Genomic DNA, 65,428 nt, shown 5'->3' on the forward strand with positions numbered 1-65,428 from the left:
AAAAGGAGGTAATCTTGGACCAGTGTGTTGCGCCGGCACAGTAGGTCCTTCATTCGTTTTTTTGGTTTTACATGATGGCGACTAGCGGTGATGTCTCGGGGTACGAACGGGATGGGGATCTGGAGCGTATCTACAATCTGGCGGACGGTGTGAGGGTTTGGACTGAGGTCCTATAGGATCCGAAGCGTTTTTTAGTGCTGGCACTGGACTCAGACATTGAGATTCGCCACGTAATGTTTCAAGAGAGTCGAGAGGCGCTACTCGTGGAGTATGTGGACCATCGTTACGGTGGGGAAAACGCGCATTCGCCGAATCAAGTGGGAGAGCGTGGGTACCCGTGCTTGACGGGTATGGAGAGTGACGAGGAGGGCAAGGGGACGCCTTTGCTTTCTGAGGCGATGAAGGAGGAGGACGATGGAGTGTTTCTTGAAAAGCTTCATGAGAACTTACCTCCATTGAAGGAGGTGGTGGTGGCGTTTTTGAAAGGGGTTGTTCGTGGGGTGTCAGGGGTGGATTAAAAGCGGTGGAATCCCAAACTGACCTTCATGCCCATGTCTCGCCAAAACCTGAAGTACTCTCCCGACCAAAAAAAGACGCTGGTATCCCACTAAATATTATAATCCTCGGCATGGACGGAAACTCAAACGCAAACGTTCAGCGACTTCTTCCGGACACATACAAATTCCTGCAGGACGAGCTCAAGGCTTCTATATGTAAAGGGTTTTCCCTGCTTGGAGAGGCGACAACGCCTCAACTTACTGGACTTTTAACCGGGAAAACTGTGGAGGAAAACTGCGCGAAGCATGAGGCGAGGAAGGGCGTTACATTTGATGGGACTGTGGATCCTTGGCCATTTGTATTTAAGGATTTGAAGCAGCATGGTTACGTCACAATGTTCATTGGTAAGTAACGGTTTGTATGCAAACGCGCTAATGCGAACCAGAAACGTTAGAATGGACTTCCCATGGATTCTAGGGTATAAACCGGATATGCTGAGGAGATGTTTGTCAATGCCGATGGCTATTCTCTTAAGAAGGGGGAGTGGGGCTGGAGATTGCGCGCCTCTCTTCGCCCTCCCTATCTTGTAGCGTGTAGCATGCGTAACCTTATTTGGTGTATGATGTATGACGTCGTGTAGCATGCGTAACCTTATTAGGTGTATAATGTATGACGTCGTTTAACATGCGTAACCTTATTTTGTGTATGATGTATGACGTCGTGTAACATGCGTAACCTTATTTTGTGTATGATGTATGACGACGTGTAGCATGCGTAACCTCATTTGGTGTACGATGTATGACGTCGTGTAGCATGCGTAATCTCATTTGGTGTATGATGTATGAAGTCGTATAGCATACGTAACCTTATTTGGTGTATGATGTATGACGACGTGTAGCATGCGTAATCTTATTTGGTGTATGATGTATAACGTATGACGTCGTGTAGCATGCGTAACCTTATTTGGTATACGATGTATGACGCCGTGCAGCATGCGTAGCCTTATTTTGTGTACGATGAATGACGTCGTGTAGCATGTGTAACCTTATTTGGTGTACGATGAATGACGTCGTGTAGCATGCGTCACCTTATTTGGTGTATGATGTTAGCCTGATGTTACTCTTTATGACCGGATACCGGATGCACGCAGGCTAGTATGATGTATGATGTCGTGTATCGTGTAACCTTACTTGGTGTATGGATAAATGACATGTTGTTTCCTTATTTGGTGTGCGATGTACGACGTATAGTGGCGTATAATTTTATACTCAAGCGCGCAGACAACAGAACCAACCTAGGCTACATCAAAGGCCCCAGTCACTTATAGATTTAGAGTTTTCATTTTGTAATTCATGGTAAATTCGGCGTAATATTTCCTTGCACACAACATGGTGTATTTGATATGGGACTATGCGTGTCATTACGTCACTGCGTCCATTGCGTATGTTTTACTTCACTGACATTTTCTTGTTGTGATAAGTGACACCACATTCCAACTATTACAGGGGCGTTCAACCTTCGCCTGAACGGCTTCACGAATCAGCCAACCGACCACTACGGGCATTACTTCTGGTGGGCGGCGCCCATGGACGCGGAACTCGGCGTCCACTCGAACTGCATTAATGCGCAGGCGCAGCACGTGATTCAGCTCAAGTACCTTCGCAGCCTTATCACGGCATACCCAAACACGCCCAAATTTTGATTCACATTCTTGGGAAGCCTTTGTCATCAGCATCTTAATATGGTCAGCAGTGGTGCACGGGATATTCACCAGTTTTTGAAGTCTTTGCATTCGGATGGATTATTAAACGATACTCTGCTAATTGTGATGGGGGACCACGGGGCGAGGTTTGATTCGATTCGCGCCACGCTGCAAGGGAAGCAAGAAGAGCGCCTGCCATTCTTATCCATGGCGTTTCCTGATTGGTTCCGCGTAAAGTATCCAAAGTTCAGCTCAAATTTGGCGGAGAACACTCAACGGATTATTTCGCCTCTCGATGTACATGCCACATTCATGCATATACTCAAGTATCCACACAATCCATCGAAATCCGATCTTACGAGAGGTACAAGCCTTTTCGAGCACATCCCTGAAAGCCGTGAATGCATTCACGCCGGGATCCCTGATCATTTTTGTCCGTGCGTGATCTGGAAACCAGTTCCTACTGCGCATCCTCATGTTCAACTTGGCGCGCATCTGACCCTGCACCAAATTAACAAACTGCTGACCCAAAGAAACGAGGTCAAGTCACTCTGTCACGGACTTGAACTTGACCAGATTTTAAATGCTGTGCAGGAATTGCCGAATAAGAAAATGGTACTATTTAATGGAATTAAGGACGGCGCTGGTTTGGGGGCTGGTACTCCAATGTTTATAGACGATTCAGAGGAGCAACAATCTAAGTGTAACTATCAGATTCAGCTCCGTGTTCGGCCTAGTATGGCCCTTTTTGAGTCGAGTGTCCGGTTAGAGAATAGACGCCTGACTCTAGACTCGGACATCAGCAGAGTGAATAGATACGGAACGCAGTCGGATTGTGTCAAACAATCGCATCCGTTTTTACGAAAATTCTGCTTATGCAGGCATTGATAGTATGTTTTAGGGCTATATAGAATTAAAAGAATGTATTAAGACTTTTAGAAAAATAATATTTTTATAAAAAAAAACTAGAATTTTCAAACAGGAATTGAATATTTATGGAAATCTCAAAACCCAAATTTAATATCCCATGTTATTTGTGGGATTCCGTTATCTAAATTTGCTTCCAAATTAAAAATCCATTTTTTTCTACCGCTCCAGACTGAATAAGAAAAAATGGGGCACCTTTTAAAGCAACCGAAATGATCCCTAAAAGCCTTTAACTGATCCCAGGTCTAAGACCATTCCCTCGTCACTATGGAGACAAATGATGGGTCTAAGACCATTTTCTCTTCACACTTCAGAGAGATTATAGGTCTGATACCATACCCTTGTCACTATAGAGAAAAGTTATAGGTCTACGACCATTCCCTCGTCACTATACAAACAGGTTATACGTCTGAGACCATTCCCTCGTCACTATACAAACAAGTTATAGGTCTAAGACCATTCCCTCATCACTATGGAGACAAACTCCTCCTCACTGCAGGTAAATCATAGGTCTAAGACCATTACCTCGTCGCTACAAGCAAATAATAGATCTAAGACCATTCCCTCTTCACTGCAGGCAAATTGTAGGTCTAAGATAATCCACTCTCGACACCACCGGCAAATTTGTGGCCATGACCACACCCTCGTCACCGAAGATCTAAGACTATTTCCTTTACACCACAGGGAGATTATATGTCAAGACAATTTCCTCGTCACACTACAGGGAGATTATAGGTCAAGACCATTCCCTCGTTACTCTACAGGGAGATTATAGGTCAAGACCATTTCCTCGTCACTCTACAGGGAGATTATAGGTCAAGACCATTTCCTCGTCACTCTACCGAGAGATTAAAGGTCAAGACCATTTCCTCGTCACTCTACAGGGAGATTATATGTCAAGACCATTTCCTCGTCACTCTACAGGGAGATTATATGTCAAGACCATTTCCTCGTCACTCTACAGGGAGATTATATGTCAAGACCATTTCCTCGTCACTCTACAGGGAGATTATAGGTCAAGACCATTTCCTTGTCACACTACAGGGAGATTATAGGTCAAGACCATTTCCTCGTTACTCTACAGGGAGATTATATGTCAAGCCCATTTCCTCGTCACTCTACAGGGAGATTATAGGTCAAGACCATTTCCTTGTCACACTACAGGGAGATTATAGGTCAAGACCATTTCCTCGTCACTCTACAGAGAGATTATAGGTCAAGACCATTTCCGCGTCACTCTACAGGGAGATTATAGGTCAAGACCATTTCCTCGTCACTCTACCGAGAGATTATAGGTCAAGACCATTTCCTTGTCACCTTACAGGGAGATTATATGTCAAGACCATTTCCTCGTCACTCTACAGGGAGATTATAGGTCAAGACCATTTCCTTGTCACTCTACAGGGAGATTATAGGTCAAGACCATTTCCTCGTCACTCTACAGAGAGATTATAGGTCAAGACCATTCCCTCGTCACTCTACAGGGAGATTATAGGTCAAGACCATTTCCTTGTCACCTTACAGGGAGATTATATGTCAAAACCATTTCCTCGTCACTCTACATGGAGATTATAGGTCAAGACCATTTCCTCGTCACTCTACAGGGAGATTATAGGTCAAGACCATTTCCTCGTCACTCTACAGGGAGATTATAGGTCAAGACCATTCCCTCGTCACTCTACAGGGAGATTATAGGTCAAGACCATTTCCTTGTCACTCTACAGGGAGATTATAGGTCAAGAAAATTTCCTCGTCACTCTACAGGGAGATTATATGTCAAGACCATTCCCTCGTTACTCTACAGGGAGATTATAGGTCAAGACCATTTCCTCGTCACTCTACAGGGAGATTATAGGTCAAGACCATTTCCTCGTCACTCTACAGGGAGATTATAGGTCAAGACCATTCCCTCGTCACTCTACAGGGAGATTATAGGTCAAGACCATTTCCTTGTCACCTTACAGGGAGATTATATGTCAAGACCATTTCCTCGTCACTCTACATGGAGATTATAGGTCAAGACCATTTCTTCGTCACCCCACAGGGAGATTATATGTCAAGACTTCCTCGTCACACTACAGGGAGAATATAGGCCAAGACCATTTCCTCGTAACTCTACAAGGAGATTATAGGTCAAGACCATTTCCTTGTCACACTACAGGGAGATTATAGGTCAAGACCATTTCCTCGTCACTCTACAGGGGGATTATAGGTCAAGACCATTTCCTCGTCACTCTACAGGGAGATTATAGGTCTAGACCATTTCCTCGTCACTCTACAGGGAGATTATAGGTCAAGACCATTTCCTTGTCACTCTACAGGGAGATTATAGGTCAAGACCATTTCCTCGTCACTCTACAGGGAGATTATAGGTCAAGACCATTCCCTCGTCACTCTACCGAGAGATTATAGGTCAAGACCATTTCCTTGTCACTCTACAGGGAGATTATAGGTCAAGACCATTTCCTTGTCACTCTACATGGAGATTATAGGTCAAGACCATTTCCTCGTCACTCTACAGGGAGAATATAGGTCAAGACCATTTCCTTGTCACCTTACAGGGAGATTATATGTCAAGACCATTTCCTCGTCACTCTACAGGGAGATTATAGGTCAAGACCATTTCCTTGTCACCTTACAGGGAGATTATATGTCAAGACCATTTCCTCGTCACTCTACAGGGAGATTATAGGTCAAGACCATTTCCTTGTCACTCTACAAGGAGATTATAGGTCAAAACCATTTCCTCGTCACTCTACAGGGAGATTATAGGTCAAGACCATTCCCTCGTCACTCTACAGGGAGATTAAATGTCAAGACCATTTCCTCGTCACTCTACAGGGAGATTATAGGTCTAGACCATTTCCTCGTCACTCTACAGGGAGATTATAGGTCAAGACCATTCCCTCGTCACTCCACAGGGAGATTATAGGTCAAGACCATTTCTTCGTCACCCCACAGGGAGATTATATGTCAAGACTTCCTCGTCACACTACAGGGAGAATATAGGCCAAGACCATTTCCTCGTAACTCTACAAGGAGATTATAGGTCAAGACCATTTCCTTGTCACACTACAGGGAGATTATAGGTCAAGACCATTTCCTCGTCACTCTACAGGGGGATTATAGGTCAAGACCATTTCCTCGTCACTCTACAGGGAGATTATAGGTCAAGACCATTTCCTCGTCACTCTACAGGGAGATTATAGGTCAAGACCATTCCCTCGTCACTCTACAGGGAGATTATATGTCAAGACCATTTCCTCGTCACTCTACAGGGAGATTATAGGTCTAGACCATTTCCTCGTCACTCTACAGGGAGATTATAGGTCAAGACCATTCCCTCGTCACTCCACAGGGAGATTATAGGTCAAGACCATTTCTTCGTCACCCCACAGGGAGATTATAGGTCAAGACCATTCCCTCGTCACTCTACCGAGAGATTATAGGTCAAGACCATTTCCTTGTCACTCTACAGGGAGATTATAGGTCAAGACCATTTCCTTGTCACTCTACATGGAGATTATAGGTCAAGACCATTTCCTCGTCACTCTACAGGGAGAATATAGGTCAAGACCATTTCCTTGTCACCTTACAGGGAGATTATATGTCAAGACCATTTCCTCGTCACTCTACAGGGAGATTATAGGTCAAGACCATTTCCTTGTCACCTTACAGGGAGATTATATGTCAAGACCATTTCCTCGTCACTCTACAGGGAGATTATAGGTCAAGACCATTTCCTTGTCACTCTACAAGGAGATTATAGGTCAAAACCATTTCCTCGTCACTCTACAGGGAGATTATAGGTCAAGACCATTCCCTCGTCACTCTACAGGGAGATTAAATGTCAAGACCATTTCCTCGTCACTCTACAGGGAGATTATAGGTCTAGACCATTTCCTCGTCACTCTACAGGGAGATTATAGGTCAAGACTGTTTCAAGATGTGGGTTTACAGTAGATAATCTCACGAGAAGATCAGAGAAAGACAACAACACGAGTGTTTAGCTCTGTAGCCAAGATGGAGGGCTACATCCGGGACTTTATTGTTCTTAACACAGGGAACCCAGATATTGTAACATCCTTTCTCTTTTGAGGAAGTGAAACAGATACTTATAACATAACTAACAATTGTCCTTGCGTATAGCAACGTGCTGATAAACATTGTTCTCAGTCCTAGACAAAATGTAAACAATAAGAATAAAAGATACAATCAACTATTTAACATCAGATTAGTCTCTTGTTTTAACTCGTGACATAATCCCTAAGGTAGCTTGGTTGCGTAGTTGTCCGTGAGGATCTCCGTATGGGTATTATAGGTGGTGTCTGTTCCTCAGCAACCGCATTAGGTGTTTCCACTTGCGCTGGTGTTTCTGGTGATTGGGTGGTAGTACTAGATTCCATTTCAGCAGGTGGTAGTACTACTTCTGGTTTCCTTGACGACAATTCAGGTTGAGTTTCCGAAGTTTTCCTTAGATCGATTCGGTTTCTTCTATACTTCCCAGAAGGCGTTTCGATGTCATACGACCTTTCATCGAGTCTCCTAACAACCACACCCTTTTCCCATTTTTTGTTGCCTTTTCTAAAAGGTTTCAGTCTGATAGTATCCCCCTCTTGCAAAATTCCAAGATCCTTAGCATTCTTGTTATAGTTCTTACACTGTCGTTGTTGTTCCAACTTGAGCCGACACCGGTCCTCCTTCAGAAAATCCATTCCCCTAGGTTGGAGTTGTACATCAGTCATGGGTAATATAGATTTAGTTCGACGATTGAGAAGGCGTTGGGCTGGGCTGCTTCCTGCTCCTTGGGTTGGTGTGTTTCTTATCTCAAGGAGTGCTAGTTGGGGGTCTGTTTTGTCTTGAGCACATTTTGAGAGCATAGCCTTTGCTGCTTTTACCCCAGACTCAACTTTTCCATTTGCATTTGGATGCCCAGGTGAAGATAGATTATGCTCAAAGTCCCATTCATAAGCAAAGTCCTCAAACTCTTTGGCATCAAACTGAGGTCCTCCATCACTGACTAGTTGTACAGGAACACCATATCTTGAGAAGTGTTGTTTCAGTTTCCTAATCACTGCAGGGGAGTCAGTTTTCTTAAGAAGGTCAACTTCCCAGTATCCACTAAAATAGTCAATTGTTAGTAGGTAGTCTTTGTTGTTCCATGAGAATAAATCAACACCAACAATTTCCCATGGTGCTTTAGCTTCTATAGTTATGAGTGTTTCTTTCTGTTGAGCTTTAGCAAATGTTTGACAGGCATCACAAACACTTGCTAGCTGTTTGATTTCTGCAGACATACCAGGCCAAAATATGCATTCACGTGCACGTCTTAACATACTCTCACCTCCAAGATGTGATATGTGGAGATGGTCTTTGATCTCCTTACGCATGCTCTCAGGAACGATGACTCGTTCTCCCTTGAAGATCAATCCATCATGTAAGGTCAGTTCATCTCTATATGAAAAGTATGGTGTAACCTGAGTAGGCAGTTCCTGTCTCGAGTCTGGCCATCCTTTAAGAATGACTGATTTCAGAGTTTGCAGAGTATCATCCATTTCAGTGGCTTTCTTTAGCTGTCTAAGCCTTTCTTCTCTAATTCTTAGGTGACCAACAGCATTAATCTTAGCAAAACTATCCTTGTGTTCAGTATCATCAGGCAAGTATGCACGAGATAAAGTATCAGCTATGTACATCTCCTTGCCCTTCTTATATACAACTTCAATGTCATACTGTATAAGTCTAAGCATCATACCTTGAAGACGCTTTGGGGACTTGTGCAGTGGCTTGCGTACAATCATTTCCAGTGGTTTATGATCACTATGCACAATGGTTTTCCGTCCAAACGTATATTGGTGGAAACGTTCCAGCGAGAACACAATTGCCAGGCACTCTTTCTCAATTTGCGCGTACCCGCATTCCGTAGCAGTAAGGGCACGACTGGCATAACACAGCGGCTTTCCTTCTTGTAGTAAAACAGTGCCTAAACCAGTGCTCGAGGCATCACATTGAATCACAAGTTCTTTGTCAGGATCATAATAAGCAAGTACAGGAGCTGTAGTCACTAGTCTCTTTATTTCTTTCATCGCATGATCCTGTTCCTCACTCCATTCCCATTCCACATCTTGTCTAGTGAGTCGACGAATAGGATCCATTACCGTGGAGAGTTGTGGAAGGAACTTTGCGAGATAAGTTACCATTCCCTGGACACGTCGAGCTCCCTCAACATCAGTGGGGTTTTCCATTTTAAGAATGGCTTCGACTTTCTTCATATCAGGTTTTAGACCCTCACTTGTCACGACGTGACCAAGGAACTCAACTTCAGTGGTCTTGAACACACTCTTCTGGTGATTCAGCTTAATGTTATTTCTAGCACAAACATCAAGTAGATATCTCAATTTCTCATCATGGTCACCCTCAGAATGTCCATAAACTAGAATGTCATCAGCCACACAGACCACTCCACGAAGACCTGATAGACTCTCCATGAGCTTACGCTGGAATATCTCAGAACTGACTTTGAGACCAAATGGGAGACGACACCAACGAAATCTGCCATTCACAGTGATGAATGTGGTCATGTAACTACTCTCTTCATCAAGTTCACAGTGCCAGTAACCATGAGCAAGATCAAACTTACTGAACAGCTTAGCATTGGCGAGCTCAGGCAGGATATCATCAATTGTCGGGAGAGGGTATATTTCCCTCTGAAGAGCTTCATTCAAGACTCTTGGGTCAAGACAGATCCTGAGCTGGTCATTCTTCTTCTTCTGTATAGAGATCTGTGAGCACCATTGAGTTGGCTCAGTTACAGGCTTCAGGACTCCAAGCTTGACAAGGTTGTGTAACTCTTTTTCAAGTGCAGGTTTAACACTGATAGGTACTCGTCGTGGTGGACTTTGAGTAGGCACGGCATTGCCATCAACCTTGAGATTTACTTTTCCTGAGAAACATCCTACAGCAGTGTCGTCAAATACAGCTTTGTATTCAGTCACTAATTCTGTGAATCCATCAGCGACTACATGGACCTGCTTGAAGTTATCATAGTTGACCGTGATGAGCTTCATCTGTTCCGCTGCCTTTCTGCTAAGCAAGGGTGTTAAATCCTCTTTCACAACTTCAAACATGACATTATACTTCTTCTTCGTAGTCAGATTTATAGTGATAATCCGACACTTTCCCACTGGTTTAAGAGTAGTTTTGTTGTACATGCTCAGTGTATTTTTCGATTCTTGTAGTTGAGTGTTTTGCGGCACATATTTCTGATTTATAACATTGACTGTGGCACCGCAATCAACCTGGAATTTGACTCTCCGTCCATCTTTTAGACACATCTCAGCATATAAGGGACCACTAGAGACAGAGTTAATTGACTCAGATATGACTGGGCATACCATTTCAGCAGAGGAATCGGAGTCAGATCCGTCACCAACAGTATGGACTTGTTTCTTGCCTCCCAAACTTGGACAGCAACTCGAGAAATGGTTGGGAGCCTTGCAATTATTGCATCTCTTCCCCCAAGCTTTGCAGAATTCCTTCTTTAGAGTGTGAGAATAGCCACAAAATTTGCATTTAGCAGCTTGACGAGGATTCGTGCCTCCAGGTTTACCATTACCGACTGGCTTGTTCCTTTGACCATGTGAAGCTCCTTTTGTTTTTTGCTTGTTTATATTCAATCGGTGTACCTCCTCTTCCTTTCCAGAAATAATCTTCAGTTGATCAGACGTTTTCTCATAACTGTGACAAATGTCAAGTGCTTTCTGTAGAGTGAGTTTTCCTTCTTGCAGCAGACGCTTTCTGGTATGATCATCTTTCACACCAAGTACCACTCTATCCCTCAGTAAGGAAGTTTTCAAGCACTCACAGAAATTGCAAGTCTCGGCCAATGTCTTCAGGCTTGCAACATAGCTGTCAATACTCTCATCAGGTTTCTGGACTCGAGTGTTGAACTTGTACCTCTCGAAGGTCTCGTTGGTTTCACCAAGTATGTGAGCATCAAGTTTGGTTAGTATATCTTTAGCAGTGTCAGTTTCTACAGGGTCACAGCCATTGTAGATTTGTAAAGCTTCTATTCCCATGGTAGAGATCAAGAGAGATTTCTTGAATTGAGGCGAGTGTGAATCGGCGTTAGAGACGATACAATAATGCTGCCACAGCTGTTTCCATATTTTCCAACTTTCAACTCCATTCTTTGCCAATTTCACGGGCTCAGGCGGTTTAAAGGCATAACCCGGCTGAAAAGATGATGCTGCAGGTGGAGGAGCTGGAGGAGTCTCTTCAGATTCGCCAGTAGCAGGCATGGCAGAGTACAGAGCAGTGTAGGTTCAATCCACGTGGTCTGAGGTCGAGAGTCGAGCGAGTTTTGAACGCGAATTTAGCAAGGAAATTCGTCAAAACACAGCCCACAACTTGAAGTTCCAGTTGAGTTCAAGATAAATTAGCTAACCACGCTGCCACCATGTTTCAAGATGTGGGTTTACAGTAGATAATCTCACGAGAAGATCAGAGAAAGACAACAACACGAGTGTTTAGCTCTGTAGCCAAGATGGAGGGCTACATCCGGGACTTTATTGTTCTTAACACAGGGAACCCAGATATTGTAACAAAGACCATTCCCTCGTCACTCCACAGGGAGATTATAGGTCAAGACCATTTCTTCGTCACCCCACAGGGAGATTATATGTCAAGACTTCCTCGTCACACTACAGGGAGAATATAGGCCAAGACCATTTCCTCGTAACTCTACAAGGAGATTATAGGTCAAGACCATTTCCTTGTCACACTACAGGGAGATTATAGGTCAAGACCATTTCCTCGTCACTCTACAGGGGGATTATAGGTCAAGACCATTTCCTCGTCACTCTACAGGGAGATTATAGGTCAAGACCATTTCCTCGTCACTCTACAGGGAGATTATAGGTCAAGACCATTCCCTCGTCACTCTACAGGGAGATTATATGTCAAGACCATTTCCTCGTCACTCTACAGGGAGATTATAGGTCTAGACCATTTCCTCGTCACTCTACAGGGAGATTATAGGTCAAGACCATTCCCTCGTCACTCCACAGGGAGATTATAGGTCAAGACCATTTCTTCGTCACCCCACAGGGAGATTATATGTCAAGACTTCCTCGTCACACTACAGGGAGAATATAGGCCAAGACCATTTCCTCGTAACTCTACAAGGAGATTATAGGTCAAGACCATTTCCTTGTCACACTACAGGGAGATTATAGGTCAAGACCATTTCCTCGTCACTCTACAGGGGGATTATAGGTCAAGACCATTTCCTCGTCACTCTACAGGGAGATTATAGGTCAAGACCATTTCCTCGTCACTCTACAGTGAGATTATAGGTCAAGACAATTTCCTCGTCACTCTACAGGGAGATTATAGGTCAAGACCATTTCCTCGTCACACTACAGGGAGATTATAGGTCAAGACCATTTCCTCGTCACACTACAGGGGGATTATAGGTCAAGACCATTTCCTCGTCACTCTACAGGGAGATTATAGGTCTAGACCATTTCCTCGTCACTCTACAGGGAGATTATAGGTCAAGACCATTTCCTCGTCACTCTACAGGGAGATTATAGGTCAAGACCATTTCCTCGTCACTCTACAGGGAGATTATAGGTCAAGACCATTTCCTCGTTACTCTACCGAGAGATTATAGGTCAAGACCATTTCCTCGTCACTTAACAGGTAGATTATAGGGTCTAACAAACGAGTCATCCTTTTCAATACAGATAAATTTTGACCTTTCCCTTTGAAACCCCAACATATAAAACCTTTCCTCTACGTCTCTTGTTAGGGGACTAGTCGGGGTCTTCAAGACGACGATGAAGACGAGGCTGGTATTTCCAAGCTTTAATTGTTCATAGTCGCAACTGCAGAGCAGCAACCACAAAACATACAGTACAATACGCTAGGACCAGACAGCAATCTATGTGGTGGTCCCATATGAAAGGAAATAAATGTAAAAATATTCAAGAAGGAACGGGGAGAATTGGTTACATTCGGCAAAACGAACCAATCAGCCAAAAGCGTGAGGGCGTGGGAAATCACAGAGTTGGTCTCTCGTTCCTGCGTATTAACAAAATAATCAATTAATTCAAGGTAACTCTAAGATAACACTAATGATTAAGCAACTTTTAAAACTTAACTGCGCATGTTCAAAGAGCGCGTGACTACAACATTTATCTTCAAATGAAATAACGATAAAAATAAATGATGTCTAAACCAAGGGGTGAGAATGGCATGTGGTTTCGAAGAACATTCAAGAGTTTAGCTTGCCAAAAAAATGTCTGAAACGAAGAGAAGAAACCACGATTCTGCCACGTATAAGGAACTGGACACTCCCTGGATTTAGACGCAACAAAAGGTCATCGAACCGGAGGGTCCACGGGCGTGCTAAAATCTAGACTAAGGAAACGATCTTAAAAAATAAACAAAACTCAATAACTTCCGGTTTTCGTGATAGGAAAATAAAATACTAGACGACAAGTTACCAAAACAATATGACAACCCGTCCTGTAACACTCTTAATATAAATGCATAGTTATATATTATTTTTGATAAGATGTTTTAAAAAGGCACGTGTTTATTACTTCCCATATACTTAACAGTGTTTAACTGTAAAATCGTAATGGGCCTTATCTTGCTCAAGGTAATAAAGAGTTTATTACATGATTGACACCTATTCCAAGTCCTTTATTTTACTAAAATACCTATGAACAATGTGTAGTTCCAGAAAATATTCATACCCCCCATTGAGCGGGTCGGAGGTATGACCATACACCCCTCTGGAATTTCCATTTTGGATGCCGGGGGGGGGGGGGGGGGGGGTGGGGGGCGCTTTAATATGTATGTATGTACTCGCGTTTCAGAAACCAGACCCCCGGAATTTTGCTCCGGACACCACACATACCCCCGGAATTTCAAATCCCCTCAATAGGGGGGAGGGGGTATGGATATTTTCTGGAACTACACAATCTTAAAGAACGGGAAGGGCTTGATGTATCAGCAGGGAAAAAGTGGGGTTTAATATGAACTCATAAAATATGTTAATAACTAGAATACTAATGAGGAGGAGTAAGTTAAAACCTAGATATTAACCGTGAATACTAATGAAGGAATATCATATTGAGCAAAAAACACCAATTTTTTTGCGCGGATTTACAATGTGATAACAAGAACGATTGAATATTAACAATGTTTCGATTTAATTGTCATGAAAGCAGAATTTGTATTTGTAACCATCGAAATTCAATATTAAGTTAAGCCAAAATTATATGTGCAATTTTGGAAAATTATTCCACCAGCAAAGATAGGCTGTGGTGTGGCTATCTGAGCCGTCTACTAACTCATTCTGCTTGTTCATTTGTCGTCGACAATTACAGTTCTTGAAAATCGCTGTCAGTGAGCTCCTTTCTCGCAACGTGCTCACACTGAAACTCCGAGCTACGAAAAATTTGCAATTCAACTCCACCTTTGGGAATCGAGTCCGTTCCTGGAGCAGCTGCGCCCTCAGGCTGTCATACGGCAAACTGCCTCCGCCCTCGGTATTTAACCCTTACTTCTTATGAGTGTTAAATACAGTATGACGAAGGTTTCTTATTTTGGCTAGGGCTGTAAGTATTCCAGGGTTGTCAATCTATTAACAAGTATCCTCATTACCTAGATAGTGCTGAATATGTAGAATGCGACCAATCATTGTACTTTGGTTTGATTATGGGGTAAGGGGGGTTGCACCATTATAAACATGATAGCCTTTGTTAAATGGTCTATGGGAGACTGGGGCGAGACCACGTAAATGCCTGTGGCAGTGGAAACGACGGTTCCTGGGACCTAATTAAAATGGCTGCCACGAATAAAAGCAAGAGTCATTGCAAGTTCGCATACAATCTCACTACCTAGACCTAGACACCGTTTAGCTTCTAGAAAAACAGGAGAATCATTGAAACGGACTTCCGAATATGGTATTGCTTTAAAATCTATGATGGTAATGCAATCTGTGATGACCGGGGAAAAATAGCGAATGATAACTTTTAAATAGAAAAAAAAAATGTATGATATGAAATCCCCCCATCTCACCAGTCTGAGATTTCTTACTTGGCGTTTAAAAACTCCGAGCGCAGACTGGTTAAAAAACCCCTCATTTTAAATTAGATAAACGCCGAGCCTTACGGTAATCCCATTACATAGAATTTTGCAGGTTCCCAGTAACTAAAGCTCTCTCTCGAAGCTGAACCGACAACTGATGACGTCACGTTGTTCATCTCACACACCATGCTAACAGGGTTGAAGTTGATTGATTGACAGGCAGGCATGAGCTCGCAGTATTGGGAGCAGGTGTTCACGTCACGGACAGACTTCTCGGTGTAGATCACGTGGTCTCTGGTGAGGGGCGCACTGCCTTGTGGGTTAGTATACATGTACTCGTGTCCTGGTTGAAGTGGGGGCTTTACTTCAGCTTCTGTTGGTTATAAGATTTTAGAGTTTTTTTCTGGTTAATTTAATTCTTTTAAGCTCAATAGAAAAAATGTCGGTTATCGCCAAAAACAAAGTAGACTTCTGTATTTTTGGATCCCGAGAGTAAACTTCTGTTCTCCACCTTCTGACTAAATTTTTGCATTCAATAGAAGGACAACTATATAACTTGTAGATTCTATAAAGTACGCGAATAGGATAGAGGAAATTACACATATTCCCAAAAGGATAACAAATAAACATCGCGTTTCTTTGTAATTATTCCTGACATTATTCTAGCGCGCTTTTGTGAGGACACTTGCGGGTTGATAACCAACAGCATAGACGGAGTTTCGCCAGGTCCCTCCACACTTTAAATCCGGGCTCCCCTCACAAGGATGAGTACAATCTCCCTTTCCATATCTCCCATAACTGTTCCCACAATAGCACTGGTCATTTATCTGAAGTGCGCAATAGCGGAATCCCTTCACACGGCACCTGGAATACAGGATAAGAGTATATTTATATAAACTTATTTTTATCTAGTGTCTGGTGCTAACGGGTCAGTATCTAAGGAGGTAGAACTTATGGGTCAGTCCCTAGTGGGTGGTACTTATAGGTCAGTCTAGTGGGTGGTACTTATAGGTCAGTCTAGTGGGTGGTACTCATGGGCCAGTCTCTAGTGGGTGGTACTTATGGGTCAGTCTCTAGTGGGTGGTACTTATGAGTCAGTCTCTAGTGGGTGGTACTTATGGGTCAGTCTCTAGTGGGTGGTACTTATGGGCCAGTCTCTAGTGGGTGGTACTTATAGGTCAGTCTAGTGGGTGGTACTTATGGGTCAGTCTCTAGTGGGTGGTACTTATAGGTCAGTCTCTAGTGGGTGGTACTTATAAGTCAGTCTAGTGGGTGGTACTTTTCGGCCAGTCTCTAGTGGGTGGTACTTCTGGGTCAGTCTCTAGTGCGTGGTACTTATGGGCCAGTCTCTAGTGGGTGGTACATATAGGTCAGTCTAGTGGGTGGTACTTATGGGTCAGTCTCTAGTGGGTGGTACTTATGGCTCAGTCTCTAGTGGGTGGTACTTATGGGTCAGTCTCTAGTGGGTGGTACTTATGGGTCAGTCTCTAGTGGGTGGTACTTATGGGTCAGTCTCTAGTGGGTGGTACTTATAGGTCAGTCTCTAGTGGGTGGTACTTATAGGCCAGTCTCTAGTGGGTGATACTTATGGGTCAGTCTCTAGTGGGTGGTACTTATGGGCCAGTCTCTAGTGGGTGGTACTTATAGGCCAGTCTCTAGTGGGTGATACTTATGGGTCAGTCTCTAGTGGGTGGTACTTATGGGCCAGTCTCTAGTGGGTGGTACTTATGGGCCAGTCTCTAGTGGGTGGTACTTATGGGCCAGTCTCTAGTGGGTGATACTTATGGGCCAGTCTCTAGTGGGTGGTACTTATGGGTCAGTCTCTAGTGGGTGGTTCTTATGGGCCAGTCTCTAGTGGGTGATACTTATGGGCCAGTCTCTAGTGGGTGGTACTTATAGGTCAGTCTCTAGTGGGTGGTACTTATGGGTCAGTCTCTAGTGGGTGGTACTTATAGGCCAGTCTCTAGTGGGTGGTACTTGTAGGTCAGTCTCTAGTGGGTGGTACTTATAGGTCAGTCTCTAGTGGGTGGTACTTATGGGTCAGTATCTAGTGGGTGGTACTTATGGGTCAATATCTAGTGGGTGGTACTTATAGGTCAGTCTCTAGTGGGTGGTACTTATAGGTCAGTCTAGTGGGTGGTACTTATAGGTCAGTCTAGTGGGTGGTACTCATGGGCCAGTCTCTAGTGGGTGGTACTTATGGGTCAGTCTCTAGTGGGTGGTACTTATGAGTCAGTCTCTAGTGGGTGGTACTTCTGGGTCAGTCTCTAGTGCGTGGTACTTATGGGCCAGTCTCTAGTGGGTGGTACATATAGGTCAGTCTAGTGGGTGGTACTTATGGGTCAGTCTCTAGTGGGTGGTACTTATGGCTCAGTCTCTAGTGGGTGGTACTTATGGGTCAGTCTCTAGTGGGTGGTACTTATGGGTCAGTCTCTAGTGGGTGGTACTTATGGGTCAGTCTCTAGTGGGTGGTACTTATAGGTCAGTCTCTAGTGGGTGGTACTTATTGGCCAGTCTCTAGTGGGTGGTACTTATGGGTCAGTCTCTAGTGGGTGGTACTAATAGGTCAGTCTCTAGTGGGTGGTACTTATAAGTCAGTCTAGTGGGTGGTAATTTTTGGCCAGTCTCTAGTGGGTGGTACTTATAGGTCAGTCTCTAGTGGGTGGTACTTATTGGCCAGTCTCTAGTGGGTGGTACTTATGGGTCAGTCTCTAGTGGGTGGTACTAATAGGTCAGTCTCTAGTGGGTGGTACTTATAAGTCAGTCTAGTGGGTGGTACTTTTCGGCCAGTCTCTAGTGGGTGGTACTTATGGGTCAGTCTATAGTGGGTGGTACTTATGGGTCAGTCTCTAGTGGGTGGTAATTATAAGTCAGTCTAGTGGGTGGTACTTATGGGCCAGTCTCTAGTGGGTGGTACTTATGGCTCAGTCTCTAGTGGGTGGTACTTATGGGTCAGTCTCTAGTGGGTGGTACTTATGGGTCAGTCTCTAGTGGGTGGTACTTATGGGTCAGTCTCTAGTGGGTGGTACTTATAGGTCAGTCTCTAGTGGGTGGTACTTATTGGCCAGTCTCTAGTGGGTGGTACTTATGGGTCAGTCTCTAGTGGGTGGTACTAATAGGTCAGTCTCTAGTGGGTGGTACTTATAAGTCAGTCTAGTGGGTGGTACTTTTTGGCCAGTCTCTAGTGGGTGGTACTTATAGGTCAGTCTCTAGTGGGTGGTACTTATTGGCCAGTCTCTAGTGGGTGGTACTTATGGGTCAGTCTCTAGTGGGTGGTACTAATAGGTCAGTCTCTAGTGGGTGGTACTTATAAGTCAGTCTAGTGGGTGGTACTTTTCGGCCAGTCTCTAGTGGGTGGTACTCATGGGCCAGTCTCTAGTGGGTGGTACTTATGGGTCAGTCTCTAGTGGGTGGTAATTATAAGTCAGTCTCTAGTGGGTGGTACTTCTGGGTCAGTCTTTAGTGGGTGGTACTTATGGGTCAGTCTCTAGTGGGTGGTACTTATGGGTCAGTCTCTAGTGGGTGGTACTTATGGGTCAGTCTCTAGTGGGTGGTACTTATAGGTCAGTCTCTAGTGGGTGGTACTTATTGGCCAGTCTCTAGTGGGTGGTACTTATGGGTCAGTCTCTAGTGGGTGGTACTAATAGGTCAGTCTCTAGTGGGTGGTACTTATAAGTCAGTCTAGTGGGTGGTACTTTTTGGCCAGTCTCTAGTGGGTGGTACTTATAGGTCAGTCTCTAGTGGGTGGTACTTATTGGCCAGTCTCTAGTGGGTGGTACTTATGGGTCAGTCTCTAGTGGGTGGTACTAATAGGTCAGTCTCTAGTGGGTGGTACTTATAAGTCAGTCTAGTGGGTGGTACTTTTCGGCCAGTCTCTAGTGGGTAGTACTCATGGGCCAGTCTCTAGTGGGTGGTACTTATGGGTCAGTCTCTAGTGGGTGGTACTTATGAGTCAGTCTCTAGTGGGTGGTACTTCTGGGTCAGTCTCTAGTGGGTGGTACTTATGGGCCAGTCTCTAGTGGGTGGTACTTATAGGTCAGTCTAGTGGGTGGTACTTATGGGTCAGTCTCTAGTGGGTGGTACGTATGGCTCAGTCTCTAGTGGGTGGTACTTATGGGTCAGTCTCTAGTGGGTGGTACTTATGGGTCAGTCTCTAGTGGGTGGTACTTATGGGTCAGTCTCTAGTGGGTGGTACTTATAGGTCAGTCTCTAGTGGGTGGTACTTATTGGCCAGTCTCTAGTGGGTGGTACTTATGGGTCAGTCTCTAGTGGGTGGTACTAATAGGTCAGTCTCTAGTGGGTGGTACTTATAAGTCAGTCTAGTGGGTGGTACTTTTTGGCCAGTCTCTAGTGGGTGGTACTTATGGGTCAGTCTCTAGTGGGTGGTACTTATGGGTCAGTCTCTAGTGGGTGGTACTTATAAGTCAGTCTAGTGGGTGGTACTTTTGGGTGGTACTTATGGGCCAGTCTCTAGTGGGTGGTACTTATAGGTCAGTCTCTAGTGGGTGGTAGTCATTGGCCAGTCTCTAGTGGGTGGTACTTATGGGTCAGTCTCTAGTGGGTGGTACTAATAGGTCAGTCTCTAGTTTGTTGTACTTATAAGTCAGTCTAGTGGGTGGTACTTTTCGGCCAGTCTCTAGTGGGTGGTACTTATGGGTCAGTCTCTAGTGGGTGGTACTTATGGGTCAGTCTCTAGTGGGTGGTACTTAAAAGTCAGTCTAGTGGGTGGTACTTATGGGCCAGTCTCTAGTGGGTGATACTTATGGGTCAGTCTCTAGTGGGTGGTACTTATGTGTCATTCTCTAGTGGGTGGTACTTATGGGTCAGTCTCTAGTGGGTGGTACTTATGGGTCAGTCTCTAGTGGGTGGTACTTATGGGCCAGTCTCTAGTGGGTGGTACTTATAGGTCAGTATCTAGTGGGTGGTACTTATAGGTCAGTCTCTAGTGGGTGGTACTTATAGGTCAGTCTAGTGGGTGATACTTATAGGTCAGTCTATAGTGGGTGGTACTTATGGGCCAGTCTCTAGTGGGTGGTACTTATGGGCCAGTCTCTAGTGGGTGGTACTTATAGGCCAGTCTCTAGTGGGTGGTACTTATAGGCCAGTCTCTAGTGGGTGGTACTTATGGGCCAGTCTCTAGTGGGTGGTACTTATTGGTCAGTCTCTAGTGGGTGGTACTTATGGGTCAGTCTATAGTGGGTGGTACTTATGGGTCAGTCTCTAGTGGGTGGTACTTATAGGTCAGTCTAGTGGGTGGTACTTATAGGTCAGTCTCTATTGGGTGGTACTTATAGGTCAGTCTCTAGTGGGTGGTACTTATGGGCCAGTCTCTAGTGGGTGGTACTTATGGGTCAGTCTCTAGTGGGTGGTACTTATAGGTCAGTCTCTAGTGGGTGGTACTTATAGGTCAGTCTCTAGTGGATGATACTTATGGGTCAGTCTCTAGTGGGTGGTACTTATGGGTCAGTCTCTAGTGGGTGGTACTTATGGGTCAGTCTCTAGTGGGTGGTACTTATGGGTCAGTCTCTAGTGGGTGATACTTGTAGGCCAGTCTCTAGTGGGTGATACTTATGGGTCAGTCTCTAGTGGGTGGTACTTATGGGCCAGTCTCTAGTGGGTGGTACTTATAGGCCAGTCTCTAGTGGGTGATACTTATGGGTCAGTCTCTAGTGGGTGGTACTTATGGGCCAGTCTCTAGTGGGTGGTACTTATGGGCCAGTCTCTAGTGGGTGATACTTATGGGTCAGTCTAGTGGGTGGTACTTTTTGGCCAGTCTCTAGTGGGTGGTACTTATAGGTCAGTCTCTAGTGGGTGGTACTTATTGGTCAGTCTCTAGTGGGTGGTACTTATGGGTCAGTCTCTAGTGGGTGGTACTTATAGGTCAGTCTCTAGTGGGTGGTACTTATTGGCCAGTCTCTAGTGGGTGGTACTTATGGGTCAGTCTCTAGTGGGTGGTACTAATAGGTCAGTCTCTAGTGGGTGGTACTTATAAGTCAGTCTAGTGGGTGGTACTTTTTGGCCAGTCTCTAGTGGGTGGTACTTATAGGTCAGTCTCTAGTGGGTGGTACTTATTGGCCAGTCTCTAGTGGGTGGTACTTATGGGTCAGTCTCTAGTGGGTGGTACTAATAGGTCAGTCTCTAGTGGGTGGTACTTATAAGTCAGTCTAGTGGGTGGTACTTTTCGGCCAGTCTCTAGTGGGTGGTACTCATGGGCCAGTCTCTAGTGGGTGGTACTTATGGGTCAGTCTCTAGTGGGTGGTACTTATGAGTCAGTCTCTAGTGGGTGGTACTTCTGGGTCAGTCTCTAGTGGGTGGTACTTATGGGCCAGTCTCTAGTGGGTGGTACTTATAGGTCAGTCTAGTGGGTGGTACTTATGGGTCAGTCTCTAGTGGGTGGTACGTATGGCTCAGTCTCTAGTGGGTGGTACTTATGGGTCAGTCTCTAGTGGGTGGTACTTATGGGTCAGTCTCTAGTGGGTGGTACTTATGGGTCAGTCTCTAGTGGGTGGTACTTATAGGTCAGTCTCTAGTGGGTGGTACTTATTAGCCAGTCTCTAGTGGGTGGTACTTATGGGTCAGTCTCTAGTGGGTGGTACTAATAGGTCAGTCTCTAGTGGGTGGTTTTTATAAGTCAGTCTAGTGGGTGGTACTTTTTGGCCAGTCTCTAGTGGGTGGTACTTATGGGTCAGTCTCTAGTGGGTGGTACTTATGGGTCAGTCTCTAGTGGGTGGTACTTATAAGTCAGTCTAGTGGGTGGTACTTTTGGGTGGTACTTATGGGCCAGTCTCTAGTGGGTGGTACTTATAGGTCAGTCTCTAGTGGGTGGTAGTCATTGGCCAGTCTCTAGTGGGTGGTACTTATGGGTCAGTCTCTAGTGGGTGGTACTAATAGGTCAGTCTCTAGTTTGTTGTACTTATAAGTCAGTCTAGTGGGTGGTACTTTTCGGCCAGTCTCTAGTGGGTGGTACTTATGGGTCAGTCTCTAGTGGGTGGTACTTATGGGTCAGTCTCTAGTGGGTGGTACTTAAAAGTCAGTCTAGTGGGTGGTACTTATGGGCCAGTCTCTAGTGGGTGATACTTATGGGTCAGTCTCTAGTGGGTGGTACTTATGTGTCATTCTCTAGTGGGTGGTACTTATGGGTCAGTCTCTAGTGGGTGGTACTTATGGGTCAGTCTCTAGTGGGTGGTACTTATGGGCCAGTCTCTAGTGGGTGGTACTTATAGGTCAGTATCTAGTGGGTGGTACTTATAGGTCAGTCTCTAGTGGGTGGTACTTATAGGTCAGTCTAGTGGGTGATACTTATAGGTCAGTCTATAGTGGGTGGTACTTATGGGCCAGTCTCTAGTGGGTGGTACTTATGGGCCAGTCTCTAGTGGGTGGTACTTATAGGCCAGTCTCTAGTGGGTGGTACTTATAGGCCAGTCTCTAGTGGGTGGTACTTATGGGCCAGTCTCTAGTGGGTGGTACTTATTGGTCAGTCTCTAGTGGGTGGTACTTATGGGTTAGTCTATAGTGGGTGGTACTTATGGGTCAGTCTCTAGTGGGTGGTACTTATAGGTCAGTCTAGTGGGTGGTACTTATAGGTCAGTCTCTATTGGGTGGTACTTATAGGTCAGTCTCTAGTGGGTGGTACTTATGGGCCAGTCTCTAGTGGGTGGTACTTATGGGTCAGTCTCTAGTGGGTGGTACTTATAGGTCGGTCTCTAGTGGGTGGTACTTATAGGTCAGTCTCTAGTGGATGATACTTATGGGTCAGTCTCTAGTGGGTGGTACTTATGGGTCAGTCTCTAGTGGGTGGTACTTATGGGTCAGTCTCTAGTGGGTGGTACTTATGGGTCAGTCTCTAGTGGGTGATACTTGTAGGCCAGTCTCTAGTGGGTGATACTTATGGGTCAGTCTCTAGTGGGTGGTACTTATGGGCCAGTCTCTAGTGGGTGGTACTTATAGGCCAGTCTCTAGTGGGTGATACTTATGGGTCAGTCTCTAGTGGGTGGTACTTATGGGCCAGTCTCTAGTGGGTGGTACTTATGGGCCAGTCTCTAGTGGGTGATACTTATGGGTCAGTCTCTAGTGGGTGGTACTTATGGGCCAGTCTCTAGTGGGTGGTACTTATGGGTCAGTCTCTAGTGGGTGGTACTTATGGGTCAGTCTCTAGTTGGTGGTACTTTTTGGCCAGTCTCTAGTGGGTGGTACTTATGGGTCAGTCTCTAGTGGGTGGTACTTATGGGTCAGTCTCTAGTGGGTGGTACTTATGGGTCAGTCTCTAGTGGGTGGTACTTATAAGTCAGTCTAGTGGGTGGTACATATGGGCCAGTCTCTAGTGGGTGATACTTATGGGTCAGTCTCTAGTGGGTGGTACTTATTGGCCAGTCTCTAGTGGGTGGTACTTATGGGCCAGTCTCTAGTGGGTGGTACTTATAGGCCAGTCTCTAGTGGGTGATACTTATGGGTCAGTCTCTAGTGGGTGGTACTTATGGGCCAGTCTCTAGTGGGTGGTACTTATGGGCCAGTCTCTAGTGGGTGGTACTTATGGGTCAGTCTCTAGTGGGTGGTACTTATGGGCCAGTCTCTAGTGGGTGGTACTTATGGGTCAGTCTCTAGTGGGTGGTACTTATGGGTCAGTCTCTAGTTGGTGGTACTTTTTGGCCAGTCTCTAGTGGGTGGTACTTATGGGTCAGTCTCTAGTGGGTGGTACTTATGGGTCAGTCTCTAGTGGGTGGTACTAATAGGTCAGTCTCTAGTGGGTGGTACTTATAAGTCAGTCTAGTGGGTGGTACTTTTTGGTCAGTCTCTAGTGGGTGGTACTTATTGGCCAGTCTCTAGTGGGTGGTACTTATGGGTCAGTCTCTAGTGGGTGGTACTAATAGGTCAGTCTCTAGTGGGTGGTACTTATAAGTCAGTCTAGTGGGTGGTACTTTTCGGCCAGTCTCTAGTGGGTGGTACTCATGGGCCAGTCTCTAGTGGGTGGTACTTATGGGTCAGTCTCTAGTGGGTGGTAATTATAAGTCAGTCTCTAGTGGGTGGTACTTCTGGGTCAGTCTCTAGTGGGTGGTACTTATGGGTCAGTCTCTAGTGGGTGGTACTTATGGGTCAGTCTCTAGTGGGTGGTACTTATGGGTCAGTCTCTAGTGGGTGGTACTTATAGGTCAGTCTCTAGTGGGTGGTACTTATTGGCCAGTCTCTAGTGGGTGGTACTTATGGGTCAGTCTCTAGTGGGTGGTACTAATAGGTCAGTCTCTAGTGGGTGGTACTTATAAGTCAGTCTAGTGGGTGGTACTTTTTGGCCAGTCTCTAGTGGGTGGTACTTATAGGTCAGTCTCTAGTGGGTGGTACTTTATGGCCAGTCTCTAGTGGGTGGTACTTATGGGTCAGTCTCTAGTGGGTGGTACTAATAGGTCAGTCTCTAGTGGGTGGTACTTATAAGTCAGTCTAGTGGGTGGTACTTTTCGGCCAGTCTCTAGTGGGTGGTACTCATGGGCCAGTCTCTAGTGGGTGGTACTTATGGGTCAGTCTCTAGTGGGTGGTACTTATGAGTCAGTCTCTAGTGGGTGGTACTTCTGGGTCAGTCTCTAGTGGGTGGTACTTATGGGCCAGTCTCTAGTGGGTGGTACTTATAGGTCAGTCTAGTGGGTGGTACTTATGGGTCAGTCTCTAGTGGGTGGTACGTATGGCTCAGTCTCTAGTGGGTGGTACTTATGGGTCAGTCTCTAGTGGGTGGTACTTATGGGTCAGTCTCTAGTGGGTGGTACTTATGGGTCAGTCTCTAGTGGGTGGTACTTATAGGTCAGTCTCTAGTGGGTGGTACTTATTGGCCAGTCTCTAGTGGGTGGTACTTATGGGTCAGTCTCTAGTGGGTGGTACTAATAGGTCAGTCTCTAGTGGGTGGTACTTATAAGTCAGTCTAGTGGGTGGTACTTTTTGGCCAGTCTCTAGTGGGTGGTACTTATGGGTCAGTCTCTAGTGGGTGGTACTTATGGGTCAGTCTCTAGTGGGTGGTACTTATAAGTCAGTCTAGTGGGTGGTACTTTTGGGTGGTACTTATGGGCCAGTCTCTAGTGGGTGGTACTTATAGGTCAGTCTCTAGTGGGTGGTAGTCATTGGCCAGTCTCTAGTGGGTGGTACTTATGGGTCAGTCTCTAGTGGGTGGTACTAATAGGTCAGTCTCTAGTTTGTTGTACTTATAAGTCAGTCTAGTGGGTGGTACTTTTCGGCCAGTCTCTAGTGGGTGGTACTTATGGGTCAGTCTCTAGTGGGTGGTACTTATGGGTCAGTCTCTAGTGGGTGGTACTTAAAAGTCAGTCTAGTGGGTGGTACTTATGGGCCAGTCTCTAGTGGGTGATACTTATGGGTCAGTCTCTAGTGGGTGGTACTTATGTGTCATTCTCTAGTGGGTGGTATTTATGGGTCAGTCTCTAGTGGGTGGTACTTATGGGTCAGTCTCTAGTGGGTGGTACTTATGGGCCAGTCTCTAGTGGGTGGTACTTATAGGTCAGTATCTAGTGGGTGGTACTTATAGGTCAGTCTCTAGTGGGTGGTACTTATAGGTCAGTCTAGTGGGTGATACTTATAGGTCAGTCTATAGTGGGTGGTACTTATGGGCCAGTCTCTAGTGGGTGGTACTTATGGGCCAGTCTCTAGTGGGTGGTACTTATAGGCCAGTCTCTAGTGGGTGGTACTTATAGGCCAGTCTCTAGTGGGTGGTACTTATGGGCCAGTCTCTAGTGGGTGGTACTTATTGGTCAGTCTCTAGTGGGTGGTACTTATGGGTCAGTCTATAGTGGGTGGTACTTATGGGTCAGTCTCTAGTGGGTGGTACTTATAGGTCAGTCTAGTGGGTGGTACTTATAGGTCAGTCTCTATTGGGTGGTACTTATAGGTCAGTCTCTAGTGGGTGGTACTTATGGGCCAGTCTCTAGTGGGTGGTACTTATGGGTCAGTCTCTAGTGGGTGGTACTTATAGGTCAGTCTCTAGTGGGTGGTACTTATAGGTCAGTCTCTAGTGGATGATACTTATGGGTCAGTCTCTAGTGGGTGGTACTTATGGGTCAGTCTCTAGTGGGTGGTACTTATGGGTCAGTCTCTAGTGGGTGGTACTTATGGGTCAGTCTCTAGTGGGTGATACTTGTAGGCCAGTCTCTAGTAGGTGATACTTATGGGTCAGTCTCTAGTGGGTGGTACTTATGGGCCAGTCTCTAGTGGGTGGTACTTATAGGCCAGTCTCTAGTGGGTGATACTTATGGGTCAGTCTTTAGTGGGTGGTACTTATGGGCCAGTCTCTAGTGGGTGGTACTTATGGGCCAGTCTCTAGTGGGTGATACTTATGGGTCAGTCTCTAGTGGGTGGTACTTATGGGCCAGTCTCTAGTGGGTGGTACTTATGGGTCAGTCTCTAGTGGGTGGTACTTATGGGTCAGTCTCTAGTTGGTGGTACTTTTTGGCCAGTCTCTAGTGGGTGGTACTTATGGGTCAGTCTCTAGTGGGTGGTACTTATGGGTCAGTCTCTAGTGGGTGGTACTTATAAGTCAGTCTAGTGGGTGGTACATATGGGCCAGTCTCTAGTGGGTGATACTTATGGGTCAGTCTCTAGTGGGTAGTACTTATGTGTCATTCTCTAGTGGGTGGTACTTATGGGTCAGTCTCTAGTGGGTAGTACTTATGGGTCAGTCTCTAGTGGGTGGTACTTATGGGCCAGTCTCTAGTGGGTGGTACTTATGGGCCAGTCTCTAGTGGGTGATACTTATGGGTCAGTCTCTAGTGGGTGGTACTTATAGGCCAGTCTCTAGTGGGTGATACTTATGGGTCAGTCTCTATTGGGTGGTACTTATGGGCCAGTCTCTAGTGGGTGGTACTTATAGGCCAGTCTCTAGTGGGTGATACTTATGGGTCAGTCTCTAGTGGGTGGTACTTATGGGCCAGTCTCTAGTGGGTGGTACTTATGGGCCAGTCTCTAGTGGGTGATACTTATGGGTCAGTCTCTAGTGGGTGGTACTTATGGGCCAGTCTCTAGTGGGTGGTACTTATGGGTCAATCTCTAGTGGGTGGTTCTTATGGGCCAGTCTCTAGTGGGTGATACTTATGGGCCAGTCTCTAGTGGGTGGTACTTATGGCTCAGTCTCTAGTGGGTGGTACTTATGGGTCAGTCTTTAGTGGGTGGTACTTATAGGCCAGTCTCTAGTGGGTGGTACTTGTAGGTCAGTCTCTAGTGAGTGGTACCTATGGGTCAGTATCTAGTGGGTGGTACTTATAGGTCAGTCTCTAGTGGGTGGTACTTATAGGTCAGTCTCTAGTGGGTGGTACTTATAGGTCAGTCTCTAGTGGGTGGTACTTATGGGTCAGTCTCTAGTGGGTCGTACTTATGGGTCAGTCTCTAGTGGGTGGTACTTATGGGTCAGTCTCTAGTGGGTGGTACTTATGGGTCAGTATCTAGTGGGTGATACTTATAGGTCAGTCTCTAGTGGGTGGTACTTATGGGTCAGTCTAGTGGGTGATACTTATAGGTCAGTCTCTAGTGGGTGGTACTTATGGGTCAGTCTCTAGTGGGTGGTACTTATAGGCCAGTCTCTAGTGGGTGGTACTTGTAGGTCAGTCTCTAGTGGGTGGTACTTATAGGTCAGTCTCTAGTGGGTGGTACTTATGGGTCAGTATCTAGTGGGTGGTACTTATGGGTCAATATCTAGTGGGTGGTACTTATAGGTCAGTCTCTAGTGGGTGGTAATTATAGGTCAGTCTAGTGGGTGGTACTTATAGGTCAGTCTAGTGGGTGGTACACATGGGCCAGTCTCTTGTGGGTGGTACTTATGGTCCAGTCTCTAGTGGGTGGTACTTATGAATCAGTCTCTAGTGGGTGGTACTTCTGGGTCAGTCTCTAGTGGGTGGTACTTATGGGCCAGTCTCTTGTGGGTGGTACTTATAGGTCAGTCTAGTGGGTGGTACTTATGGGTCAGTCTCTAGTGGGTGGTACTTATGGCTCAGTCTCTAGTGGGTGGTACTTATGGGTCAGTCTCTAATGGGTGGTACTTATGGGTCAGTCTCTAGTGGGTGGTACTTATGGGTCAGTCTCTAGTGGGTGGTACTTATAGGTCAGTCTCTAGTGGGTGGTACTTATTGGCCAGTCTCTAGTGGGTGGTACTTATGGGTCAGTCTCTAGTGGGTGGTACTAATAGGTCAGTCTCTAGTGGGTGGTACATATAAGTCAGTCTAGTGGGTGGTACTTTTTGGCCAGTCTCTAGTGGGTGGTACTTATGGGTCAGTCTCTAGTGGGTGGTACTTATGGGTCAGTCTCTAGTGGGTGGTACTTATGGGTCTGTCTCTAGTGGGTGGTACTTATAAGTCAGTCTAGTGGGTGGTACTTATGGGCCAGTCTCTAGTGGGTGATACTTATGGGTCAGTCTCTAGTGGGTAGTACTTATGTGTCATTCTCTAGTGGGTGGTACTTATGGGTCAGTCTCTGATGGGTAGTACTTATGGGTCAGTCTCTAGTGGGTGGTACTTATGGGCCAGTCTCTAGTGGGTGGTACTTATGGGCCAGTCTCTAGTGGGTGATACTTATGGGTCAGTCTCTAGTGGGTGGTACTTATAGGCCAGTCTCTAGTGGGTGATACTTATGGGTCAGTCTCTATTGGGTGGTACTTATGGGCCAGTCTCTAGTGGGTGGTACTTATAGGCCAGTCTCTAGTGGGTGATACTTATGGGTCAGTCTCTAGTGGGTGGTACTTATGGGCCAGTCTCTAGTGGGTGGTACTTATGGGCCAGTCTCTAGTGGGTGATACTTATGGGTCAGTCTCTAGTGGGTGGTACTTATGGGCCAGTCTCTAGTGGGTGGTACTTATGGGTCAATCTCTAGTGGGTGGTTCTTATGGGCCAGTCTCTAGTGGGTGATACTTATGGGCCAGTCTCTAGTGGGTGGTACTTATGGCTCAGTCTCTAGTGGGTGGTACTTATGGGTCAGTCTTTAGTGAGTGGTACTTCTAGGCCAGTCTCTAGTGGGTGGTACTTGTAGGTCAGTCTCTAGTGAGTGGTACCTATGGGTCAGTATCTAGTGGGTGGTACTTATAGGTCAGTCTCTAGTGGGTGGTACTTATAGGTCAGTCTCTAGTGGGTGGTACTTATAGGTCAGTCTCTAGTGGGTGGTACTTATGGGTAAGTCTCTAGTGGGTAGTACTTATGGGTCAGTCTCTAGTGGGTGGTACTTATGGGTCAGTCTCTAGTGGGTGGTACTTATGGGTCAGTATCTAGTGGGTGATACTTATAGGTCAGTCTCTAGTGGGTGGTACTTATGGGTCAGTCTAGTGGGTGATACTTATAGGTCAGTCTCTAGTGGGTGGTACTTATGGGTCAGTCTCTAGTGGGTGGTACTTATAGGTCAGTATCTAGTGGGTGGTACTTATAGGTCAGTCTCTAGTGGGTGGTACTTATAGGTCAGTCTAGTGGGTGATACTTATAGGTCAGTCTCTAGTGGGTGGTACTTATTGGTCAGTCTCTAGTGGGTGGTACTTATGGGTAAGTCTCTAGTGTGTGGTACTTATAGGTCAGTCTCTAGTGGGTGGTACTTATTGGCCAGTCTCTAGTGGGTGGTACTTATGGGTCAGTCTCTAGTGGGTGGTACTAATAGGTCAGTCTCTAGTGGGTGGTACTTATAAGTCAGTCTAGTGGGTGGTACTTTTCGGCCAGTCTCTAGTGGGTGGTACTTATGGGTCAGTCTGTAGTGGGTGGTACTTATGGGTCAGTCTCTAGTGGGTGGTACTTATAAGTCAGTCAAGTGGGTGGTACTTATGGGCCAGTCTCTAGTGGGTGATACTTATGGGTCAGTCTCTAGTGGGTGGTACTTATGTGTCATTCTCTAGTGGGTGGTACTTATGGGTCAGTCTCTAGTGGGTGGTACTTATGGGTCAGTCTCTAGTGGGTGGTACTTATGGGCCAGTCTCTAGTGGGTGGTACTTATGGGCAAGTCTCTAGTGGGTGATACTTATGGGTCAGTTTCTAGTGGGTGGTACTTATAGGCCAGTCTCTAGTGGGTGATACTTATGGGTCAGTCTCTAGTGGGTGGTACTTATGGGCCAGTCTCTAGTGGGTGGTACTTATAGGCCAGTCTCTAGTGGGTGATACTTATGGGTCAGTCTATAGTGGGTGGTACTTATGGGCCAGTCTCTAGTGGGTTGTACTTATGGGCCAGTCTCTAGTGGGTGATACTTATGGGTCAGTCTCTAGTGGGTGGTACTTATGGGCCAGTCTCTAGTGGGTGGTACTTATGGGTCAGTCTCTAGTGGGTGGTTCTTATGGGCCAGTCTCTAGTGGGTGATACTTATGGGCCAGTCTCTAGTGGGTGGTACTTATAGGTCAGTCTCTAGTGGGTGGTACTTATGGGTCAGTCTCTAGTGGGTGGTACTTATAGGCCAGTCTCTAGTTGGTGGTACTTCTGGGTCAGTCTCTAGTGGGTGGTACTTATGGGCCAGTCTCTAGTGGGTGGTACTTATAGGTCAGTCTAGTGGGTGGTACTTATGGGTCAGTCTCTAGTGGGTGGTACTTATGGCTCAGTCTCTAGTGGGTGGTACTTATGGGTCAGTCTCTAGTGGGTGGTACTTATGGGTCAGTCTCTAGTGGGTGGTACTTATGGGTCAGTCTCTAGTGGGTGGTACTTATAGGTCAGTCTCTAGTGGGTGGTACTTATTGGCCAGTCTCTAGTGGGTGGTACTTATGGGTCAGTCTCTAGTGGGTGGTACTAATAGGTCAGTCTCTAGTGGGTGGTACTTATAAGTCAGTCTAGTGGGTGGTACTTTTTGGCCATTCTCTAGTGGGTGGTACTTATGGGTCAGTCTCTAGTGGGTGGTACTTATGGGTCAGTCTCTAGTGGGTGGTACTTATGGGTCTGTCTCTAGTGGGTGGTACTTATAAGTCAGTCTAGTGGGTGGTACTTATGGGCCAGTCTCTAGTGGGTGATACTTATGGGTCAGTCTCTAGTGGGTAGTACTTATGTGTCATTCTCTAGTGGGTGGTACTTATGGGTCAGTCTCTAGTGGGTAGTACTTATGGGTCAGTCTCTAGTGGGTGGTACTTATGGGCCAGTCTCTAGTGGGTGGTACTTATGGGCCAGTCTCTAGTGGGTGATACTTATGGGTCAGTCTCTAGTGGGTGGTACTTATAGGCCAGTCTCTAGTGGGTGATACTTATGGGTCAGTCTCTATTGGGTGGTACTTATGGGCCAGTCTCTAGTGGGTGGTACTTATAGGCCAGTCTCTAGTGGGTGATACTTATGGGTCAGTCTCTCGTGGGTGGTACTTATGGGCCAGTCTCTAGTGGGTGGTACTTATGGGCCAGTCTCTAGTGGGTGATACTTATGGGTCAGTCTCTAGTGGGTGGTACTTATGGGCCAGTCTCTAGTGGGTGGTACTTATGGGTCAATCTCTAGTGGGTGGTTCTTATGGGCCAGTCTCTAGTGGGTGATACTTATGGGCCAGTCTCTAGTGGGTGGTACTTATGGCTCAGTCTCTAGTGGGTGGTACTTATGGGTCAGTCTTTAGTGGGTGGTACTTATAGGCCAGTCTCTAGTGGGTGGTACTTGTAGGTCAGTCTCTAGTGAGTGGTACCTATGGGTCAGTATCTAGTGGGTGGTACTTATAGGTCAGTCTCTAGTGGGTGGTACTTATAGGTCAGTCTCTAGTGGGTGGTACTTATAGGTCAGTCTCTAGTGGGTGGTACTTATGGGTCAGTCTCTAGTGGGTCGTACTTATGGGTCAGTCTCTAGTGGGTGGTACTTATGGGTCAGTCTCTAGTGGGTGGTACTTATAGGCCAGTCTCTAGTTGGTGGTACTTGTAGGTCAGTCTCTAGTGGGTGGTACTTATAGGTCAGTCTCTAGTGGGTGGTACTTATGGGTCAGTATCTAGTGGGTGGTACTTATGGGTCAGTATCTAGTGGGTGGTACTTATAGGTCAGTCTCTAGTGGGTGGTACTTATAGGTCAGTCTAGTGGGTGGTACTTATAGGTCAGTCTAGTGGGTGGTACTCATGGGCCAGTCTCTAGTGGGTGGTACTTATGGGTCAGTCTCTAGTGGGTGGTACTTATGAGTCAGTCTCTAGTGGGTGGTACTTCTGGGTCAGTCTCTAGTGGGTGGTACTTATGGGCCAGTCTCTAGTGGGTGGTACTTATAGGTCAGTCTAGTGGGTGGTACTTATGGGTCAGTCTCTAGTGGGTGGTACGTATGGCTCAGTCTCTAGTGGGTGGTACTTATGGGTCAGTCTCTAGTGGGTGGTACTTATGGGTCAGTCTCTAGTGGGTGGTACTTATGGGTCAGTCTCTAGTGGGTGGTACTTATAGGTCAGTCTCTAGTGGGTGGTACTTATTGGCCAGTCTCTAGTGGGTGGTACTTATGGGTCAGTCTCTAGTGGGTGGTACTAATAGGTCAGTCTCTAGTGGGTGGTACTTATAAGTCAGTCTAGTGGGTGGTACTTTTTGGCCAGTCTCTAGTGGGTGGTACTTATGGGTCAGTCTCTAGTGGGTGGAACTTATGGGCCAGTCTCTAGTGGGTGGTACTTATGGGTCAGTCTCTAGTGGGTGGTACTTATGGGCCAGTCTCTAGTGGGTGGTACTTATGGGTCAGTCTCTAGTGGGTGGTACTTATGGGTCAGTCTCTAGTTGGTGGTACTTATGGGTCAGTCTCTAGTGGGTGGTACTTATGGGTCAGTCTCTAGTTGGTGGTACTTTTTGGCCAGTCTCTAGTGGGTGGTACTTATGGGTCAGTCTCTAGTGGGTGGTACTTATAAGTCAGTCTAGTGGGTGGTACTTTTGGGTGGTACTTATGGGCCAGTCTCTAGTGGGTGGTACTTATAGGTCAGTCTCTAGTGGGTGGTAGTTATTGGCCAGTCTCTAGTGGGTGGTACTTATGGGTCAGTCTCTAGTGGGTGGTACTAATAGGTCAGTCTCTAGTTTGTTGTACTTATAAGTCAGTCTAGTGGGTGGTACTTATGGGCCAGTCTCTAGTGGGTGGTACTTATGGGTCAGTCTCTAGTGGGTGGTACTTATGGGTCAGTCTCTAGTGGGTGGTACTTATGAGTCAGTATAGTGGGTGGTACTTATGGGCCAGTCTCTAGTGGGTGATACTTATGGGTCAGTCTCTAGTGGGTGGTACTTATGTGTCATTCTCTAGTGGGTGGTACTTATGGGTCAGTCTCTAGTGGGTGGTACTTATGGGTCAGTCTCTAGTGGGTGGAACTTATGGGCCAGTCTCTAGTGGGTGGTACTTATAGGTCAGTATCTAGTGGGTGGTACTTATAGGTCAGTCTCTAGTGGGTGGTACTTATAGGTCAGTCTAGTGGGTGATACTTATAGGTCAGTCTATAGTGGGTGGTACTTATGGGCCAGTCTCTAGTGGGTGGTACTTATGGGACAGTCTCTAGTGGGTGGTACTTATAGGCCAGTCTCTAGTGGGTGGTACTTATAGGCCAGTCTCTAGTGGGTGGTACTTATGGGCCAGTCTCTAGTGGGTGGTACTTATTGGTCAGTCTCTAGTGGGTGGTACTTATGGGTCAGTCTATAGTGGGTGGTACTTATGGGTCAGTCTCTAGTGGGTGGTACTTATAGGTCAGTCTAGTGGGTGGTACTTATAGGTCAGTCTCTATTGGGTGGTACTTATAGGTCAGTCTCTAGTGGGTGGTACTTATGGGCCAGTCTCTAGTGGGTGGTACTTATGGGTCAGTCTCTAGTGGGTGGTACTTATAGGTCAGTCTCTAGTGGGTGGTACTTATAGGTCAGTCTCTAGTGGGTGATACTTATGGGTCAGTCTCTAGTGGGTGGTACTTATAGGCCAGTCTCTAGTGGGTGATACTTATGGGTCAGTCTCTAGTGGGTGGTACTTATGGGCCAGTCTCTAGTGGGTGGTACTTATAGGCCAGTCTCTAGTGGGTGATACTTATGGGTCAGTCTCTAGTGGGTGGTACTTATGGGCCAGTCTCTAGTGGGTGGTACTTATGGGCCAGTCTCTAGTGGGTGATACTTATGTGTCAGTCCCTAGTGGGTGGTACTTATGGGCCAGTCTCTAGTGGGTGGTACTTATGGGTCAGTCTCTAGTGGGTGGTTCTTATGGGCCAGTCTCTAGTGGGTGATACTTATGGGCCAGTCTCTAGTGGGTGGTACTTATAGGTCAGTCTCTAGTGGGTGGTACTTATGGGTCAGTCTCTAGTGGGTGGTACTTATAGGCCAGTCTCTAGTTGGTGGTACTTGTAGGTCAGTCTCTAGTGGGTGGTACTTATATGTCAGTCTCTAGTGGGTGGTACTTATGGGTCAGTATCTAGTGGGTGGTACTTATGGGTCAGTATCTAGTGGGTGGTACTTATAGGTCAGTCTCTAGTGGGTGGTACTTATAGGTCAGTCTAGTGGGTGGTACTTATAGGTCAGTCTAGTGGGTGGTACTCATGGGCCAGTCTCTAGTGGGTGGTACTTATGGGTCAGTCTCTAGTGGGTGGTACTTATGAGTCAGTCTCTAGTGGGTGGTATTTCTGGGTCAGTCTCTAGTGGGTGGTACTTATATGCCAGTCTCTAGTGGGTGGTACTTATAGGTCAGTCTAGTGGGTGGTACTTATGGGTCAGTCTCTAGTGGACGGTACGTATGGCTCAGTCTCTAGTGGGTGGTACTTATGGGTCAGTCTTTAGTGGGTGGTACTTATGGGTCAGTCTCTAGTGGGTGGTACTTATGGGTCGGTCTCTAGTGGGTGGTACTTATAGGTCAGTCTCTAGTGGGTGGTACTTATTGGCCAGTCTCTAGTGGGTGGTACTTATGGGTCAGTCTCTAGTGGGTGGTACTAATAGGTCAGTCTCTAGTGGGTGGTACTTATAAGTCAGTCTAGTGGGTGGTACTTTTTGGCCAGTCTCTAGTGGGTGGTACTTATGGGTCAGTCTCTAGTGGGTGGTACTTATGGGTCAGTCTCTAGTGGGTGGTACTTATAAGTCAGTCTAGTGGGTGGTACTTTTGGGTGGTACTTATGGGCCAGTCTCTAGTGGGTGGTACTTATAGGTCAGTCTCTAGTGGGTGGTAGTTATTGGCCAGTCTCTAGTGGGTGGTACTTATGGGTCAGTCTCTAGTGGGTGGTACTAATAGGTCAGTCTCTAGTGGGTTGTACTTATAAGTCAGTCTAGTGGGTGGTACTTTTCGGCCAGTCTCTAGTGGGTGGTACTTATGGGTCAGTCTCTAGTGGGTGGTACTTATGGGTCAGTCTCTAGTGGGTGGTACTTATAAGTCAGTCTAGTGGGTGGTACTTATGAGCCAGTCTCTAGTGGGTGATACTTATGAGTCAGTCTCTAGTGGGTGGTACTTATGTGTCATTCTCTAGTGGGTGGTACTTATGGGTCAGTCTCTAGTGGGTGGTACTTATGGGTCAGTCTCTAGTGGGTGGTACTTATGGGCCAGTCTCTAGTGGGTGGTACTTATAGGTCAGTATCTAGTGGGTGGTACTTATAGGTCAGTCTCTAGTGGGTGGTACTTATAGGTCAGTCTAGTGGGTGATACTTATAGGTCAGTCTATAGTGGGTGGTACTTATGGGCCAGTCTCTAGTGGGTGGTACTTATGGGCCAGTCTCTAGTGGGTGGTACTTATAGGCCAGTCTCTAGTGGGTGGTACTTATAGGCCAGTCTCTAGTGGGTGGTACTTATGGGCCAGTCTCTAGTGGGTGGTACTTATTGGTCAGTCTCTAGTGGGTGGTACTTATGGGTCAGTCTATAGTGGGTGGTACTTATGGGTGAGTCTCTAGTGGGTGGTACTTATAGGTCAGTCTAGTGGGTGGTACTTATAGGTCAGTCTCTATTGGGTGGTACTTATAGGTCAGTCTCTAGTGGGTGGTACTTATGGGCCAGTCTCTAGTGGGTGGTACTTATGGGTCAGTCTCTAGTGGGTGGTACTTATAGGTCAGTCTCTAGTGGGTGGTACTTATAGGTCAGTCTCTAGTTGGTGGTACTTATGGGTCAGTCTCTAGTGGGTGGTACTTATAGGTCAGTCTCTAGTGGGTGATACTTATGGGTCAGTTTCTAGTGGGTGGTACTTATGGGTCAGTCTCTAGTGGGTGGTACTTATGGGTCAGTCTCTAGTGTGTGGTACTTATGGGCCAGTCTCTAGTGGGTGGTACTTATGGGCCAGTCTCTAGTGGGTGGTACTTATGGGTCAGTCTACAGTTGGTGGTACTTATGGGCCAGTCTCTAGTGGGTGGTACTTATGGGCCAGTCTCTAGTGGGTGGTACTTATAGGCCAGTCTCTAGTGTGTGGTACTTATAGGCCAGTCTCTAGTGGGTGGTACTTATGGGCCAGTCTCTAGTGGGTGGTACTTATGGGTCAGTCTCTAGTGGGTGGTACTTATGGGTCAGTCTATAGTGGGTGGTACTTATGGGTCAGTCTCTAGTGGGTGGTACTTATCGGTCAGTCTCTAGTGGGTGGTACTTATGGGTCAGTCTCTAGTGGGTGGTACTTATGGGTCAGTCTCTAGTGTGTGGTACTTATTGGCCAGTCTCTAGTGGGTGGTACTTATAGGTCAGTCTCTAGTGGGTGATACTTATGGATCAGTCTCTAGTTTGTGGTACTTATCAGTCAGTCTCTGGTGGGTGGTGCGTATGGGTCTGTCTCAGTTAGACGAAGTTTATTGGTCTGTTTCTATCGGGCTGTGTTTACGGCTTGGCCAAGTTTGAGTTACCTTACCTTGCACAGCAATTGATCGGTGTGTTATCGCCATGCTTTATTGGATATAACCACGGCAGATCTCGAGTAGCATGGTCAATGTAGCATCCAAGATAGAGGTCGGCTTCAACTACAAGAATAGAAACAGAACTGTGTAGCGTGAAACAGATTATTAGAGAAGTTTGCAAATTATTGTTTAGAAACCGAATTATATCTAATGAACATTTCTGAAACTTTTGATAGTGTTTGTCGTATCTTGTAGCTGTTCTGTAGATAGTACTGCCATATCGCACTTGTTCTGTAGATAGTGTTGGCATATCCCTCCTGTTCTGTAGATAATGTTGGCATATCTCACCTGTTCTGTAGATAGTGTTGGCATATCTCACCTGTTCTGTAGATAGTGTTGGCACATCTCACCTGTTCTGTAGATAGTGTTGGCACATCTCACCTGTTCTGTAGATAGTGTTGGCATATCTCACCTGTTCTGTAGATAGTGTTGGCATATCTCACCTGTTCTGTAGATAGTATTGGCATATCTCACCTGTTCTGTAGATAGTGTTGGCATATCTCACCTGTTCTGTAGATAGTGTTGGTACATCTCACCTGTTCTGTAGATACTGTTGGCATATCTCACCTGTTCTGTAGATAGTGTTGGCATATCTCACCTGTTCTGTTGAAAGTCTTGGCATATCTCACCTGTTCTGTAGATAGTCTTGGCATATCTCACTTGTTCTGTAGATAGTCTTGGCATATCTCACCTGTTCTGTAGATAGTGTTGGCATATCTCACCTGTTCTGTAGATAGTCTTGGCATATCTCACCTGTTCTGTAGATAGCGTTGGCATATCTCACCTGTTCTGTTGATAGTCTTGGCATATCTCACCTGTTCTGTAGATAGTTTTGGCATATCTCACTTGTTCTGTAGATAGTATTGGCATATCTCACCTGTTCTGTAGATAGTGTTGGCATATCTCACCTGTTCTGTAGATAGTCTTGGCATATCTCATCTGTTCTGTAGATAGTGTTGGCTTATCTCACCTGTTCTGTAGATAGTCTTGGCATATCTCACCTGTTCTGTAGATAGTCTTGGCATATCTCACCTGTTCTGTAGATAGTGTTGGCATATCTCACCTGTTCTGTAGATAGTCTTGGCATATCTCACCTGTTCTGTAGATAGTGTTGGCATATCTCACCTGTTCTGTAGATAGTGTTGGCATATCTCACCTGTTCTGTAGATAGTGTTGGCTTATCTCACCTGTTCTGTAGATAGTGTTGGCACATCTCACCTGTTCTGTAGATAGTTCTGGCATATCTCACTTGCTCTGTAGATAGTGTTGGCATATCTCACCTGTTCTGTAGATAGTGCTGGCATATCTCACCTGTTCTGTATATAGTGTTGGCATATCTCACTTGCTCTGTAGATAGTGTTGGCATATCTCACCTGTTCTGTGGATAGTGTTGGCATATCTCACCTGTTCTGTAGATAGTGTTGGCACATCTCACCTGTTCTGTAGATAGTGTCGGCATATCTCACTTGCTCTGTAGATAGTGTTGGCACATCTCACCTGTTCTGTATATAGTGTTGGCATATCTCACCTGTTCTGTAGATAGTGATGGCATATCACACCTGTTCTGTAGATAGTGTTGGCATATCTCACTTGCTCTGTAGATAGTGTTGGCATATCTCACCTGTTCTGTAGATAGTGTTGGCATATCTCACCTGTTCTGTAGATAGTCTTGGCATATCTCACTTGCTCTGTAGATACAGTTGGCATATCTCACCTGTTCTGTAGATAGTGCTGTCATATTTCACCTGTTCTGTAGATAGTGTTGGCACATCTCACCTGTTCTATAGATACTACTGCCATATCTCACCTGTTCTGTAGATAGTGCTGGCATATCTCACCTGTTCTGTAGATAGTATTGGCATATCTCACCTGTTCTGTAGATAGTATTGGCATATCTCACCTGTTCTGTAGATAGTGTTGGCATATCTCACCTGTTCTGTGGATAGTGTTGGCATATCTCACCTGTTCTGTAGATAGTGTTGGCTTATCTCACTTGTTCTGTAGATAATGTTGGCATATCTCACCTGTTCTGTGGATAGTGTTGGCATATCTCACTTGTTCTGTAGATATTTTTGGCATATCTCACCTGTTCTGTAGATAGTCCTGGCATATCTCACCTGTTCTGTAGATAGTTCTGGCATATCTCACCTGTTCTGTAGATAGTGTTGGCATATCTCACCTGTTCTGTAGATAGTGTCAGGGTAGACTCGGGGTAGTATGCCCTAAAGAAGTCTTATTAAGGACGAAAATTTGGCAAAGTCGAATTCCAGTTTTTGGTGTATTGTATTCATTGTTCTGGAATGAGAACACGACAGTTTGGGCTTTTTGATTCTATTCACCTGTTCTGTAGATAGTCTTGATATATCTCACCTGTTCTGTAGATAGTCTTGATATATCTCACCTGTTCTATAGATAGTGTTGTCATGTCTCACCTGTTCTGTAGATACTACTGCCATATCTCACCTGTTCTGTAGATAGTGTTGCCATATCTCACCTGTTCTGTAGATACTACTGCCATATCTCACCTGTTCTGTAGATAGTGTTGGCATATCTCACCTGTTCTGTAGATAGTGTTGGCATATCTTACCTGTTCTGTAGATAGTGTTGGCATATCTCACCTGTTCTGTAGATAGTGTTGGCATATCTCACCTGTTCTGTAGATAGTCCTGGCATATCTCACCTGTTCTGTAGATAGTTCTGGCATATCTCACCTGTTCTGTAGATAGTGTTGGCATATCTCACCTGTTCTGTAGATAGTGTCAGGGTAGACTCGGGGTAGTATGCCCTAAAGAAGTCTTATTAAGGACGAAAATTTGGCAAAGTCGAATTCCAGTTTTTGGTGTATTGTATTCATTGTTCTGGAATGAGAACACGACAGTTTGGGCTTTTTGATTCTATTCACCTGTTCTGTAGATAGTCTTGATATATCTCACCTGTTCTGTAGATAGTCTTGATATATCTCACCTGTTCTATAGATAGTGTTGTCATGTCTCACCTGTTCTGTAGATACTACTGCCATATCTCACCTGTTCTGTAGATAGTGTTGCCATATCTCACCTGTTCTGTAGATACTACTGCCATATCTCACCTGTTCTGTAGATAGTGTTGGCATATCTCACCTGTTCTGTAGATAGTGTTGGCATATCTTACCTGTTCTGTAGATAGTGTTGGCATATCTCACCTGTTCTGTAGATAGTGTTGGCATATCTCACCTGTTCTGTAGATAGTGTTGGCATATCTCACCTGTTCTGTAGATAGTGTTGGCATATCTCACCTGTTCTGTAGATAGTCTTGGCATATCTCACCTGTTCTGTAGATAGTCTTGGCATATCTCACCTGTTCTGTAGATAGTCTTGGCATATCTCACCTGTTCTGTAGATGCTGTTAGCATCGATCTTGCTGCAATGTTCTCCGCTACCGCACTTCGGGTTGCAGTCTTTCGGGTTCGCTTTCCCGTACCGCCCAAAGCTAACACCACAGCTGCAAACGGCGTAGTTCTTAACAGCTGCGAAATGGAAACCTTTTTTCTTGCACCTCTCAACACACACTTCCGGGGCGGACAGTGTTCCATCGAGCAGTGATTGGTCGCCCCATAGGTCACGTGGCGTACCCTCCTTGTAGCAGCCCAGGAATTGAGAAAGCAGTTTTTCTGATGAATTACAGTAAATGTGAAACCTAAAATGTTTGTGATATGAAGTATTTCAAGCTTCGCTCCTTAACGGATCGAAACTCCTGTACGCGGATTAGTGCAAATGGAAAGTGGCGATGGGTGGAAACATGCGTTTTGCAAGCCAAGCAAGCGTTTAGCTGTTATGTAGACAATTTGAAAATAGGTGCCAGACAGGTAAACGAGTCTACGGCGTCTAAAAAGATGTTAAATTTCTGATTTGAAAAAGACAACGTTAAAAACAAAACAAAAAATAATTAATGGCTCTGTGAGCCAACTCAGAATTTGAATTCTAGGTAATCTCTAGTTATTTTCTTGTGTGCATAAAACAAATCACAGGATACTGAACAAAGTATCAAATATCAACACATCAAAGATGCCGAGGTACCTGTTTCTGTTTCTATGTGATGACACACCAAAAAATATAAATGTTTTTTTTCTTGCTCCCCCCCTCAAAACACAACAACGCAACATTAATATAGTTGGGTAGCTTTAATTATCGCTCGGTACGTACCGATTCTGTAGACGGAGTTGATATAAGAACCTCCGCACCTAAGTCTACTATTCCCTCGACAGGTATTGCTACAACTACTCTCTGACAGTTTGTTGTGCCTGCCGTACGCATTGTTGCACCGGCACTCAGTATAGTCTTGAAGGCCGAAAAACATGTATCCAAGCTCTAAGCATCTGCCAGAAACAGCGACAAACCTTTTAAATTGTATTCAGTATGGATGTGTAAATGACAAGTGATTTGCCTAGCGTAGTAATCAAATCAGGGGGGGGGGTCTAGAAGGTGGGGGTGGGGGATGGGGGTTTTGAGCCCCCCCTCTTTTGCTGTCAAGAGAAAGTGTTTTATGCCCCTATCCACCTCATTTGCTGCGTTTCTGTTTAATCAAAGTGCACTGAAAAGAAAGGGGGACATCAACAAGAAATTGATATATCATGTTTTCATCATTTTCTTTTCATCATTTTTTTCACTATTTTTTATTTTAGAAGCAATGTATGGGAGCCAAAACTTCCCTCAGTAACTCTAGATTCCTTATAAAAAAACGAAAAAACAAATATTTACAGATATTTTTTTTGATAGTTTTGTTTTGTATTTGGCATAGATTTTCTGCATAATGTGCTCGATGTTATCAAGTGTTCTGTTTAAAACTAAGCTGTTTGTTCGCTTGGCTTACCTTGCGTTGCAATTTTTTGGAGTAAGTGCTAAGATCCGTGATGTATAGTTGGCGAAATCGCGATTTTCATCGCCGCCGTCGTAATAACACCCCAGATATAGATCCGGGGGCACAGCTACAATAAAGAGAAATCACAGCTACAATAAAACAATTTCGTCAATTCTCTCGAAAAGAAAATAATCTGTCAATTGAATTTAATTTTTTTTTCATGCTTATAAACCGGTAAAGATGAATTGTGTCCCCCTAAATGACATAAAAAATGAAATCGATCTCGAGATTGAATAAAAAAAACAACATTCTAAATGGAAAAATAAAGAAAAACACTCACCGCTCATAACGTAATAGATCCACGTTGACTGTGAAAAAAGAAGTGTTTTTATATTTTTGAGAAGAAAAAACGAGAGCGCTCAAATTGACGTTTAGTAGAGACGACAACAATTTCAAGGGTATTAAATTTTTCAGTATTTCGTTCCCTTCCTATATGATAATAGCGGTATGCCGAGGTTTAATTAAGGTGGGTTAATAGGTGGTTTGGACATCTTACCACAGGTAGCCCAGTGTGTATAGCGCATACCTCAGTATCAGGATGGACATTCTTTTTACCAGTTTGTTACATTTAGAAATGTAAAGCGTTAATATACTCTGTAAAAATGCTTGTTTTTATTTTTAAGGTCACTGTACACGCGAAAAAATGAATTTGATGAATTACATGGTGATAGATGCTAGAAATTCTGGAAAAGCAAAATTGTCAAATCTTGTTGTCTTTTAATGTTAACTAGAATAGTTTCCTTTGGTTCTTCCCTGGCCTTTTTGGGTACCCTGTGATGTTTCTGTGGTTGATGATGTGACGTCACCCAAGCTTGCCCACTGACAACCACAGAAACCCCGAATAACAATAATCGGCTGACTAATAACATACCGTTAGTAAAATGCAGATGCTCCCTGCAAATCGTGTAAGCTCACCCTTCGAGAACATCATGGATAAATGGCGTCAGATTCTAGGGAAAATAAAATCTTCTAACAAATTATCTATGCAAGAACTATGAAAAATCCCATTGATTGTCCAGCGACAAAAAAAACCCATAAAAATCACATAAAAAGCACATATTGGTAGGTAGGTAGGTTAGTTAGTTAGTTAGTTAGTTAGTTAGGTAGGTAGGTAGGTAGGTAGGTAGGTAGGTAGGTAGGTAGGTAGGTAGGTAGGTAGGTAGGTAGGTAGGTAGGTAGGTAGGTAGGTAGGTAGGTAGGTAGGTAGGTAGGTAGGTAGGTAGGTAGGTAGGTAGGTAGGTAGGTAGGTAGGTAGGTAGGTAGGTAGGTAGGTAGGTAGGTAGGTAGGTAGGTAGGTAGGTAGGTAGGTAGGTAGGTAGGTAGGTAGGTAGGTAGGTAGGTAGGTAGGTAGGTAGGTAGGTAGGTAGGTAGGTAGGTAGGTAGGTAGGTAGGTAGGTAGGTAGGTAGGTAGGTAGGTAGGTAGGTAGGTAGGTAGGTAGGTAGGTAGGTAGGTAGGTAGGTAGGTTAGTTAGGTAGGTAGGTAGGTAGGTAGGTAGGTATAAATAAATAAATAAATAAATAAATAAATAAATAAATAAATAAATAAATAAATAAATAAATAAATAAATAAATAAATAAATAAATAAACAAACAAACAAACAAACAAACAAACAAACAAACAAACAAACAAACAAACAAACAAACAAACAAACAAACAAACAAACAAACAAACAAACAAACAAACAAATAAATAAATAAATAAATAAATAAATAAATAAAGAGGGTATGAGAGTTACAAGTTTATTTAGTTGATAGGGGTTATGACAGCAGATTTGTGGGGAGGGAAGTTGACCGGGTTAGACGTATTCCTAGGGACGACACATTGAGAGACAGGCGTAAAGGTAAGAATGATCGTGTACCTTTTGTATTCACTTTTCATCCAGCTTTACCTAATTTACCTGGTATTCTTCGTAATTTACAGCCAGTTCTAGAATCTTTTAGTAGATGTGGGGGTGCAGGCCCGTAGCCAGGATTTTGAGCGGGGTGGTTCGTTTTTCCATTTCAGAGAACCAAATTTGCGGTATATCCCTCCCCTCGCCTTATTACATTAGGCAATCAATACTTCAAATAAATTCAATCTTGTATTTAAAATGTATTTTAAAGCGCCCTATTAATAGGGTGCTTTTTAACATAAAGCGACAATAATCAAGATGATTATTAAAAAAAAGATTTTTATAGTCATTTTAAATGACATATTGATTATGTGCACGGTAATCCAGCCAGACGTTATATATTTTTTGTTTGCTCTGAGCGGACCTTCAAGCCGAGTGGGGTGGTTCGTCCGAACCCCCCGAACCCCCCCTGGCTACGGGCCTGGGGTGCTATTGGTAAGGTACCTATGGTAGCTTATAGGAAACCTAGGAGTTTGAAGGATATGTTGGTGCACTCCTCTCTTAAAGAGGATAGTACTCAGGTTATAGGTTGTGGTAAGTGTGGCGGTAAAAGGTGTAGGGTGTGTAACTTTCTTAAGACAGGGCGGGAGTTTCGCAGCACGGTTATTGTTGTTTATCTCATTACTTGCTCTATGTGTAGCAAGAAATACGTGAGGTCTACTATCAATAGTTTTAGGAAGCGTTTTAATAATCATAAAAGTAGGTTAAATAAGCACCCTAGTTTACCGGTTAGTGAAAGAGTTAAGGATGGCCTTATCTACCAACATTTTCATTGCGACAATCATTTAGGTCTTAATAATGTTATGGTACAACTTATAGATAAGTGTAACTCTGAGGCTCAGCTTAGGGAAAGGGAAGGTCAGTGGGCTTATCGGCTTAAGTCTATCTATCCGCGGGGTCTTAATAGTGATGACTCTTTTTGTAGTAGGAACCCACGTAGAGATGTGTAAATTTTTTTTATCCATAGCGCGCGCTATTCTAGAAAATGCGCGTTTTTGTCGGTTGTAATGTTTTTGCGTCTCGCGCCACTATTCTGATGTAAATAAGCTTGTAAAGATTCACTTTCTTTAGTCTGCCCTGAAGGAGTCTTATTAAAGACGAAAATTTGGCTGAGTCGATTTCCAGTTTTTAGTGTATTGTATTCATTGTTCTGGTACGAGATCGCGACAATTTGGGCTTTTTGATTCTATTCCAAATAAAAATGTCGATATAATTTTTTTAAACATTAGTTTTTTGTCAGTTTTTTTAGTTAACAAAAGCAGGTACGCAGTTCTAATTGGATTGAATCATTATGAGACCTCGAATCAATTTCTTCAAGTTGGGGTATCAATTATCGTATGATCAAAGAAAAGCCTGAAAATTCTAAATCCTTTTAAGTTTTATATTACCAACATGCCTGCGCGTGAGCATTTTTACTCACCCTACCCACGCGCTTTGGCATTTACATCTTGTTGTTTGTCGCTGTTTTGTGACTTGAAACTAAAAACAAAACCCTATTTACACTAATAACATCATTTCATTCTAGCATCAAGGATACAGGCAGTTGCGGTTTATTAAGGGGATGTAGTACTTCGAGAATTGCAAGATATTTCGAAAACGTGTAAAAAAGAGACTTCAAAATCAAGAGCGGAAAACCTCGTGCTTCAAACACTGCTTCCGCTCTAACTTGCTGCTTCTTTCTGGTTTCTCAACATTCATTATCTCCCTAATGGTCAAACGAAATCTGTAAGTTGATATAATATTGCTTTTTGTGAATATTCCGGTGATTTGAAAAGGAATCCAAGAAAAATACATTTCATTAAACTAAAGCCAGCACGCTGAAGTATCTGAGCTTCTCTAATAGTGGAATATAAAGAGGGACATATAACAGTACTTCTTTGATGTTGTTTTTAGGCATTTCTATAACTATTAAGTATATTATACAAGCCGGAGTCGGGATTTGAATCAAACGCGGTATCACAGCCATAGCCATATTATCGCTCGTCGCTATTTTCTTTCTTCTTTCTTGCCTTGACTTCGACGCTCAGACAAACAAAACAGTCAAACTATTCAGGGATTTAGCTTTCTGTGAGTATATTTGCCAATCTTGCTTACTTAAGTTAGACTTGTTTTCTTCTTCTGAGTTATTTTACATGATCTCTTTTCATTCCTATCGAGTTGGCAAAACAAAACAACACGCAACCCGCGGGGGAGTAGGACAAAATAAAAGGAGCAAATCCTCACGCGCAGTGGCGCTTTTTAAGTTGTATTATGTGTGCTCCAAATTAAGTGTTAGGGGAGATTTTATTAAGCAGGTGAATACAGCCCTGAAAGACTTTATATAGAATGCGAAAAAACCTAAAGTAAAATACACAACAATTTTAGGTGAATATGATGATGGTGGCTTGAGAGCTCCTAATTTCTTTGCATCAATTAGAGCTAGTCGTGTTACTTTTGCTTTAAAGTTGTCAAATGAGGAGGAGAGAACATATAAGGTTTTACCAAGATACTTTTTAAAAATAATTGGAGGTGTGGGAACTATACGCGGCAATTTTGATATAAATCGTCTTCCGGACGATACATCCGGTTATTATAAGGAGGTGTTTGGAATATGGGCCGAGCTGTTTTCAAACCCAATAAATGATTTGGATTTAGAGGATGAAGTGCTGTGGAATAACAAGCATATTAAAATTGGGGGGAAGTCTGTTTTCTTTAGATCCTTTTTTGAATGTGGCGTCCGCACAGTAAGAGATTTATGCAATGAGGTGGGTCGTTTTGAGTGGCAGATATGTTTGAAGAAAGGTGTCCCAGGTACAGGGTATTTTAACTGGTTATCTTTATGTAACGCTATTCCAAAAGTATGGGAAGATAAGTTGAGAGATAATCCTGGCTTGGTAGGACAGTCTAAACCAGCAGCACGTTTGTTAACGGTTAGGTAATGAGAGATACGAAATAGGAAAATTTAAGGCTAAACAGGTATATAATTATATAGTAAGAATGAAGGTTAAACCGCCAACTGCACAGTTAAACATTCCCCAAAGAATAGGAGGCTCTCCTGAGTCCATCGATTGGAGACAAGTTTATCGTAGAATTTATACCATAGCTAGAGACACCTATTCAAGGTCCTTTCAGTATAAAATTCTTAACAATTGCCTTTTTATTAACAAAGATCTGTTTCGGTTTGGACTAGTGGATAGTCCTTCGTGCTCTTATCGTTTTTCCTATTTAGAAACTGTTGACCACATCTTTATTGAGTGTACTAAGACAAGAAATTTATACCTAGACATCCAGAAATGGTTAAGTGCCTTCAAGGTGCAACTCTCACATCTATGTATACAAGATGTAATACTAGGTGTGGAAAATGAAAACGCAGCGGTGAACTCCATGATCCTAAATTATAAACTCCTGCTTTATAAAAGGAGGGAATCACACAAATTGCCAAACTTATACTCATTTCAACTATTCCTCAGAGACATAGAGAAAGTAGAAAGGCGGGCTTCAAAATTGAGTAATAAACCATAGCAGCATTTGAAGAAATAGGAATTGATAATACATGCATTAAGCACTACCGGGATAATGTAGTTTGTGTTGTGGTTGTGTTGTGTTTTTTGTATATGCAAATCGAATGAAAGAGAGAAAAATACCGAGTACATAACATATAACATAAGTTTAAGTTATACTGTATATGGAGATTAACTTAAGTGTGTGTGTGTGTGTGTGTGTGTGTGCGTGTGTGTGTGTGTGTGTGTGTGTGTGTGTGTGTGTGTGTGTGTGTGTATGTGTGTGTGTTTGTGTGTGTAAAAAATGATGAAACAAAATAAAAAGTTTTAAAAACAAAAAAAAATTTTTGAGCATAAAGGAAGGGATGTGATATGTTATTTAGTAAATATCTTTTTATTTATTCTCAAAAGAAAAGAAACTCGTACCAGACGACAGAATGTTTGAGTGATACGGAACTATAACCGCTGCTACGGAACTACTACCACTATGTGCAAACAGAAAAACATATAAATCAATAAAATTTGAAAATGTGTATATTATATGCATAAGTAAATTTGTAGTCGTATTAGAAAAACCATGAGCATTGAGCCCTCGGCAAAAAAGATTGAGCAATTTTTGAAATGGATATTTTCGTTATCAGAACTATGCCAAAAGAAGAAATATTCCATTTTAAATTTTAACGTGTTTCGGTAAGGGGGGCTCGTTGTATTTGAATAATTTGAAACACAAGTTTTAGGCTGAGTTTTGTTGAACATCCGTATAGATTGGCAATCATTGAAATAAAAATGTCCCTTGATTGGCAACCATTAACCTAATCTTACATCTAATTTTACAATTATGCACTTACCGACAAGGAAAAGATGTTGCCCTCAGTGTCTCTATCATCAGTATGTGAGAATAAAGGTATTCAGATGGATAAAATTAGTAGAAACAATAATTAATAATTCATTCGAAGTTTTCAAAGCTTGTGGCTGAGTTCTTACTACAGTTTGAAGGTATTCTGGGTAACTCTTCGACATTTAACCGAATTCGATAATAAAATCAAACCCTTTAGGTTTCTTTATTTTTTCACGAGACAAATTTGAACAAAATTTGGGGTTTTTGGGTTATGTTCAGGTGGTTGAGATGACTATGAAACTTTAAGCCATGCTTTTAAAAACTATGTCGTCAGTGGTAATCGAGTGAATAAAAGAAGAATTCCCTGCAGTTTTGGGACCATACTCCCTACCGCTTGGAATTCGTTGTAGTTCTAAAAACCAAAAACACCAATTAATTATGCAATACATTTTTCGCAAAGGAATTGAATATTATTTTCTTTAAGGAATGATGTATTATATGCTGTTTTGCCTTCGTTATTTTTATAAATAAATCAGCACGAAATACATTTAGTATATATTCTAAAGCAATTACTTACTTTTATCTTTGGCCCATTCGAGATACAAAAAGTTTCAGGCTGCGTTTTTCTTGAACGTCTGTAAACAAGCGTTCAGTGAAATAAAAATATCCCTTTATGGCAATCATCAACAAATCTAATTTCCAAGTCTATTTTATTGCGTTAACAGCAAGGAGATGAATGTTGCTCTCAGTTTCTCTATCATATTCACGCGAGAATAACGGCATTAAAATACGTGTAAAATGGGTAAAAACAACCTTTTTAATAATTCATTCATAGTTTTCAACTTTTTGCTGAAAGGGGGGGGAGGGGGGGGGGGTTGGCTCACTGACAAAGGCAGGTTTCTGGCCGCCCAAAGAGGGGTTTTTTAAACCCGCTAAACCCTCCTCTAGATCGAGAGAAAAGTTCATCATTTCAACACCAAGGCACAAGCTTTCGTCCTTGTTACCACCCAAGAGAAATCAGTGCTATAATTTAAGGCAGTCCCGGGCTTTCGCCATGCCCCGCATAAACACAAATCGTTTTAAGAACACTTTTATTCCGAGTGTAACAGCTATACTTTTGGGTTATCTAACCACATGTAACAAGCGGCTATGACTCTCTCTGACCACTTGTGACAAAACGAAAAGGACCCGCTTGGCTGGGGGAGGTACCGGTTTTTACTTGTTTGCTGTTACAAAATGTTAACAAGATCTGGTGTCTACAAGTATTTTCTAACACGTTTCTCTTCAAGTTCTCAAGAGTTTAAAGGGTGAGTTTTTGGTGTGTTTGGGCTTCGGTACGCACCCATATTTATATGCTACTAAGACGGCATGTCCTTTAGGATAACTTACACTGACATCCTAAAGGGCTTTGTAATGTATTTGAGAAAAACCTTAGGATCAAAACGAATAAACAGTAATGGCGGACTCTCGTTGTTTATTGCTGTTACCCAGAAAACCTTGCGGTCATACAAACAGGAATCCCAAACATTACATACTGCCCCACCCAAGTTTACAACTAAAAGATACTTGCTTGCTGAGGCCAGTAAAACTATCAAATTTATACACACAACATGTCAATAAGTAAAAAACAACAACAATGTCCATGACAAGTTCTTGACAAGTTGTCAATCCATCAGATCCGGAAAAATGTACACAGTGTGTGATATGCTGCTTAAAATTAACATACATAGTCTTTGAGGTGAGTAGGTGTGGTTTTGAGTCGAGTACTTCTTCGCAGAGTACTTGCAGGCTCAGAAGCTGGAAGCTCTGTCTTCTTCGGTTCCAATGAAGGTTCTGGAACTGTGATCTCATGTTCCTTAAATTCCTCTGGAATCTGCTTGGGTACAGTTGTTTGCATTGGAACTTGGGCCAATTCTGTTGAACTCTGAAGATCATTGGCGACTGTGGGTGTGCTTGTCCTCAGGCGAAGATGGTCAACATGTCGTCGAAACACTCCACCTGAACTGAGTTGAACGACATACGAAACCGGTCCTGACTGTTGAATAATTGTTCCACATAACCACTTTGGACCATATGAAAAATTCTTGACAAATACTGGGTCATTCACTTGAAATTCTCTGAGTGGCACTAGATTGTCGTGTTGTTTCTTCTGTGCGAGCTGTTTATCTTCTACACGAGTGCGAATTGTGTCCTGACTAAGGGGGTTTACCAGGTCCAAGCGCGTCTTCAGCTTCCGGTTCATTAATAGCTCACCGGGTGTTTTACCAGTGGTTGCATGAGGTGTGGTACGATAGCTTAGTAGAAATCTGCTTAACTTCGTGTCTAAGTTTTCCTTTTCCCCTCCCATCTTCTTCATTGTTTCCTTGAAAGTGCGAACATATCTTTCAGCAAATCCATTGGATGCTGGGTGTTTAGGTGCTGAAGTGATGTGTTTTATGCCATTCTCAGACATAAAAAGGGCAAATTCTTCACCTATGAAGGCAGTAGCATTATCAGATACAATGATATCAGGCAGTCCATGTACTGAGAAGCATTCTCTTAACTTCTGGATGGTTACTGCAGCAGTACTGGAGTTTGTCTTGAATACCTCGATCCACTTACTATAGGCATCACCGATCACCAGGAACATGTGTCCTTCGAAAGGTCCTGCATAGTCAATATGTATGCGAGACCAAGGTCTAGACGGCCACTCCCACGGATGTAGGGGTGCAGTAGAAGGTGCCTTAGCATTACTTTGGCAGCTTGTGCAATCTTTCACCTTTTGCTCAATATCCGCGTCCAGGCCAGGCCACCAGAAATAGCTTCGGGCTAACATTTTCATGCGAACCATTCCAGGATGTCCATCATGTAGTTCCTGGAGAAGCTTGACTCTTCCTTGAGGAGGAATGACTACGCGAGAGCCCCAGAGTAGACAGCCATCCTGACAGCTAAGTTGGTGCTTTCTATAAGAGTAGGGCTTGAACTCAATGCGATCATTTGAATTGGGCCAACCGGACATTACTTGGTGTCGTACTGCACTAAGAATAGGATCTTTTGAGGTCCAACGCTCAATGTCCTTGACTTTAACGGGTGTGTTGACTTCAAGATGATTCATTACAAACATAATGTCGCCAGGCACTGGAACATTTCTGGTTTCATTTGGCAATGGCAGCCGGCTCAGGCCATCGGCATTACCATTTTTCTGGCCTTCTCGATATACTAAAGTGTATGAGTAGCCTGACAGGAATACCGCCCACCTCAATATGCGTGGTGAGGCTGAGGTCGGTATTTGTTTAGTTGACTGTAGCAGACCCAGCAGGGGTTTGTGATCAGTGTAGATGGTAAAACTCCGTCCATATAAGTATGAGTGGAACTTCCTCACCCCGAACATGATGGCTGCTGCCTCTTTGTCGAGCTGTGAATAGTTCTTTTCGGCTGGGGACAGAGTACGTGAGGCATATGAAATAGGACGTTCAGTCCCATCATCCATCACATGTGAAATAACACAACCAAGACCATATGGTGATGCGTCACAAGCAAGGGTTAACTCTCTTTCCAAGCTGTAATGCATAAGTTGTGAAGAGTGAAGTGTGGACTTGGCTTGGTTCCAAGATTTTTCATGTGCTTCACTCCAGTTCCAAGGTGTGTCTTTGACTAACAGCTGATGTAAAGGAGATAGTATTGTAGTGATGTTAGGTATGTAACAAGCGTAATAGTTAAGCATGCCTAAAAAGGCTTGCAGTTCTTTCAGATTAGAAGGTCTCGGTGACTCTTGAATTGCTTTGATTTTCTCGTCAAGGGGGTGGATACCATCTTTGTCTATGCGGTGTCCCAGGTAAGTGACTTCAGGTGCTTGAAAAATGCACTTCGAACGTTTAAGACGGACGCCAGCTTTGTCCAGACGTGACAGGACTTCTGTTAGACTTTTGAGATGATCTGCTGATGTCTTCCCGGCAATGAGAATATCATCTATTCGTACTACAACATTCGGAATACCCTGCAGTAAATTTTCCATTGTGCGTTGGAAAATCCCATAGTTACAAGACAAAGTTGTTGTGGAAAGATCTGACTGGGCAAAGACCGAGATCATACAGTGAGACCAGATGGTGGTCAAAGTGGGAAGTCTACAAACAAATGTTACTGCAGTTTGGAGATATTGAGGGATTCTTGATAGAAGCAGAAGCCGCTAATATTGGTCCACAGTTACTCCCTCAACTCCAGGCAATACTTTCCGATCCTGAGAGAGTGATCAACCTGAAGCTCGAGCTCGCCATCACCATCGATGTTGGGGAGCACTTTGTAAAAGCGACCTATTTCTTGGAAGGTGATGGCCCTCTCGTGTTCTCGTGTTATGAGAAACTCCATGCTGTTGCCCAAGCCTGCCAAGCCCCTCTTTTTCCAAATGTGTGTGCAGTCGCAGCAGCAATCGCTGAAGAAAATCCTGCCCAAAACGTAGCAGCCCTCGAACAGCAGGCAAAGGCATGTGTTCAATCAGCCATAGATTGGTTTCTGAGAAAGTTCAATGTCCAACTATACAACACAGTGTTAGCGTTCAAGGCTGCGAGGTATATGTGTCCGGTCAGCGTCCAGTGGCTGAAGCCAACTCAGCACTCAGTAGAGGCCTTGCGAATCTTCCCTTTTCTCCATTCCCAGAAATAAGAGACAACATGGCCGCCACGCATGCGTAATAGTGCACATACAATGTCAAAATGGCTGCCATTTATTATAAGGAAATGTGGGGAGACATCACATTTTATCAAATTTTCTCGTTTCAGAGATTTTGGGATCACGATGCAGGACTCGAAAAAAAAAAAACCTTGCCATTCGAGTGATACACTTTCCGTTCAAACGATGCCAGAGAAAGCCCTATAATTGTTCCTTGGACATTGCACTTTTGTTCGCTTGAGAGCATACAATCCTCCATACATTCTCTGTAATTTTATTGAAATCGGGCATAAAAGTATAGTCGTTTAAAAGGTAGAACTGTTCGCCGCATCACAGGTGCAGGACTCGAAATTGGTAAATCGACTATCCTTCCATCAACTTGGCCAATAAAATAGGCAGTAGCGCCTTCCAATCTTGTTCCCGAGGAAATAACATTTGATGTAGTTATGCCTAGTTCAGAAACCATTATTGTTGTCTTTAAGATACAGACTGAAGCAAGGAAAACGGTGCGCTCCACAAGAACAACTTCTCTCCGTTCGTCCGTTCTCCATTTTGTTTTTAAACGGCCCCACGGCTTTCTGGGATTGACACAGGGGAAACGTAAAGCCTTTCTAAAATACATTTTTTTAAATTAGCGCATATAATGTTTTCCAACCTCAGCAAGACTGCCGCACTGATAATGGTATCATTGGATGTATCAAATCAGAGATGCCCCTTGCACGTTTAAATACCGCTAATACTACTTTTATTTGGAATTTTAGTCAACCTGATTAAAAACTTCTAGTGTAAGAACAAAAGGGAAGCCCCTGTGCTGGCCGGAATCTCGTTTTTATTTCTGATACCGCTGTTATTCCTATTTTGCTAGGCCCTATTCGCGGGCCTAGCAAAATGTGAGCCGAGAGAAACCGCTGGCTAATGTCCCTTATTTCTGGGAATGCAATGATGATTGCATTATCAACGGCCTAATTGCTGAACTACCTGCTTACTTAGCTGCCACTGCAGATGTGGTAATCAACACAGAAGAGCGAAAGGTAAAATGGTGGCACGACCACAAGGAACAGCTCCCTCACTTTGCTTCTGCAGTGGAGAAAGTGCTGTTGGCGCAGCCATCCTCGGCTGCAGCAGAAAGGTTATTCTCTGTTCTCAATTCCGCATTCAACGACCAATAGGAGCATGCCTTAGTTGACTATCTTCAAGCAAGTGTGATGACCCAGTACAACAAGCGATGACTAACTTCTAAAATGGGTAATGATGACCCAATGACAAGCGTGTGTTGGACTTAGAAAAAACATTGATCGTTTTAACATGTGAGCGAAAATCTAAAAATGTAATGTTCTATATGATTAAAAAAAGTCTGAAAAATGAGCATTTTTTTTAATCCACAAGCATTAAAAAAAAGCATTATTTTAGCACTTTTTTGGCAAAAAACAAGCACTGCTTTTAGCATTTAATGCTTTTTAACGAGCACTTTCGGTAAGAGCCTACCCACAACACATACACGCATAGGCCAGCCCCCCCCTCCCCACAACACATACACGCTTAGGCCTGCTCCCCCTCCCCACAACACATACAGGTGTTGCAGGTGAGTGGAACCCACATGATGGGAGGGTGTGCAGGTGAGTGGAACCCGCATGATGGGAGGGGGGTGTGGAGGTGAGTGGAACCCGCATGATGGGAGGGGGAGTGTGCAGGTGAGTGGAACCCGCATGATGGGAGGGGGAGTGTGCAGGTGAGTGGAACCCGCATGATGGGAGGGGGAGTGTGCAGGTGAGTGGAACCCACATGATGGGAGGGGGTGTGTGCAGGTGAGTGGAACCCACATGATGGGAGGGGGAGTGTGTGGAGGTGAGTGGAACCCGCATGATGGGAGGGGGTGTGCAGGTGAGTGGAACCCACATGATGGGAGGGGGTGTGCAGGTGAGTTGAACCCACATGATGGGAGGGGAGTGTGCAGGTGAGTGGAACCCACATGATGGGAGGGGGAGTGTGCAGGTGAGTGGAACCCACATGATGGGAGGGGGGGGGGGGTGTGCAGGTGAGTGGAACCCACATGATGGGAGGGGGGTGTGGAGGTGAGTGAACCCGCATGATGGGAGGGGGAGGGGGTGTGCAGGTGAGTGGAACCCGCATGATGGGAGGGGGAGTGTGCAGGTGAGTGGAACCCACATGATGGGAGGGGGGGTGTGCAGGTGAGTGGAACCCACATGATGGGAGGGGGGGGGGGGGTGTGCAGGTGAGTGGAACCCGCATGATGGGAGGGGGAGTGTGCAGGTGAGTGGAACCCACATGATGGGAGGGGGGGTGTGCAGGTGAGTGGAACCCACATGATGGGAGGGGGGGGGTGTGCAGGTGAGTGGAACCCATATGATGGGAGGGGGAGGGGGTGTGCAGGTGAGTGGAACCCGCATGATGGGAGGGGGAGTGTGCAGGTGAGTGGAACCCACATGATGGGAGGGGGGGGGGGTGTGCAGGTGAGTGGAACCCACATGATGGGAGGGGGGGGGGTGTGCAGGTGAGTGGAACCCACATGATGGGAGGGGGGGGGGGGTGTGCAGGTGAGTGGAACCCGCATGATGGGAGGTGATGAAAGACATGATGAAACATCATGGCGGACATAGTTGGGATAACGGAGCACAAGAAACTATTAAGTATTAACAAGAAAAAGCAATTCAGATGGAGCGGAGACTCTGATCAACTAAAAGAATTTCTGTTGTCCTACTTAGAGGAAGGAAATAACGATAAATTTGTCAGCATAAGTAGGAACGGAGCAACAAGAGTACTTAAATTTGAATCGGTGACGGTTAATTTCTACACCAGCACGAATACACTCCAGATACAAGGTGCGGGTAAAGATGGTTATATCTCAAAACTCACCGATCTAGTAAACACAAATAGTGGCAATAACGAAAATGCTGAGACCGAAACTGATCAAGCAGAAGCGGGCGAAGAGATATCACAATCGAGCAAGAAACAGGACGAAGAGAAAGGCGAAAAAGCGATGCATGATGCTCGCTATGAAGAGTTCGAAGCTTTTATGGCAACTCAAAGAGAGTTTAACACGAAAATAGAAAGTCAAGTTTCCAAAAATACGATCGAGATTGGGGAGCAAAGTATTGATTTGGAGGATTGGAAACAGAAGATAAAGAATGGTCTGTCCGATGTGAAGATGCATTGTGAAAGTCAAATCGACTCACTCAAGTTTGAAATAAGCGAAAGTATTAAAGATGTCGCTAAACAAGTCTCCAACCTGTCAAACAAAGTAACAAGCGAGTTTAAGTCCGTCAAAAATAAATCTGCATCAACAGCGGAAACAATCCTCAAAATATTAGGCGACTTAGGAGAAATTAAGGATCAACTCCTAAAGACAGAAGAAACAGTGGCGCAGATTCACGAGACCACGCAATCAACCCACTCACGCGAACAGACGGAAGCAAATTGAAGTATGCAGTCAAGAAACCAGCGAAAGTCACCGAATTGAAATACTTGATCAGTCACGGCAATCCGGTCAGAGAGAGGCAATAGATATAAACAGACAGTATGCTAGTCACAGAAACAGCCGACTTGAAACACCTCGGGATACTAGTAGCCACCCAAGCACTCAGCAACGGGAAAATCGCCCCAATCAACCAAGCAGTGCTGCGCAAACCAGTGGCAGTAGTAATGGACCAGTTCTACTACTGGGTGATTCCGTTCTCAGAGGTATAAACAACCGTAGATTCTGTCCAAGCCGATTTGTAAATAAGCAATACGTACAAGGTGGAACGCAGGAAATGGAGGAGTACATCGTTTCGCTTACAAAAGAAGACAAAAACGACTACGAATGTATTGTGGTTCACTCCGGGGTAAATGATTTAAGGAAGTCTAGAGCAACAGACATCGCTGACAACATGCAAAGATGTGTTCAGAAATTAAAATCACGTTGGCCGAAAGCAAACATCTATGTGTCGGGAGTTTTATACAGTCTCAAGGGAGACAATGTAAAAGTAGATGACGTAAATTATTATTACGAAGAAATCTGTCGGAACAATCAGGGATTATGTAATTTCATCAACAATCAAAAAGTCACTGCGGACCGATTTGGAAACATCGATGAGGACTCCTTCTACGATGACACCCACTTGAACAATCGAGTTGGTACCAAAAAGTTAGTGACGAACATCAAGGTACAAGTTGGTCTGAGAAGCGAAGACAAGGAATCCAATCGAGAAGGACAACAAGCTAGGAAATTTAACAGACAAAGAAGACAAAGACCCCCATGGAATTCAAGCTATAATGAAGCATTTCCGACACTTCCACCACCTTTCCGAGCACTTGACGCATTGGCGGAATATTTCAAAAGACAGGGGTTTGCGCACCGTCCAAGATAAGTGCATATGTTTAAATAATTTAATTCACATGTAATCAGAAAAAGATTCGTTTTGGTTGTTGGAACTTAAACGGTTTCAACAGTAGGGTTGTGGGAAATAAGTTAAAATTTAATGATACTTTAAGCACTATTAAAAGACACGACATTTTTGGGATAGTGGAAACGCATGCAAATCAAAATTCCGATCTCAAAATAAACAACTATAAACATTTTGTAAAACATAGAGATTCAACAAGATACAAAAAATCGGGGGGTATAGCCGTGTACATCAGAGAAAACATTTCCAGTGGAGTTAAATATATACCAACAGATAATGAAAATGTCCTATGGGTTAAATTGTGTAAAAATATTTTCAACTTACAAAAAGACATTTATTTAGGAACTGTGTATCTAAGCCCAGCAAACGGGCGATGTAATAATTATGAAGAAGACATTCTAGAAGAACTTGAATTTGAAATATTAAGGCTCTCTCTAAAGGGGGATGTCATTATCCAAGGGGACTTTAATGCAAGAACGGGTATTTTGCAAGAATTTGCTCTGGATGATGAACAAAATGACGAATTTATGGGTCTACCAAAAGATTACCAAATTGATATTCCAAATAATAGAAATTCACAAGACTCTAAGGTGATTGACAGCCGAGGAAGAAATTTAATAGAAACGTGCACTGCACTCAATATGCGAATTTTGAACGGCAGAGTAGTAGGTGACCTTGAAGGTAAGAAAACCTGCTTTCGATACAACGGAAGCAGCGTTGTTGATTACATAATTGTAAATAATGAAAGTTTAGACATTGTTGATTATTTCATTGTGAATCCGCTTGAGCCACACCTGACTGATCACTGTTCGCTTTCATGCAGTCTAAACCTGAAATTTACATTTAAACAAAAAGATAATTCAGAAAACGTACAACTAAGTGAGCTCAAAAGATTGCGCTGGAATAACGAGATCAGTAGCGAGTTAAAGCTATTGTTCGAGTCCGAAGAAGTGCAAACAAATTTAAATACGGCTTTAAATAATAATTGCGTAGACACATCAGTAGATCTTTTTACAGAAACGCTCTTATCCGCATGCGAAAACGCAGGACTGCGCTACCAAAACAATGACATAAAAGAGAGCAGCGTTAACAAAATGTGGTTCGACAAGGAATGTAAAAATGAAAAAGAAAATTTACGCTCACTAGGCAAATTACTTTCAAAGCAGCCTGACCAACGCGAGCTAGGAGCCGTCTTGAAGGAAAAAAAGAAGTCTTTTAAAAAACTCTGTAGGCGGAAAAAGTATACGCATTATAATAATATAGTAAACAGTATCGATTTCAGAAACTCTAAAAACACTTGGAAACAAATAAATAGGATTTTCAACAGCAATACACATAAACAATCACATCAAATTAGACCCGAAGAAGCTGCTGTTTTTCATCAGCACTTCGAACAATTAAACGCGACAATAGAATCACAAAATACAATGGAAGAAGTAGAAAAAACGCGAATAAACAATAGGCAAGGGCCATTGGATCACGAATTCACGGAACTCGAAATAACTAACGCCATAAAAAGTCTAAAAACGGGTAAAGCACCCGGCGCTGATAATATTTTAAACGAAGTATTAAAGTGCGGCGAAGAAACTCTGAAAAAGCCATTACAAATTTTGTTTAATAAAATTTTGAATAGTGGGGAATACCCATCTAGCTGGAGTTATGGTCTGATAGTACCGATCCTGAAAAAAGGAGATCCTAGTAAACCGGAAAATTTTAGAGGTATTACCTTACTCTCGTCACTAGGAAAAGTTTTCACATCCATAATGAACAACAGATTGTACAATTACCTTGTCGAAAGAAAAATAATCAAACCTGAGCAGGGAGGATTCAGAAAAGAGCATGGAACAGTGGATAGTATTTTCATCCTAAAATCTTTGATTGACAAATACGTTAAAGCAAAGCCAAAAAAGAAACAAAACTTCCTATTTACGTGTTATGTTGATTTCAGTAAAGCTTTCGACAGAGTACCAAGACACAAACTTTTTGATAAGCTAGAGCGTTCAGGCGTAACAGGGCGATTTCTTGAAGTTTTGAAATCAATTTACACAAATGATAAGTCCTCAGTCAAAATTAGAAATCTGTTAACGCCAGCCTTTAGGTGTTACAACGGAGTGAAACAGGGATGTATGATTTCCCCGACACTATTTAATTTTTATCTCAGCAGCTTGTCCGAGGAACTAAATACAGTAAGAAATTGCAACGATGTCGAACTCAATTCACGACCTACTAGTTGTTTACTTTATGCCGACGATTTGGTAATCGTCTCGAAGACTGCCACGGGGCTACAAAAATATTTAGACAAACTAAGCGAATTTTGTGATGAAGCAAAACTCACTGTTAATCTAGAAAAAACTAAGATAATGATATTTAATAACTCTGGGAAAACAATGAACAACTATCTCTTTAAATACAGAAACAGTAAAGTTGACATTGTCAAGTCATATAAATACCTTGGGGTGCATTTTAGCACCTTTGGGAACTTCAGCCTAGCAAAGCAAGAAATAAAGAAGGTCGGACTAAAAGCTTTGTATAAGCTTCGAAAAGAAATGGGAAACCACTTTAGAGACAAAATAACTCTAACACTTAGGCTCTTTGATACCCTTGTAACCCCAATTCTATTATATAGTAGCGAGGTGTGGGGAACAGACTGCAATGACAAACTAGAAAAAGACCCCATAGAATCTGTACACACAAGGTTTATACGTTGGCTGCTAGGCGTCAACAGGTACTGCAGTTCTAATGCATGTAGATCCGAGGTCGGTAGATTTCCAATGCGTTTAAAAGCCAAATGTAGAGCAATAAAATATTGGCAAAAAATGATAAATTCTGACCACAGTAAACTTGCTGTGTTGGCTTTCCTAGATTCTTTAGAAAATAACAGCAAGGTAACTTGGGTGCACAAACTGAAAAACATTTTAGATCGAGCAGGCTTGGGCTATATATGGCTTGATGCCCCAAACACGTCTATAAATTTAATAAAGATGCGCTTTGAAGATATCGAGCGACAGGTGTGGCTAAGTGAGATTCACAATGATAGTAGAAGAGACCCACGCCAAAAGAATAAATTGCGAACTTTCAGGACCTTCAAGGTGGTCTACGAACTTGAAAAATATCTTACCCAAATTAATAATGTACAACACAGAATTGCCGTCACAAAATTAAGACTAAGCAATCATAATTTGGCCATCGAAACAGGTAGACATGCCAAACCATATGTGCCCCCAAATGAGAGGAGGTGCACGATTTGCAAAAATGGAATAGAAAACGAAGAACATTTTCTTGTAAAATGCCCTACATACAACGCGATTAGAAAGGCATACTATAGTGTTATCAAAGACAAAACTAATATCAACTTAAATGCAATGACATCTGAAAGAGCTTTCCTTTTTATTAGTGGAACCCACATGATGGGAGGGGGGGTGTGCAGGTGAGTGGAACCCACATGATGGGAGGGGGGGGTGTGCAGGTGAGTGAAACCCGCATGATGGGAGGGGGAGTGTGCAGGTGAGTGGAACCCACATGATAGGAGGGGGGTGTGCAGGTGAGTGGAACCCACATGATGGGAGGGGGGGGGGGGGGGGGGTGTGCAGGTGAGTGGAACCCGCATGATGGGAGGGGGAGTGTGCAGGTGAGTGGAACCCACATGATGGGAGGGGGGGGGGGGGGGGGGGGGTGTGCAGGTGAGTGGAACCCGCATGATGGGAGGGGGTGTGCAGGTGAGTGGAACCCGCATGATCACAAGAAATATTTTCTGGTAAAATGCACAGAATACGAAAATCATAGAAGAGAACTATACAAATACATACCCTGCTATGGCATTTCTTAAAATAATAAAAATTAATCAAAACAAGCAAACTCAAAAACAAATAGCAGCATTCGTATGGGAGTGCAAGAATGAAAGAGAAAATCGTTTAAATTGAACCAGTACGGTGACGTCATCTTTTTATCATTTCTCTTCTTTACTATTATATTATTTTGATTACAAAACAATTTACAGTAATAATATGCACACGTTTTCCAAATAAAACATGTCTATGTCTATGTCTACACGCTTAGGCCAGTCCCCCCCCCCTCCCCACATCACATACACACTTAGCCCCCCCCCCCCACAACACATGCTTAGGCCAGCCCCCCCACCCCCCTCCCCACATCACATACACGCTTAGGCCAGCCCCCCACAACACATGCTTAGGCCAGCCCCCCCCACCCCCCTCCCCACATCACATACACGCTTAGGCCAGCCCCCCACAACACATGCTTAGGCCAGCCCCCCCCCCCACCCCCCTCCCCACATCACATACACGCTTAGGCCAGCCCCCCACAACACATGCTTAGGCCAGCCCCCCCCCCCTCCCCACATCACATACACGCTTAGCCCCCCCCCCACAACACACGCTTAGGCCAGCCCCCCCCACCCCCCTCCCCACAACACATACACGCTTAGGTTCCCCCCCCCACAAAACACGCTTAGGCCAGCCCCCCCACCCCCCTCCCCACAACACACGCTTAGGCCAGCCCCCCCACCCCCCTCCCCACAACACACGCTTAGGCCAGCCCCCCCCCCCCCCCCCCCCCCCCCCACAACACACGCTTAGGCCAGCCCCCCCACCCCCCTCCCCACAACACATGCTTAGGCCAGCCCCCCCCACCCCCCTCCCCACAACACATACACGCTTAGGCCAGCCCCCCACAACACATGCTTAGGCCAGCCCCCCCACCCCCCTCCCCACATCACATACACGCTTAGGCCAGCCCCCCACAACACATGCTTAGGCCAGCCCCCCCACCCCCCCCCCCACAACACACGCTTAGGCCAGCCCCCCCACCCCCCCTCCCCACAACACATGCTTAGGCCAGCCCCCCCACCCCCCTCCCCACAACACACGCTTAGGTCGGCTCCTACTCCGCCCTTGAGTTTGGATGGTGGAATCGACAAGTGGTGTTTCGATCCACCGTGTGTTCATTCCTTCATGAACATAGCACAGAAGAGCTACATTTGTATATCTTTCTGGGTCATAGACCCTGCAAGCTATGTGCCAATCACGGGGCATTATCGAAAAACAAACCGCCAAAAACAACATTGAACTTAGCACGACAAGAGCAATTAAACAGCTTACTATCGCCTATAACTGGCATGTTTTTCAGACAAGGCAGACAGCAGTCTTGTTTTCCTTCTATAACTGAAATTCAATGATCTAGATCGTATGAGCGCTGAACATAGTAAGAAATCAAACACTACGCTTCCCCTTCTTGGAACATTTTTACAACCTTCAGTGAGGTGAATGATGAGGACGACTGGGTTCACCACGCAGCTCATTCGGGAACACTGCATAACTCTTCCAATCGCAATATCAAAATGGCGGCTTTCTGAAATATGATTCCCCTCAATATGTGAGGATCATAGTATAACTTCTTATCACAGAATTAATCTAATTGTTATCTAAATGGTAATGAGAGCTGATCAGGAAAATTAAAGGGCCAAAAATGCTTTCACCAGGGGAAGGGAAGAAAAACTACACCATTAAATTAAAAGGTATATCATATCTTCCTACTTGACCTGTCCTATCTTATTTTTTTATATAAGTTCCATTTTAAACCATATTTTTGCAACCAACCCTCCCCCTGAGAGTAGGCACTTGTCTGTCAACGGATACTGTTTTACGGTAGCTTTAAAAGCCCCAGATACAACCTCTGGATCCCCAGAAACGCCCTGAAGAAAGCACCGAGCGCATTCCCGCGAAGCAGAGTGCCGTGGAGATGGCGTCATTTCGCTTCGTTGCGTGCGTCCTTTTGTCGCTTGTTGCTCTGTCACACGCTGCAAGTAAGTCAAACTAAGAGCGGATCTCAATGCGAAGGGGATGATTTAAAAGCATAATTTTTTTTGTCCAGTTGATGTACATAATCAATTTGGAGATTTTTAGACAAATAGCCACCAAGTCTCGCTTGCAGCGTTACTGCACTGGAGAAAACTAAAGAAAAAGTATTTCGAAAGATTGCGCTTTGTCAAATTACCCGTAATACAAAGATAGCCATGCTTTCATTGGATTTTGAACAAATTTCCGCACCGTTATGTTTTAGTTACTGCATCTTATCTCAGAGATCCCTATTTTCCTAGCCTGTCTGGCTTTTGGGTACCGACTAGCGACAAACGGCTTAAAAAGTACAACTGACTATCGACAAAACATGAAAAAAACTAGTGACTAGCGACAAAAAATGTTTGCCGACTACCGACATTTTATTATTTCCGGTATTTTTACTCTTTACTTCCATCGTCAATCTACTTAATCTCGGCCATTTCAGAATCTGCACAATGTATTTCCTATTGCATCAACTTTTAAGTCAATTATTATTCTACAATTAATTCATTATCAATAAATTATTCATTACTAACCAATCATAAATAATGTTTAATCTTGTTTATACATGAAATCTGATACAAAAGCGAATACTTGCTTAGATTCACCGACAACCGACCGATAATTCTAAACCGATCACCGACAAATTATGGAAATCTTGTCTACCAACATGCAGACCCCCCCATCCAGACCCTATCCTAGTAATGTCTAGGAATACCTTTATTCCAAAACTTTTCCAAACTTTTAGAAATTGAAGATTTCGTTTCATTTTGTTCAAGGACTTATTTCGTTGAAAAATTCCAATAGTTATGGTGATGGCGCTATTAGATGCTATTTTGTATGAGCTTTAAAGAAATGCATATTCATTCCTTGCATTTTCGGAAGTTTTCGTATCTGAGTACCTGGAAGTTATTTCAAGTATTTTAGTTACGACTTCCTGTGTGCTGAAGTAATGGCTAGGTCAAGAGATCCTTTGCTCTCAGACTAAAACATCAACAGTAAACAACCCCGGGATCATCGTACTGTCAATGACCCCTTGATTTCAACGTCAGTCATGAGCTTTATAAATAAGCACTTTCTGTGCGCGATAACTAATATCTACCTCTCAGACTTCAAGTAACAATTTATGTTGATGCCATATTATATCTTTTCTCTTTCAAAGTTATTCAAGATCACTACATTTTTTTCGCTAGTAAAGTCACGTTGTTACATCATTAAACCCATCAGGTGTGCAGCATGGCAAGCTTCGAATCACAACATCCAAACCAGAGGGAGTCTACTGTCAGACTATCTACTTCCCAACAGCCTTCACGGGCTCGAATCAAGTTCGCATCTTCTTGTCCGTCAATCATGGTGACAGCAACACGTCACGTGTTCATGACGTCACGTTCCCGTGGGTTGAGAAACCAACAGCAAGAAGCTTCAAAGCGTGTATGCTAGAGACCGGGGAAGGGTCACGTGGTAACGCTACTATTGATTGGCTCGCTATACAAGGATCCAGTCCCACAATGCAACAGGGGAGTGTTGTGCTGAGCACGTGGACAACTGGAATCCAGTGCGTCACGGTCACGCTTCCAAAGGTGAGTTCATGTGTGACACGATTCTATTGGTGTGAAATGTCTATGCAATGGCTGTGTTGTGTTTTTTTGTCTTTGTAACAATTATTATTATAATAATTATTATAATTTCAACATGGTTATTACAATTAGTACAAGAATATTACAGAAATGTTATACCACAGTTAGACTACTAACGACAATGACTAACAAGATTGATCTTTTTTTACCCTAGCACCCAGGCGATTTGTATCTCTTTTTCCCTCATTTTTCCTTTTTTCTTATTATTTTTGTATGATTTTTTTCTTTTGTTTTTTCTTGTATTTTTCTTTTCTTTTTTCTTTTTTTTTTCTTTGCGTAGTTTTTTTTGATATTGAAAGATATAAGAATATAAAAAAAATATGATAAAGCAGCCTCTGATATGATTTATGTCTGTGCCTTGTTTTCATTTATTTTTTTTGTTTGTTTTTACCGGAATGATTTTTAAAACCTTTTTTTTAAATATTCTAAAATAGTCTAATTTAAACCCGTTTAGCCATGCCTTAATAAGTCTTGATTTTTCTAATATGCTTTTCTATTTCAGCTTTTTCGTGAAGCTCTCTAGAAACATGTCGAAGTTTAAACACGTGTCAGATAGGAAACATATATATAGTATTTTGCTATAACAATTGCAAAATTGGCGAGAGATTTGTTGTGAGAAGTATCTACCATTCCATAAAGAACTTTTTCAAGATAAGCTTGATTTGGAACACACTGTTTGTTTCCCACCGGATCCCGAATCAAACCCGAACCTTTTTTAAATGCCGTTATATGGAATCTCGATGCTTTCTAGAGCTCTTTTTATCTGCGTGACAGGTTTATCATTGCAAGTGTAATGTGACACATATATCTGCCTTCATTGCTATAGCCGTTTCGTCAC

General features: G+C 44.0%; 6 protein-coding genes across 8 annotated transcripts in view; 4 read left to right on the top strand and 2 right to left on the bottom strand.

Moving 5' to 3' along the window:
- Positions 1-45: 45 nt before the first annotated feature.
- On the top strand, positions 46-3,291 carry LOC5511836. Its single transcript, XM_048729805.1, is given in 2 exon segments — positions 46-902; positions 2,004-3,291. Coding segments are annotated over 2 exon segments (1,359 nt in total). The 5' UTR covers positions 46-628; the 3' UTR covers positions 3,089-3,291.
- Positions 3,292-8,115: 4,824 nt separating this feature from the next.
- On the bottom strand, positions 8,116-11,673 carry LOC116606612 (transposon Tf2-1 polyprotein). Its single transcript, XM_048729793.1, has 2 exons — positions 8,472-11,673; positions 8,116-8,248 (listed from the first exon to the last, which is right to left on the bottom strand). Exons 1-2 carry the CDS (start codon positions 11,422-11,424, stop codon positions 8,199-8,201), a joined length of 3,003 nt encoding a protein of 1,000 aa, XP_048585750.1. The 5' UTR covers positions 11,425-11,673; the 3' UTR covers positions 8,116-8,198.
- Positions 11,674-12,979: 1,306 nt separating this feature from the next.
- Positions 12,980-48,182, bottom strand: LOC125556789 (WSC domain-containing protein ARB_07867-like). 2 transcript variants are annotated; one of them, XM_048729798.1, is made up of 10 exons: positions 48,062-48,182; positions 42,714-42,792; positions 42,123-42,150; positions 41,795-41,909; positions 41,128-41,300; positions 40,314-40,595; positions 36,901-37,009; positions 15,930-16,093; positions 15,314-15,602; positions 12,980-13,210 (listed from the first exon to the last, which is right to left on the bottom strand). In XM_048729798.1, the coding sequence occupies exons 2-10, from the start codon at positions 42,771-42,773 to the stop codon at positions 13,189-13,191; spliced, it is 1,242 nt and encodes a 413-aa protein (XP_048585755.1). In that variant the 5' UTR covers positions 42,774-42,792; positions 48,062-48,182; the 3' UTR covers positions 12,980-13,188. The 2 variants fall into 2 exon arrangements, with proteins under 2 accessions (XP_048585755.1, XP_048585756.1); XM_048729799.1 differs by having other exon boundaries at positions 42,714-42,808; positions 48,062-48,169.
- Positions 48,183-55,273: 7,091 nt separating this feature from the next.
- On the top strand, positions 55,274-58,521 carry LOC125568223. The gene is made up of 2 exons (XM_048729802.1): positions 55,274-56,038; positions 56,497-58,521. The coding sequence occupies exons 1-2, from the start codon at positions 55,301-55,303 to the stop codon at positions 56,539-56,541; spliced, it is 783 nt and encodes a 260-aa protein (XP_048585759.1). The 5' UTR covers positions 55,274-55,300; the 3' UTR covers positions 56,542-58,521.
- On the top strand, positions 57,626-60,351 carry LOC125568222. Its single transcript, XM_048729801.1, has 2 exons — positions 57,626-58,548; positions 58,733-60,351. The coding sequence occupies exons 1-2, from the start codon at positions 57,626-57,628 to the stop codon at positions 58,764-58,766; spliced, it is 957 nt and encodes a 318-aa protein (XP_048585758.1). The 3' UTR covers positions 58,767-60,351.
- Positions 60,352-62,006: 1,655 nt separating this feature from the next.
- LOC5500783 overlaps positions 62,007-65,428 on the top strand; it is a 15,965-nt gene continuing 12,543 nt past the window's right edge. The window contains exons 1-3 of one of the 2 annotated variants that reach the window (XM_048729792.1): positions 62,007-62,919; positions 64,181-64,533; positions 65,417-65,428. The exon at positions 65,417-65,428 is cut by the window's right edge and continues 156 nt beyond it. In XM_048729792.1, the coding sequence (XP_048585749.1) occupies positions 62,856-62,919; positions 64,181-64,533; positions 65,417-65,428 (429 nt within the window). In that variant the 5' untranslated portion in view covers positions 62,007-62,855. The remainder of the gene's footprint in view (positions 62,920-64,180; positions 64,534-65,416) is intronic. The other variant, XM_048729791.1, reaches the window with a different exon arrangement.

Source organism: Nematostella vectensis, chromosome 7 (assembly GCF_932526225.1).
Source record: "Nematostella vectensis chromosome 7, jaNemVect1.1, whole genome shotgun sequence".
In the NCBI taxonomy this organism is placed as follows: domain Eukaryota; kingdom Metazoa; phylum Cnidaria; class Anthozoa; order Actiniaria; family Edwardsiidae; genus Nematostella; species Nematostella vectensis.

Excerpts from the sequence above, each read along its gene's own strand:
- LOC116606612 (XM_048729793.1), bottom strand. The coding sequence starts at position 11,424 with ATGCCTGCTACTGGCGAATCTGAAGAGACTCCTCCAGCTCCTCCACCT. Across the intron at positions 8,249-8,471 it reads CCACATATCACATCTTGGAG|TGGATACTGGGAAGTTGACC; the intron begins GTGAGAGTATGT and ends TGACTATTTTAG.
- LOC125556789 (XM_048729798.1), bottom strand. The coding sequence starts at position 42,773 with ATGATGTTCTCGAAGGGTGAGCTTACACGATTTGCAGGGAGCATCTGC. Across the intron at positions 37,010-40,313 it reads TAACAGCATCTACAGAACAG|TTGAAGCCGACCTCTATCTT; the intron begins GTGAGATATGCC and ends CTATTCTTGTAG. Across the intron at positions 16,094-36,900 it reads CCGATCAATTGCTGTGCAAG|GTGCCGTGTGAAGGGATTCC; the intron begins GTAAGGTAACTC and ends CCTGTATTCCAG.
- LOC125568223 (XM_048729802.1), top strand. The coding sequence starts at position 55,301 with ATGGCGGACATAGTTGGGATAACGGAGCACAAGAAACTATTAAGTATT. Across the intron at positions 56,039-56,496 it reads TATTAGGCGACTTAGGAGAA|AAGACAAAAACGACTACGAA; the intron begins ATTAAGGATCAA and ends CGCTTACAAAAG.
- LOC125568222 (XM_048729801.1), top strand. The coding sequence starts at position 57,626 with ATGGGTCTACCAAAAGATTACCAAATTGATATTCCAAATAATAGAAAT. Across the intron at positions 58,549-58,732 it reads GAAGAAGTAGAAAAAACGCG|GGGGAATACCCATCTAGCTG; the intron begins AATAAACAATAG and ends ATTTTGAATAGT.